Source organism: Ranitomeya imitator, chromosome 8 (assembly GCF_032444005.1).
Source record: "Ranitomeya imitator isolate aRanImi1 chromosome 8, aRanImi1.pri, whole genome shotgun sequence".
Taxonomy (NCBI): domain Eukaryota; kingdom Metazoa; phylum Chordata; class Amphibia; order Anura; family Dendrobatidae; genus Ranitomeya; species Ranitomeya imitator.
In genome coordinates this window covers 171,405,787-171,477,875 of record NC_091289.1, presented here as the reverse complement: position 1 = coordinate 171,477,875, position 72,089 = coordinate 171,405,787, and the positions used below count along the sequence as shown (strand labels likewise).

General features: G+C 46.8%; 1 protein-coding gene across 7 annotated transcripts; it reads left to right on the top strand.

Annotated features, from left to right (window-relative positions):
- Positions 1 to 14,608: 14,608 nt before the first annotated feature.
- SSBP3 (single stranded DNA binding protein 3) lies at positions 14,609 to 64,679 on the top strand. 7 transcript variants are annotated; one of them, XM_069737874.1, is made up of 18 exons: positions 14,609 to 14,969; positions 21,420 to 21,492; positions 22,664 to 22,725; positions 23,564 to 23,648; positions 48,349 to 48,438; positions 48,936 to 49,013; positions 49,719 to 49,778; positions 50,022 to 50,085; positions 50,168 to 50,244; positions 52,274 to 52,329; positions 52,410 to 52,458; positions 52,921 to 52,956; positions 53,102 to 53,156; positions 53,353 to 53,423; positions 60,790 to 60,868; positions 60,974 to 61,002; positions 61,840 to 61,941; positions 63,394 to 63,573. In XM_069737874.1, exons 1-18 carry the CDS (start codon positions 14,914 to 14,916, stop codon positions 63,421 to 63,423), a joined length of 1,152 nt encoding a protein of 383 aa, XP_069593975.1. In that variant the 5' UTR covers positions 14,609 to 14,913; the 3' UTR covers positions 63,424 to 63,573. The 7 variants fall into 7 exon arrangements, with proteins under 7 accessions (XP_069593975.1, XP_069593974.1, XP_069593973.1 ...); XM_069737873.1 differs by having other exon boundaries at positions 48,933 to 49,013; XM_069737872.1 differs by having other exon boundaries at positions 48,933 to 49,013; positions 52,918 to 52,956.
- The last annotated feature ends 7,410 nt before the right edge of the window (positions 64,680 to 72,089 follow it).

The following is a 72,089-nucleotide window of genomic DNA, read 5'->3' as shown; positions in this document are numbered from 1 at the left end:
AATTGCACCACGAGGAGCTTTCTAATATCTAGTCATTAAATGGATGGCATTATAGCCTATTGGTGAGAATTGTGATGCCTGACAGTAGCAACTATATGAAAAAATCACTTACTGCTCCTCGTTGTATTTAGCAACTGGAAATGAAAAAAATAAAATAAATACAATTTGTATTTTTATTGATGGAAACCACAGTGCCTGTCTGTGAAGCCAGTCTCACACGTCCAGATATTTCCGGTACCGGAAGAAACAGTCCCGAGCAATCCGTGTCCATGTGTGCACGTAGGCCATCCGTGTGTCCGTTTTTCTCGTCCATGTGCTGTCCGTGTGCTGTCCGTGTTTTGAAACATTTTTTTCCATTTTAACCCTATGAATTAAAAAACGCACACGGACGGCACACGGATGGCATCCGTGTGCCGTACGTGTTTACACGCATCCATTGACTTTAATGGGTCCATGTGATCCGTGCACTCCCACGAACACTGACATGTCTCTGTGTTTTGCACACGGACACACGGTCCGTGAAAACACACTGACATCTGCAGAGACACATTAATTTTAATGTGTCTACGTGTGTCAGTTTCTCCTGTACTTGAGGAAACTGTCACCAAACGTACCAGAGCCACTGACGTGTGAAACCGGCCTTAAAAATCCAGTTTGCCTATAATCATCCCGTCTATCCGTGACCCTGGCCTCCACCTGTGTTTGACCTTGCTTCAGCACTATCGATCCCTTGTGGCCATTCATACATCTGAGCCTCAACACCTGTTCTCTGATTTGTCTGGTGCGGAAAATCTGTCTTTACCTCTCTGTAGGTTCCAGATCAGATTATCAGGGTCCTCACGCTTTAATGTCTCACTTACAAGGGTGGTCCTGATGGGGGCCTCCTTTTTTGGGAATTTCCGTCACTCTACATCCACTGCCTTGTCATGGTTGCTTTGCTCAAACTGTATTGTATACTCACATGTTCAGATCTTGGTTCTGCAACAAATGTCATAAGACCTTTTAGACCTTTAGACCTTTTAGACCATGACAAAAATTGTCCTTTATTTCCCAGCATGATGGATCCGTTTTTTCCGTCTGTGTGTAATTTTTCACCATCCGCGCGTCATCTGTTTTTCTTAGTATGAAAACAAAAATGTAAAAACTTCTATCAACTAGTAAATGAAAAGCAAATAACATCTGAGCTCTATCTTTTCCCTCCGAAAACTTTTACTTGGATGTTCAACTTTGAACATCAGAATGGATCAAAAAAGGACATGCCCCCACCTTATTAATGGCGGACTGAGGATCTACCCAAAAAATTGCACGTGTGAACATTGCGCTGTATTAGGGCTCATTCACACATCCGATTTTTCCGCGTACGAACAAAAACGGACCGAGTATTCTGCTCTGAGTTTGGTCCAAGTGTCATCTGTTTTTCTCATAAGTGGAAAATTAAAAAAAGTTTCTCCATTCTAACAATCAGTGAAAATCACATCATTTTTGGATGCCATCCAGTACAACTTTTTCACAGAGCCAGCATACAATCCTAACCACTGAGCCAGCATACAATCCTAACCACTGAGCCACTTTGCAATTCTAACCACTGAGCCACTATCCAATACTAACCACTGAGCCACCATGCAATGCTAACCACTGAGACACTATACAGTGCTAACCACTGAGTCACTGTGCTGCCCATCTCATAACAGATCACTTCATTTAACCACTTTAATTGTCCGAACTAATTGTATAACGTAATATTTATTCCTTTCACACTGAAAGGAAAAATAGGAGCAGAGATGGCAGAATCATTGTTTTTGTAGTCACCTCTCCTCCCTCCCTTTCTAAGAAACTAATAAAAAGAGATCAGAAAGTCTTTTGGACTCCAAAAATGGTAATAAAATCTGACAATAATACCACACAAGAAAAAAAAAATTCCAAAAATCCCAAGCCCTGATACAACTATATTAAAAAAGTTCCATCTCTGTAGAAGGCGAGGAGGAAAACAGGAAAGCAAAGAGAGACCCACCGGGACCCACATACACCCTGAGCGGGCCCTGCAGCACCAGATGGGGGTCTTTGAATAAATACCAAAAATGTCAAATTCAAAAAAGTATTGCATTTTGTATAGAATTCAACTTTAGGGCTCACACTAATCAGAGAAAATAAAATCAGTCCGATATTGTTCCTGAAAAGTAGGACGAGTATAATGCGATTATTAGCAAGTATCATCCGTCTGACATCCGTTTGCAATGCGTTTTTAACATCAGCTTTTACATACAGTAATTCTATCATATCAAGCTCGTTTACTAGGTAATAAAACAATCTGATAGATAGATACAGTGGGGCAAAAAAGTATTTAGTCAGTCAGCAATAGTGCAAGTTCCACCACTTAAAAAGATGAGAGGCGTCTGTAATTTACATCATAGGTAGACCTCAACTATGGGAGACAAACTGAGAAAAAAAAATCCAGAAAATCACATTGTCTGTTTTTTTAACATTTTATTTGCATATTATGGTGGAAAATAAGTATTTGGTCAGAAACAAACAATCAAGATTTCTGGCTCTCACAGACCTGTAACTTCTTCTTTAAGAGTCTCCTCTTTCCTCCACTCGTTACCTGTAGTAATGGCACCTGTTTAAACTTGTTATCAGTATAAAAAGACACCTGTGCACACCCTCCAACAGTCTGACTCCAAACTCCACTACGGTGAAGACCAAAGAGCTGTCAAAGGACACCAGAAACAAAATTGTAGCCCTGCACCAGGCTGGGAAGACTGAATCTGCAATAGCCAACCAGCTTGGAGTGAAGAAATCAACAGTGGGAGCAATAATTAGAAAATGGAAGACATACAAGACCACTGATAATCTCCCTCGATCTGGGGCTCCATGCAAAATCCCACCCCGTGGGGTCAGAATGATCACAAGAACGGTGAGCAAAAATCCCAGAACCACGCGGGGGGACCTAGTGAATGAACTGCAGAGAGCTGGGACCAATGTAACAAGGCCTACCATAAGTAACACACTACGCCACCATGGACTCAGATCCTGCAGTGCCAGACGTATCCCACTGCTTAAGCCAGTACATGTCCGGGCCCATCTGAAGTTTGCTAGAGAGCATTTGGATGATCCAGAGGAGTTTTGGGAGAATGTCCTATGGTCTGATGAAACCAAACTGGAACTGTTTGGTAGAAACACAACTTGTCGTGTTTGGAGGAAAAAGAATACTGAGTTGCATCCATCAAACACCATACCTACTGTAAAGCATGGTGGTGGAAACATCATGCTTTGGGGCTGTTTCTCTGCAAAGGGGCCAGGACGACTGATCTGGGTACATGAAAGAATGAATGGTGCCATGTATCTTGAGATTTTGAGTGCAAACCTCCTTCCATCAGCAAGGGCATTGAAGATGAAACGTGGCTGGGTCTTTCAACATGACAATGATCCAAAGCACACCGCCAGGGCAACGAAGGAGTGGCTTCGTAAGAAGAATTTCAAGGTCCTGGAGTGGCCTAGCCAGTCTCCAGATCTCAACCCTATAGAAAACCTTTGGAGGGAGTTGAAAGTCCGTGTTGCCAAGCGAAAAGCCAAAAACATCACTGCTCTAGAGGAGATCTGCATGGAGGAATGGGCCAACATATCAACAACAGTGTGTGGCAACCTTGTGAAGACTTACAGAAAACGTTTGACCTCTGTCATTGCCAACAAAGGATATATTACAAAGTATTGAGATGAAATTTTGTTTCTGACCAAATACTTATTTTCCACCATAATATGCAAATAAAATGATAAAAAAACAGACAATGTGATTTTCTGGATTTTTTTTTCTCAGTTTGTCTCCCATAGTTGAGGTCTACCTATGATGTAAATTACAGACGCCTCTCATCTTTTTAAGTGGTGGAACTTGCAATATTGCTGACTGACTAAATACTTTTTTGCCCCACTGTAGATGATAGATAGATAGATAGATAGATAGATAGATAGATAGATAGATAGATAGATAGATAGATAGATAGGAGATAGATGATAGATAATAGATAGATATAATAGATAGATGATAGATAATAGATGATAGATGGACAGAGAGATAGATAGATATAATAGATATGAGATAGATAACAGATAGATAGATAGATAGATATAATATATAGATGATAGATAATAGATGGACAGAGAGATAGATAGATGATAGATAGATAATAGATAGATATACAGTAGATAGATATAATAGATAATAGATGATAGATGGACAGATAGATAGATAGATAGATAGATAGATAGATAGATAGATAGATAATAGATAGATGATAGATGGACAGAGGGATAGATAGATAGCGCTGCGGAATATGTTGGCGCTATATAAATAAAATTATCATTAAATTATTATTATTAGATAGATAGATAGATAGATAGATAGATATAATAGATAGATGATAGATAATAGATGATAGATGGCCAGAGAGACAGATAGATAATAGATAGATGATAGATGGACAGATAGATAGCTAGATATGAGATAGATAATAGATGATAGATAGATGGACAAGAGAGATAGATAGATAATAGATGATAGCTAATAGATTTTGTTGAGATATGTAATTTATGCAGGGTGTGTAGCTTACTGTACATGTATTTAGCTAATTAAATAAAAAAACAACAACTTGGGATCCTGATAATATAATATAATAATAATTTTTATTTATATAGCGCCAACATATTCTGCAGCGCTTTACAAATTATAGAGGGGACTTGTACAGACAATAGACATTACAGCATAACAGAAATACAGTTCAAAACAGATACCAGGAGGAGTGAGGGCCCTGCTGCTCGCAAGCTACAAACTATGGGGAAAAGGGGAGACACGAGAGGTGGATGGTAACAATTGCTTTAGTTATTCGGACCAGCTATAGTGTAAGGCTCAGGTGTTCATGTAAAGCTGAATAATAATAATTTATCATTAAAATTAAATCCTGATATTTTTCTTAACCAGCTGAGGGAAAGTCGGTAGCTGGACGCTGTTTACAGTCTGGGAAGGAGGTAACAAACATGGAGCTTCCCAGGCTTTTAATATCAGCTCACAGCTGTCTACTTAGCGTTTACTGGTTATTATCAAGGGGTGACCCCCCCCAAAAAAAAAAATTACAAGGACTTGTATTGATAGCCTTGGAAGGGGCTGTAAAAAATTCTCACGATGCGAGCGATGATGTCAGTAAGGTGACCGGGGTTCATTGGCTATGAGCGCCTGTGACCTTACCCATGTCAGCGCTACACACTGCAGGATGGCTGCCATGCTGCTGTCTCACGGTCACATCATGCCACCGCTCAACAAACTTAGCTTTCCTATGCTATTAATATCAGCCCGCAGCTGTCTGCCTAACCTTTGCCGGTTATTAATAATAACTTGGATGCCACATCATTTTTTTTTTTTTTGGGGGGGGGGGGGTCACCCCTTGTTAATAAACAGTAAAGGCTAAGTAGACAGCTGTGAGCTGATATTAATAACCTGGGAACCTCTATGGGTAATGCTCCCGTCTCAGACTATAAATATCAGCCCCAGCTTTCCCTCAGCTGGTTATGAAAAATATGGTGACCCCCTCCCCCACGCCATTTCTTTCTTTTATTCAATCATATATCTATTATATTCTGATAATTCGGGCTGTGAGTGTACTCGGCTGATGAAATGTCGGGTTTCCTATGGCATGCTCCAAGTACCGTGCAATTTTTTTTATCGCACCCATTGACAGGTCTCGTCCAATACACGTGCTGCAATTTTTTTTCTTGGTCTGATTCTAGCTCAGAAAAAAAAAAAATTACAGATGAGCACAGAGTTATTGACTATTGACTACCACTGGTCAAAGTCATAGCTGATTTTTTTTTTAGCGAATTGCAAGCGTCCATTTCAAAGGCAGATGAGTACTATGAACTCTTATTCTCATTAATTGTTTTATGTAACTTCCCTTTAATAAAAAAATAAAATATCTACTATATAATTGTCTAAGGGTCACTTCCGTCTGTCCTTCTTTCTGTCACTGTTATTCATTCGCTGATTGGTCTCGCCAGCTGCCTGTCATGGCTGCCGCGACCAATCAGCGACGGACACAATCTGTAAGAAAATTGCCGCTCCTTACTCCCCGCAGTCAGTGCCTGTCGCCCGCATACTCCCCTCCGGTCACCGCTAACACAGGGTTAATGCCGGTGGTAACAGACCGCGTTATGCCACGGGTAACGCACTCCGTTACCGCCGCTATTAACCCTGTGTGTCCCCAACTTTTTACTATTGACGCTGCCTACGCGGCATCAAGCATCAATAGTAAAAAATGTAATGTTAAAAATAATTAAAAAAAAACAAAAACCTGCTATACTCACCCTCCGTTGCAGCTCGCGACGGCTGCCATCTTCCGTTGCAGGTTCCGGTAGCAGAAGGACCTGCCATGACGTAACGGTCATGTGACCGCGACGTCATCACAGGTCCTGCGCTAATACAAACCTTGGGACCGGTACCTGCCGTGGACTACAAGAGCTCCCTCGGAAAGGTGAGTATATGTTTATTTTTTATTTTTTCACCTGTGACAAACCTGGCTGGGCAATATACTACGTGGTTCTGTGCTGTATACTACTTTGCTGTGCAATATACTACGTGACTGGGCAATATACTACGTCACTGGGCAATATACTACGTGGCTGGCCAATATACTACGTGGCTGCGCAATATACTACGTCACTGGGCAATATACTACGTCGCTGGGCAATATACTACGTCACTGGGCAATATACTACGTGGCTGGGCAATATACTAAATCATTGGGCAATATACTACGTGGCTGGGCAATATACTACGTCACTGGGCAATATACTACATGACTGGGCAATATACTACGTAACTGGGCAATATACTACGTAACTGGGCAATATACTACGTGACTGAGCAATATACTACGTAGCTGGCCAATATACTACGTGGCTGGGCAATATACTACGTGGCTGGGCAATATACTACGTGGCTGGGCAATATACTACGTGGCTGGGCAATATACTATGTGGCTGGGCAATATACTACGTGGCTGGGCAATATACTACGTAGCGGCCAATATACTACGTGGCTGGGCAATATACTACGTCGCTGGGCAATATACTACGTAGCTGGCCAATATACTACGTGACTGGGCAATATACTACGTAGCTGGCCAATATACACGTGACTGGGCAATATACTACGTGGCTGGGCAATATACTACGTGGCTGGGCAATATACTACGTAGCTGGCCAATATACGTTACTGGGCAATATACTACGTGGCTGGGCAATATACTACGTAGCTGGGCAATATACTACGTCACTGGGCAATATACTACGTGACTGGGCAATATACTACGTAGCTGGCCAATATACTACGTGACTGGGCAATATACTACGTGACTGGGCAATATACTACGTGGCTGGGCAATATACTACGTAGCTGGGCAATATACTACGTGACTGGGCAATATGCTACGTGACTGGGCAATATACTACATGACTGGGCAGTATACTAAGTGACTGGGCAATATACTACATGACTAGGCAATATACTACGTGACTGGGCAATATACTACGTGACTGGGCAATATACTACGTGACTGGGCAATATACTACGTAGCTGGCCAATATACTACGTTACTGGGCAATATACTACGTGGCTGGGCAATATACTACGTAGCTGGGCAATATACTACGTCACTGGGCAATATACTACGTGACTGGGCAATATACTACGTAGCTGGCCAATATACTACGTGACTGGGCAATATACTACGTGACTGGGCAATATACTACGTGGCTGGGCAATATACTACGTAGCTGGGCAATATACTACGTGACGGGGCAATATACTACATGACTGGGCAATATACTACGTAGCTGGGCAATATACTACGTCACTGGGCAATAAACTACGTAGCTGGGCAATATACTACGTAGCTGGCCAATATACTACGTGACTGGGCAATATACTACGTGGCTGGGCAATATACTACGTAGCTGGGCAATATACTACGTCACTGGGCAATATACTACGTGGCTGGGCAATATACTATGTGGCTGGGCAATATACTACGTGACTGGGCAATATGCTACGTGACTGGGCAATATACTACATGACTGGGCAGTATACTAAGTGACTGGGCAATATACTACATGACTAGGCAATATACTACGTGACTGGGCAATATACTACGTGACTGGGCAATATACTACGTGACTGGGCAATATACTACGTAGCTGGCCAATATACTACGTGGCTGGGCAATATACTACGTGGCTGGGGAATATACTACGTGGCTGGGCAATATACTACGTGGCTGGGCAATATACTATGTGACTGGGCAATATACTACGTGACTGGGCAATATACTACGTGGCTGGGCAATATACTACGTGGCTGGGCAATATACTACGTGGCTGGCCAATATACTACATGACTGGGCAATATACTACGTGGCTGGGCAATATACTACGTAGCTGGGCAATATACTACGTCACTGGGCAATATACTACGTAGCTGGGCAATATACTACGTCACTGGGCAATATACTACGTGGCTGGGCAATATACTACGTAGCTGGGCAATATACTACGTCACTGGGCAATATACTACGTGGCTGGGCAATATACTACGTGGCTGGGCAATATACTACGTGACTGGGCAATATGCTACGTGACTGGGCAATATACTACATGACTGGGCAGTATACTAAGTGACTGGGCAATATACTACATGACTAGGCAATATACTACGTGACTGGGCAATATACTACGTGACTGGGCAATATACTACGTAGCTGGCCAATATACTACGTGGCTGGGCAATATACTACGTGGCTGGGGAATATACTACGTGGCTGGGCAATATACTACGTGGCTGGCCAATATACTACGTGGCTGGCCAATATACTACGTGACTGGGCAATATACTACGTGACTGGGCAATATACTACGTGACTGGGCAATATACTACGTGGCTGGCCAATATACTACGTGGCTGGGCAATATACTACGTGACTGGGCAATATACTACGTGACTGGGCAATATACTTAGTGGCTGGGCAATATATTACGTGGCTGGGCAATATACTACGTGGCTGGGCAATATACTACGTGACTGGGCAATATACTACGTGACTGGGCAATATACTTCGTGGCTGGGCAATATACTACGTGGCTGGGCAATATACTACGTGACTGGGCAATATACTACGTGACTGGGCAATATACTTCGTGGCTGGCCAATATACTACGTGGCTGGGCAATATACTACGTGGCTGGGCAATATACTACGTGGCTGGGCAATATACTACATGGCTGGCCAATATACTACGTGGCTGGGCAATATACTATGTGACTGGGCAATATACTATGTGGCTGGGCAATATACTACGTGACTGGGCAATATACTACGTGGCTGGGCAATATACTATGTGACTGGGCAATATACTATGTGGCTGGGCAATATACTATGTGACTGGGCAATATACTACGTGACTGGGCAATATACTACGTGGCTGGGCAATATACTATGTGACTGGGCAATATACTATGTGGCTGGGCAATATACTATGTGACTGGGCAATATACTACGTGACTGGGCAATATACTACGTGGCTGGGCAATATACTACGTGGCTGGGCAATATACTACGTGACTGGGCAATATACTACGTGGCTGGGCAATATACTACGTGGCTGGGCAATATACTATGTGACTGGGCAATATACTATGTGGCTGGGCAATATACTATGTGACTGGGCAATATACTATGTGGCTGGGCAATATACTACGTGGCTGGCCAATATACTACGTGGCTGGGCAATATACTACGTGGCTGGGCAATATACTATGTGACTGGGCAATATACTACGTGGCTGGGCAATATACTATGTGACTGGGCAATATACTATGTGGCTGGGCAATATACTATGTGGACATGCATATTCTACAATACCCGATGCGTTAGAATCGGGCCACCATCTAGTATATATATATGGCATTCTGGGACCAGTAGTTCTACAGTGACATAGCCCAGTGCAGGTTCCTGAGCTGCAGTGTGTCTGGCTGTCAGGATGGTGATCTCCTTCTCCCTCCTTCTCTCCTTTCTCCCTCCCCCCCAGCTTTCCTTCCCTCCTCCCTGGACAGTTCTGTTGCATTGTGGGGGGTAGTGTCTCTTCTTGGAACAGCGGCTCTCATAATCGGGCCGGGAGAGCAGTTTCAAGTCTCCCCTTCGACAAAACAACCAATCAGAACATTCTGAACAGCAGACAATTTAAAGAGACAGGAAGCCCCCAACTCGCTTCGCTTAAAGGGACAGTAGCACCTACTAGGAGAGACGTGGGGGAAGGAGAGAAATGCAATACGATTAGGAATGGGGGGAGGAGGGAGCACAGAGGTCTTAGTAATAACCCCTAGAGGAAGATCTGCTCTATAGTCAATAATTAGGAACAAATAATATATGTGCTTCTGTGTGAATCCCAGATTAGAGGCTGAGTGATCTGTGTGCATGTACTGAGCTGCCAGACACAAGTCACCAGTCTAAGCAGGCATTTGCCAGAAGTGTCCTGAATTACTGGGTTAACCCTTTGTCAGCCAATGCAGTAGATAAGAGCAACATTCCCTTGAATATTCCTGCTCCTTATAATATTTGTTGCGAGGGATCTTTATGCAAATATATAATCCAAATCCTTCCAGATACATGGGATCAGCACCGAGCCGCTTGGCCACCCAGACATAATGCATCATCACTATATTATTAGTCTTTATGCCCAATGGTCAACATTTACCGACACGATCACACAGGATGGAGCAGATTGGTATATGGACCTGTGCGCACCCTATGGTGCCTATAGAAGAAACGCAACAGAAAATACATCATACCAGGGTCTATCTATAGGGGATGCAGTCGCACATAGTCCTGGAACCTGGGGGGGAGGTCATATTAGAAAACCAAAACTATTAAAGGGATTGTCCACTACCTGGACAACCCATTCTAAAATAAATGATAGTCCACTTCGTAAAATATAAATTTCAGTTAGCCACCTTGTTATGTTATGCCACGCAAGCACTGCAGCCAATCAGCGGCTGCTGCAATCCTACATCCCTACGATGGATGACAGACAAGCGGAAGAAGAGAGAGCGTGCAGCAGCCCGAGCGCAGACACTGATTGGCTGCAGCACTAGTGGTTACAGAGAAAACGGCCCTTGTGAAAGAACACTATATGGGCCCTTTGCAGTTCAATAGCTCATCATAATGGACAATTCCACCTGCTTTGGTTGTAGAAATGGGCCCTCTTACCTCTTGGGCCCCAGGTTGAGCCAATGCAAATGTCATCCCCTGGGCTGCAGGGCTCACATATCATAGCAATACCACGAGAACCCTTATAGAAAATGGAATGATGTGTGTTTGTACCCAAAGCTCTGTGTATACAACACAGGAAAGGGCCCCTGTGCACTATATGGGCCCTTTGCAGTCCAATGGTTCCGTCTATGAGAGAAGCTGCTTAGAAGGTGGTCGTGGCCCCCGTTACTTCTTGAGCCCCTGTGCGGCTACAGCAATGACATGTCCGCCCATGGATGCAGTGTATACAATATGTATACCAACTAGCGTACACACCAAAAGTGGGGCAGCTGCCCATTTTAGGCACTCACATCTGAGGCCCGTGCTCCGTGGCGTAGTCTGTGAGTCAGACGTGTGGACAGTGTACGCGTTCTGTGTTTTTCATGGATAGAGCATGTACCCATTACAGTCCTTGAGGCTGTTCATATGTCTGTCCGTGTTTTTTTTTTTTTTTTTTTGGGGGGGGGGGGAGTGAGATAGTGCAGCTTGCAAAAAAATTGCAGAATTATGTCCATTTTTAATCCAAGATTAAAATTACCCATAGACGTCTATGAAACTCACGGCCAGCACATGGATGACGTCCGTGCGCAATCCGTGTTCTGTCCCTGATTAATATTACAATGGATGGAAACTTTGCAGTTGATTTTTTTTTCATCAATGAAATATGGTAAAAGTTCACACTGACCAAATACTGCTGAAAATCTGATCCAAAACACTGATGAACAGCGATTTGTGTTTTTACAGACCATAAAAATCCCAGACATGTGAATGAAGCCTTAGGCTGGGACTAAACAGCGACACAAAGATCACTGCTACAAAGTACCGCAACAAGAAAGTCACAAAGAAATCCAATTGCTTCTGATTGTTTTTGCGACTTTGCTTGTTGCGGTACCTTGCGGGTCGTAATGCAGCCCCATTCACCTGCATTGTTGTGAGACGTAGCAGCGGCATACAAGAGCCGCGTAACGGCCAAAGTCGCCTTGTCGCCCCAGCCTTAGGCTAAATGCACACAGTGCGTATTTGCCCCAGATTTGCAATGTTTTTTTCGCATGAAAAAAAAAAAAACGCTGTGTAACAAAGCTCCGATATAAACCTTCCTTGGAAAATGCGTTTTTTTATTTTCCATGGGTTGTGTGTGGTACTGCAGCTCACCCACATTCACTTCAATGGAGCAGGTGTGGGAAAGAGAACATCGCTGAAATCTTCAACGTTCCCATTTACTTTTGGTGGAGATTAACTTTATATTGCTGGATGGAATGGAAAAAAATAAGCTTCTTCCTCGATGTTGTGTGATGATATAAAGTCAAAAACAGGCAGAGATGCTTACCTGTCTAAAAGGGCCTCAATACAATTGCACTACCGGGGTGCAGCGGACCCAAGTAAAATGGCAACTGCACAGGTGCAAATGAAACAGCCAGCCTTCAGTCAGGGATTGGCCGTGTGGTACACCAATGCAAAAAAAATATACTCTGTATGTGGCAATTCAATTTTGCTCTCAATTCAGTGGGGGACGACGAAGCCCGAGAAGCTTTTTTGTTGCCAAGGGGTGAGGTTAGTGTAATAATCTTTATAATAATCTTTATTTTTATATAGCGCTAACATATTCCGCAGCGCTTTTACAGTTTGCGCACATTATCATCACTGTCCCCGTTGGGGATCACAATCTAAATTCCCTATCAGCATGTCTTTGGAATGTGGGAGGAAACCGGAGTGCCCGGAGGAAACCCACGCAAACACGGAGAGAACATACAAACTCTTTGCAGATGTTGTCCTTGGTGGGGTTTGAACCCAGGACCCCAGCGCTGTAAGGCTGCAGTGCTATTAACTAGTGTAATAAAATAGTTACATAAACAGTGTAAACAATGTATTGTAACATTGTATAACTTTTCTTATGTTACAGTTAAACAAAAAGCAAAGAATAAAGAAACCTCTTCCAGGGCAAAGTATATTTAAAGGAAACCTGTCACCCCCAAAATGGAAGGTGAGCTAAGCCCACCGGCATTCCAGAATGCTGTAGATAAGCCCCTGATGCCGGTGATCTTAGCTCACCTTCGATATTGGGGGCGACAGGTTCCCTTCAAAGGGTTCGTCCAAGCTTAGGGCTCAAGTCTGCAGGCATTCTATGTGACTGCAGACTTGTGAATCCTCACAGAGCAAACATTGCTCACTGTCAGGATTCCCTGGTGTCGGAAGCAGGCGGTCATATGAACACAAGTATATGATATGCATACTTCCGGCCACTTTCCGACTAGACTTGTATTCAGAGAGGACGTGCACGTCTAGTTGGCATGTGACCGCACATATGCAAAACACGTCCATGTGGTCACATGACCGTCGCCGGAGAATTCTGACAACGCACAATGTCAGAGCGACTGCAGACTTGAGCATCCCCTTTAAATCAGTAGTCCCTTAACAAAAATATGTGTGCTTGGGGGATAAAGGGTTCAATACTAGACCGGTGGAAGGGACTCGGGGAGTCAGTCCAGGCCGTACCCTGGGTGTTGGCAACAAAAGCCAAAGTTTTTTTGGTCCGGTCCCTGAATGTAGATTTAGGGCACAAGAAGAGTTGGATTAATACCCCCCCATTATTATAGCCCCCCCAGAATGAAGTTAGAGAAGAGTTACATATGTGTAAGTAGTGTAGCCCCCCATAGGCTCATAAATACAGCGCGAGACTGCGCCTGGGATGGATCCGTGTCACAGGCGGACTGTGACTAGCCCCCCACTCACATCATATTAGGAGCTGAGAAACAAGGACCCCAATCTCCAACTATTATGGGTCTTTTATTATTATTATAGAACCTTTCAGGCCCCCATGGACAAATACTATCGCTATGGGTCTGCATGAGACCCCTCACCTCATACTTGTCCCTTTCCCAGCACACTATTAGTGGAGGGGCCACACATCGTAGATACCGGAGAGCAGAACCGGACGATTTTGGTAAATGACCATTTATTTGGATTGGACATGTTGGCTTTCAGCATGTCCCATCCCTTTATTTCCAGGGGCCCCCATTGGGAACACTTCACGGTGTGGACCCCCAGGGATCAGGCTGTACCGTGCCCACTCTGCATTATGGCATGCCCCACTGGTGACTGTCTGAGCCCCCGGCCATGCTGGGCACATGCCCGGGCACACAGGAGGCCGCTGGGCTGATGGTGGCACACAAAGCCTGGCACACACAATGGGGGCTGCACGCACCGAGCACTCAGGGGACGGCGCCCCCTCCCATTGGCCGGCCGGGTGGGTGAGGGGCAGCGGAAGGTCCGGGCTCCGCCTCCTGCAGGACACGTTCTCATCACATACACACCGTGCATGCAGCAGACGGGGAGACCTGGGCCGGGCCCGGGACACACTGAGCGCAGGCAGCAGGCGAGCGGTGGCGGCCGGCGGGACATGGGGCGAGGCGTCAGCACAGCCCGGGACTGAGCCGCGCACCTTCCCCGCCGCCTGCTCCTACTGCTCGGACACTCGGTGCAGCACCGGCCGCAGCCGCACGGAACCGCGCTCCTCCCCGGACCGGGAGTCGTCACCGGGGGTCGCTAGGCCGCCCCGCCGCTCGCTCGCCATGTTCGCCAAGGGGAAAGGCTCCGCGGTGCCGTCAGACGGGCAGGCCCGGGAAAAGTAAGTGTGGCCTGGGCTGGGGACGGGGAGAAGCTCGTGCGGAGCCTTTGTGCTGCCCCTCACCCATTATGTGCCCTGTGCCCCCCGAGCAGCGGCTGCCCCCTGTGGTCTGCGGACTCCTGACCTCTATGTGTGCCCCCAACTGGTGTCCTGTGTACAGCACTGCCTTGAAAGCTTGGACCCCCACACATTGGTGCCCCCCAAAGTGCAGTCTTTGCGTGTTGGCTTCCCCCTTACAAGCGCAGCATTGCTGGTTGGTGTCTCCCCCCCCCCCCCCCCCCAAGCGTGGGCCTTGCTCATCGGCACCCCCCCCTCCCCCAAGTGCTGGCCTTGCCCGTTGGCGCCCCCCCCCCCCAGAAAGCGCAGGCCTTGCTTGTTGTCGTCCCCCCCCCCCCAGAAAGCGCAGGTGTTGCTTGTTGGTGTGTCCCCCCTCCCCCCCAACAAAGCGCGGGCCTTGCTTGTTGGCGTCCCCCCCCCCCAGAAAGTGCAGGTGTTGCTTGCTGGCGTCCCCCCCCACAAAGCGCGGGCCTTGCTTGTTGGTGCTCCCCCCCCCCCCCCCTACAAAGCGCGGGCCTTGGTCGTTGGCGTCCCCCCCCCCCCTACAAAGCGCGGGCCTTGGTCGTTGGCGTCCCCCCCCCCCCCACAAAGCGTGGGCCTTGGTCGTTGGCGTCCCCCCCCCCCACAAAGCGCGGGCCTTGCTCGTTGGCGTCCCCCCACAAAGCGCGGGCCTTGCTCGTTGGCGTCCCCCCACAAAGCGCGGGCCTTGCTCGTTGGCGCCCCCCCCCACAAAGCGCGGGCCTTGCTCGTTGGCGCCCCCCCCCCCACAAAGAGCGGGCCTTGCTCGTTGGCGCCCCCCCCCACAAAGCGCGGGCCTTGCTCGTTGGCGCCCTTCCCCACAAAGCGCGGGCCTTGCTCGTTGGCGCCCTTCCCCACAAAGCGCGGGCCTTGCTCGTTGGCGCCCTTCCCCACAAAGCGCGGGCCTTGCTCGTTGGCGCCCTTCCCCACAAAGCGCGGGCCTTGCTCGTTGGCGCCCTTCCCCACAAAGCGCGGGCCTTGCTCGTTGGCGCCCTTCCCCACAAAGCGCGGGCCTTGCTCGTTGGCGCCCTTCCCCACAAAGCGCGGGCCTTGCTCGTTGGCGCCCTTCCCCACAAAGCGCGGGCCTTGCTCGTTGGCGCCCTTCCCCACAAAGCGCGGGCCTTGCTCGTTGGCGCCCTTCCCCACAAAGCGCGGGCCTTGCTCGTTGGCGCCCTTCCCCACAAAGCGCGGGCCTTGCTCGTTGGCGCCCTTCCCCACAAAGCGCGGGCCTTGCTCGTTGGCGCCCTTCCCCACAAAGCGCGGGCCTTGCTCGTTGGCGCCCTTCCCCACAAAGCGCGGGCCTTGCTCGTTGGCGCCCTTCCCCACAAAGCGCGGGCCTTGCTCGTTGGCGCCCTTCCCCACAAAGCGCGGGCCTTGCTCGTTGGCGCCCTTCCCCACAAAGCGCGGGCCTTGCTCGTTGGCGCCCTTCCCCACAAAGCGCGGGCCTTGCTCGTTGGCGCCCTTCCCCACAAAGCGCGGGCCTTGCTCGTTGGCGCCCTTCCCCACAAAGCGCGGGCCTTGCTCGTTGGCGCCCTTCCCCACAAAGCGCGGGCCTTGCTCGTTGGCGCCCTTCCCCACAAAGCGCGGGCCTTGCTCGTTGGCGCCCTTCCCCACAAAGCGCGGGCCTTGCTCGTTGGCGCCCTTCCCCACAAAGCGCGGGCCTTGCTCGTTGGCGCCCTTCCCCACAAAGCGCGGGCCTTGCTCGTTGGCGCCCTTCCCCACAAAGCGCGGGCCTTGCTCGTTGGCGCCCTTCCCCACAAAGCGCGGGCCTTGCTCGTTGGCGCCCTTCCCCACAAAGCGCGGGCCTTGCTCGTTGGCGCCCTTCCCCACAAAGCGCGGGCCTTGCTCGTTGGCGCCCCCCCCCCCCCCACAAAGCGCGGGCCTTGCTCGTTGGCGCCCCCCCCCCCCCCCACAAAGCGCGGGCCTTGCTCGTTGGCGCCCCCCCCCCCCCCCCCACAAAGCGCGGGCCTTGCTCGTTGGCGCCCCCCCCCCCCCCCACAAAGCGCGGGCCTTGCTCGTTGGCGCCCCCCCCCCCCCACAAAGCGCGGGCCTTGCTCGTTGGCGCCCCCCCCCCCCACAAAGCGCGGGCCTTGCTCGTTGGCGTCCCCCCTCCTCACAAAGCGCGAACGTTGCTCGTTGGCGTCTCCAGCAGAAAGCGCGGGCGTTGCTCGTTGGCGTCTCCAGCAGAAAGCGCGGGCCATGCTCGTTGGCTCCCCACAAATTGTGGGCCTTGCACGTTGGCGTCTCCTCGCCCCCCCTCCCCCCCCCCAAAAGCACGGGCCTTGCACGTTGGTGTCCCTCCCTTCTCCCCCCTACAATGTATGCGCCTTGCGCGCTGGCCCCTTCAGAGCGCAGCCAATGTGTACGCATCTCTCAATCTATATGTAGTGTGCAAGAACATGCCCCCTGTAGTCTCTGGACCCCTAATCTTTATGCACCCCATTATGTACCTTCTGATGGTTGCACCATGAAATTTGTGCCCTCTTTGGTTTGCGGACCCCTGAGCTTTATATGTACAGTATTTGTGTATTTTCCCTTATGTACCCCATCCCATGTGTAATTCACCCACTGCGCCCTAATCTATAGGAACGCCATGAATAATTCCTGTGCCCCCAACCCATATATACCCCTGAATGTTTTCACCCACAAACATGTTCCCCACAATGTTATCTGCTGCCCCAACATTATTATTATTATTTATATAGCACCATTGATTCCATGGTGCTGTACATGAGAAGGGGTTACATCAAAATACAAATATCACTTACAGTAAACAAAACTAACAATGACAGACTGGTACAGAGGGGCGAGGACCCTGCCCTTGCCGGCTTACATTCTACAGGATGGTGGGGATGGAGATGGTAGGTCGGGGGTTGCAGGAGCTCCAATGGTGTTGAGGTGGTCGTGTGGTCAGTACAGGCTGTAGGCTTTCCTGAAGAGGTGGGTTTTCAGGTTTCTTTTGAAGTATCCAAATGTGGTTGATAGCTGGATGTGTTGGGGCACAGAATTCCAGAGGATGGAGGATATTTGGGAGAAGTCTTGGAGGCGATTGGGTGAGGAGCGAATAAGCGTGGAGGAAAGGAGGAGGTCTTGGGAGGACCGGAGATTATGTGAGGGAAGATACTGATAGATTAGTTCAGAAATATACAGAGGAGAAAGGTTATGGATGGCTTTGTAGGTCAGTGTTAGTAGTTTAAACTGGATACACTGGGAAATTGGGAGCCAGTGAAGGGCTTTGCAAAGAGGGGAAGTAGGAGTGTAGCGAGGAGAGAGTTTAATTAGTTGGGCAGCAGAATTAAGGGCGGACTGAAGAGGTGCGAGGGTGCTAGAAGGTAGGCCACAGAGGAGGATGTTGCAGTAGTCAAGGCGGGAGATGATTAGGGCGTTCACAAGCATTTTGGTAGAGTGGGGGTTGAGGAAAGGACGGATTCTGGAAATATTTTTGAGCTGGAGGCGACAGGAGGTGGCGAGAGCTTGGATGTGCGGTTTGAAGGACAGGGCAGAGTCAACGGTTACTCCGAGGCAGCGGATTTTGGGGACAGGGGAAAGTGTGATTTCATTTATTGTGATAGATCAGGTAGGGAAGATATGTAACCCCTTTTCACATGTACAGCACCATGGAATTAATGGTGCTATATAAATTAATAATAATAAAAAAAGATAATGAGTTCAGATTTGTCCACATTGAGCTTGAGGAAGCGAGAGGAGAAGGAGGATATGGCTGATAGACATTCCGGGATTCTGGAGAGCAGAGAGGTAGATCTGCGTGTCATCAGTATATATATGTATACTTCCATTATGTACCCCAACTTATAGGACCCCCATTTTTTCTGCTGCCCCTAATCTAGATATTCTCCTGAATGTGTGCACCCTAAATGTATATTTCCACCATGATGTTGAATGTCCCGCTCATTATCCCCTGAATGTTTGCCGGTCTGTATCTGATGCACCCTTCTGTACTGTACCCCATGAATGTCTGCACCCTTCCATTTGGCAGATTACGTACCCCCATTTGTTCTGCTGCGGCCCTGGTAATGTACTCTCATATTAATGACTGTGCTCTATAGTGGTGGCTACTTACTCACTTGTCATTGGATGATACCAAAATTATTGGTGCCCCTTAATTAATTTGTGCCCCCCCAACAGGATGGTTGCTGGCTTAGTAACCCCTCTAGTTTTGTGCATCAATATAGCCCTAGTGCCCCATAGTGCTGGCATTCTCTTCCAAAGCTTCTATATCCCAGCGGCGATGGCCCGTAAAACATCCCTTTAAATAGTTGTGATGCCACCTGTGTATGATCACAGCGTCTGTGCCCAGCGGGCATCTGTTTTCTTTGGGTGTTTGCGATATTTACCTCTCATCATCCTGGTACTGTATATTGATTCATTATCCTGGGGTCCATATTTTAGAGAAATTCAATCAATCCTGTTTTAACCATGCAGCAATTTTAAAGTGAAAACTTGTGATGTCATAATTTTAAAGGGACTTTTTAAAACATGGCTGGTTCCTCTTCATACATTAGCAGGCGCGACCATAGTATCGTATACAACCTATCTTTTGGCCTCATTGACTTGGAGCAGAGTGGACAGGTGTGGCGCCGTTTCTGGAAGAAAGTGGTAATGTTTCCAAATTTTGGATTACCCTTTTAAATGTATTCATATACCAAATCTCCCTTGAAAAGGGATCTGGCTTTCTTCTCTAACCACACCACTTATCGTTCGATTGACAGCTGCCCCCAAATTCCTCAACTTTGAGATAACAATCTAACAAAAAGCTCAGGCTAAAAGAATAAAGAAATACATAAAAAAAAAAAAAAAAAAAGTTAGTCTTGCCGCTTTCTCATCCCCTGGTTTGTGCACTTACCGCTGCAGTGATGAACAGACATGTGACCGCTGCAGCCAATCACTGGTCCCAGTGGTCACATGTCCCTTTGCAGATAAAAATCAAACATTGAATGGGAGTGACTGGTTTCTTAAACTTTTTGGTTCTTTTTTTCCCCCCCTCATTTTCTCCCTTTAGGGGCAATTACATAGAACTCCTTTCCTTCCTGTCCTTCCAAAAAACAAAACAGTCTGCTGACATGTCCATTGATTCGCTGCAGAAATAAACAGCAGCCTGTATTCTGATAATGCATATGTAATGCAGTTTTGGGGTTTTTGACTTTTTTTTTTTTTTTTTGTTGCAGACCCATATATGAATATTTTTGCATATTAGGAATCTATTTCTGTGGAATATTGCTGCAGACTTCAGTCTTTTCCACTTTTTCCTTCTGCTGTCCACGACCAGCTCCATCTTGGTGACGTTTCCCCTCTTATGTTCATGTCCTGTCTTCTTTGGTTCAGGTTTCTTCTTTTCCTGTTTCCCTGGTATTTCGTGTTTTTCGGACCCCCTCCCCCATTTTTTCCTTTGTACACTCTCTCCAGCATTGATTGTGGTCACTTGTCCACTGTCTGATCTTCTGTGACCCGTGTTACACGTAAGCCTGAACCCGCAGCACTACATATGATAATGCACTTGAGAAGTTCAGCAATCTTGTGCGCCCGTTGCATTATTTTATCTGCAGTGACCTGGATTTAAAGCGGGGAATTCACATGTGGCTAAAATTCACGCTACTGTCCCATTTATCTGAATGGGCCTTGCAGAAATCCATGCACTGTTGTGTACTGGCAAACCAGACGATACCCCTTTTATCAATGGATACCAAAAACGTGCACAATGGTGGCGATCTTGTGATTTACCTACATGGCCAGCGCCATCGTGAATACACTCGTTGCTCAGACTGGAGAATGGCGCCTACATCTGTGGATGACTTGTGTTATGCGCATTCCGGAGACGGTGCAGCCATGATTTCCGCACGCTACCCTGAGTTATAGATAAAGATAGTTGGTGCAAATTGATTCGCAGAACCCTGTCTTATCGGCCACGTTGGTAAAGTGTGACAGCTAGACGGGAGCCCCGAGAATCGCCTCTTGCGTGACTGCCAGCCTGGTGGAACCTAACATGTGCGCTACATCTATTCCCTGCATGCAAACCTGGAGCCAGCAATGAATTCTGGGAGATTACAGCTCTGAAGTTTACAGAATTGTGAATGCAGCTCTGAACAAGCTGTACTGTAGCTACCGAAACTCCAATTTTTCTCGTCCTTTAAAAAAAAAAAAAAATTGCTAAAGGTGTAGGTCTGGAATGTTTGCACTCTGATTTGGCACATTGAGCTGCCTTGTGTCCCCTACAGACTAATTATGGGGGATCTCGGTGTCTTGTTACCGTTGTCCTTGTAGCTCAGGTGTTTTGCCTCGTCCTCCTTCTCTGTATGTGTCTGGCATCTTCCTAGGTGTGTAAGATCCATGCTTATAGTTTTCCCCTTTGTCTTGCAGACTTGCTCTTTATGTATATGAATATCTACTTCATGTGGGTGCCCAGAAATCTGCGCAGACGTTCCTGTCAGAGGTGAGGACTGAATGGCTTCATTGACATAGATATATTATGCCGTCTTTTTCAGACTATAAGACGCACCTGACAGTAAGACGCACCCCAAATTTTTAGAAGCAAAATGGGGGAAAAAAAATTAATGCGTCAAACGGGGGTCCATCTTACGGTCCTGAATTCAGCTTACCCGGAGGGGGGCGGAGGATGGGTGGAGGAGAGTCACGGGGTGTTTGGTGGTCTGGCGATGATATGACCCAGACTGGTGCACACGTTGGGTGGTGTGCGGGGCTACGGCAACATTTTGTGTAAGCCCCCCACACTTCTATTCCCTCGATGCTGTGGCCTTCGGAAGAATGGCCGCATGCGCAGATTGAGATCTCGGCAACGAGATCAGAGAGCTGAGATCTCAATCTGCGCATGCGTAGCCTCTGGCGGCCATTTTCCCGGAGGCCAGATTGATTCTCCAGGCGCATGAAATGGCGCATGTTCCTACTGATTTTTGTAGGGTAGTACTGTCGACTATAAGGTCCGGGTCCTGGCCACATTATCATAACCGGCTGAGAGTCTTCTAACCTGAACTTGGCAGTCTCATATAGACTTCAGGCTCGAGTTCTGGGTCAGGAGATTTTGGACATTGTGGTCCATCCTCGGTCGGCAAAAGTAAAACTGACTCTCAGAGTGATCCACTACCGGAATTGTGACCGCACTTTCTCAGAATTTTATTATGGGTGATCCATTTCAGGCAAAAGCAATGCATAATCGTAAAGTCGGGCCATCCATAGAGTATAGTAATTATTTCTGTAGGCTCTACTTCATTTATTGCTCCCAAATGTAAGTGGAAAAGGAACTTTATAGGTTGGAGCTTATTATCCAAGGCACAAGCGAGTCTGTAGATGAACCGGACAAAGGGATTCTCCGTCGCCTCTGGCATCCTGCGCACTTGGGTCAACTAGTGCCTGTCAAATATCGTGCACGTGCCCTATTCCTTAGAATGAGGTGTATGCATAATATCTGCCTTGCATAGCAGTCACCTACCGACCCAATGTCTTCCGGATTGATGAATTTGACGGTGCTGGAGACGCCCTCTTAAAGTTTGGAGGGTTATGGCCTTTACTATTGCTGCAAGAAACCCCTGTCTACTTGTTTTACTCGTCTGTGCAGTGTTCACATCCTTCATTCCTTGTTCTTACAGATAAGGTGGGAGAAGAACATCACATTAGGGGAACCTCCAGGATTCTTACATTCGTGGTGGTGGTGAGTGAAGCATTGTGCAAATTTGTTCCTTCCAGCTTTTTAACCACATGTGTAACTTATAGGTGTTTTTCCGTATTGTTTTCAACAGAATTTCCTATCACTGTTTTAGTAAAATAAATAACCAAAATAAATGAGGTTTTTTTTTTTCTTTTGAGAGCTGCACTATGATCTTGCCCCCAAAATATAAAGGTTGCCCTGTTCGTCAGTAATAAAAGGTCTATTTATATTGTAAGTAGTGGTGAGCGACTGTGCTCGGATAAGGTGTTATCTGAGCATGCTTGGGTGCTAACAGAGTGTCTTCAGCGTGCTCGAAAAATATGTTCCGAGTCCCCACGACTGCATGTCTCGCGGCTTTTCGACAGCTGCAACATATGCAGAGATTACCTGTTAGGCAATCCCTGCGAGACATGCAGCCGCAGGGATTTGGAACATATTTTTTGGGCACCCGAGCATGCTCAGATAACACCTCATCCGAAAACGATCACTCATCACTAATTGTAAGACTATCATAAACACTCGGGATAACTTTGCAGTGTAAACAGGATACCAATCACCCAAAGAATGACCAAAACTCTTGTTTGTCAGGTGAAACTTTCTTTTTCTGTAGCTTCTAGATACACATAATTATTATATTTTTATGCATTGACATAAAATGGTTGTAAAAGTAATCATGTCCTCTCTTGCTGGAATTGGTGTAGATAGTAGGTTCTCCAGGTTCCAAGACCTTCATTGAACTTTTTATTATAAGATGTTTTTTTCATGGGCGTCTTCCATTTATACTTTGTGGAAAGGTTTTTGTGTGTTCATACACTGACTTGTTACCTTTCTTTGCACTCAGTGTATTTTGGGACCTCTACTGTGCTGCGCCGGAGCGCAGAGACACCTGTGAACATTCAAGTGAAGCGAAGGCTTTCCATGACTATGTAAGTAGCTGGGCTTTTCTGCCAGTATTCCCCTTCCATAAAGAATCATTGATGTTGTGCTTGTTTGGTGGTTAATGCTACAATTTACAGGGGTCTAAAGTTGCAGCGGTGCGGTAGCAGAACTTAGTAGGCAGACATTGTCGCATGGTGGGGATGAGTTACTGAAAATTGTTCAGTGGTCCGAGACCATCGTCAAATGATTGTGCAGAACCAGGAGGGGTTTGTGTAACCGTTGATAAATTAAATAAATCCATTAGTTGGCGTTCTCCGTTCCACAAATTAACGCCAAATTGTCATTCAGTATTGGCACATGGTTTCTAAATTTTAGCCACACTCGTTAACTGGCTCTTTCTGCTAAACCATGCCCCTTCTCGAGTGTAATAAGTGTCTAAAACGCATAATAAAGGTGATGTAAGGCATGCAGGACAGATTTATTTATTTATTTATTTTTTTGGTGTAAATTGAGGCGCATGTAGCTTGTGAAATCTCCCTTAGTGGGTCTGGTTGATCCATCGGACGGAGAGCTTTATAGGCAGATTGTTTTTCCCCTGGTGCGGACAGGTTGTTGTTGATAATAATATTATTATTATTATTTATATAGCACCATTAATTCCATGGTGCTGTACATGAGATGGGGTTACATCAAAATACAAATATCACTTACAGTAAACAAAACTAACAATGACAGACTGGTACAGAGGGAAGAGGACCCTGCCCTTGCCGGCTTACATTCTACAGGATTATGGGGAAGGAGACAATAGGTCGGGGGTTGCAGTAGCTCCGATGGTGTTGAGGTGGCCGTGTGGTCATTACAGGCTGTAGGCTTTCCTGAAGAGATGGGTTTTCAGGTTTCTTTTGAAGGATCCAAATGTGGTGGATAACCGAACGTGTTGGGGCACAGAATTCCAGAGGATGTGGGATATTCGGGAGAAGTCTTGAAGGCGATTGGGTGAGGAGAGAATAAGCGTGGAGGAGAGGAGGAGGTCTTGGGAGGAGCGGAGATTATGTGAGGGAAGATATTGAGAGATTAGTGTGGAAATATACGGAGGAGAAAGGTTATGGATGGCTTTGTAGGTCAGTGTTAGTAGTTTAAACTGGATACGCTGGGAAATTGGGAGCCAGTGAAGGGATTTGCAAAGAAGGGAAGCAGGAGTGTAGCGAGGAGAGAGGTTAGTCGGGCAGCAGAGTTAAGGACGGACTGAAGAGGTGCGAGGGCGTTAGAAGGTAGGCCACAGAGGAGGATGTTGCAGTAGTCGAGGCGGGAGATGATTAGGGAATGCACAAGCATTTTGGTAGAGTGGGGGTTGAGGAAAGGACGGATTCTGGAAATATTTTTGAGCTGGAGGCGACAGGAGGTGGCGAGAGCTTGGATGTGCGGTTTGAAGGACAGGGCAGAGTCGCGGGTTACTTCGAGGCAGTGGATTTTGGGGACAGGGGAAAGTGTGTTTTCATTTATTTTGATAGATAGATCAGGTAAGGAAGATATGCGTGATGGAGGAAAGATAATGAGTTTTGATGCCCACATTATGGGCAGCACGGTGGCGCAGTGGTTAGCACAGCAGCCTTGCAGCGCTGGAGTCCTGGGTTCTAATCCCACCCAGGACAACATCTGCAAAGAGTTTGTATGTTCTCTCCGTGTTTGCGTGGGTTTCCTCCGGGCACTCCGGTTTCCTCCCACATTTCCAAAGACATACTGATAGGAAATTTAGATTGTGAGCCCCATCAGGGACAGCGATGATAATGTGTGTGCAAACTGTAAAGCGCTGCGGAATATGTTAGCGCTATATAAAAATAAAGATTATTATTATTATTATATTGAGCTTGAGGAAGGGAGAGGAGAAGGAGGAGGATATGGCTGATAGACACTCTGGGATTCTGGAGAGCAGAGCGGTGACGTCTGGGCCATGGAGGTAGATCTGAGTGTCATCAGCATATAGATGGTACTGGAAGCCATAGGACCTTATTGTCCCAGGCCGAGTGTACAGATTGAGAAGAGTAAGGGTGCTAGGACAGAGCCTTGGGGGACTCCAACAGAGAGGGAGCGAGATGAAGAGGTAGTATGGGAGTAGGAAACGCTAACGGTATGTGCCCATGTATTCTGGAGGACTGCGGAAAAATTTGGATTTGGAAAAACCGCAGTGCAAAACCGCTGCGTTTTTTCCTGCGGATTTATCACGGTTTCTACTGCGGATTCCGCTGCAGCTTTACACCTGCAGTTTTCTATTGGAGCAGGTGTAAAACTGCAGCAGAATCTGCACAAAGAATTGACATGCTGCGGAATGTAAAACGCTGCGTTTCCGCGCGTTTTTTCCCGCAGCATGTGCATTGCGGATTTCGTTTCCCATAGGTTAAGATGGTACTGTAAACTCATGGGAAACCGCTGCGGATCCGCAGCAAAATCCTCAGCGTTTGCACATACCCTTAATGTGCGGTTGGTGAGGTATGAGGAGATCCAGGATAGGGCGAGGTCTTTGACCCCAAAGGAAGAGAGGATCTGTAGTAGGAGGCATTGGACAACTGTGTCGAAGGCGGAGGACAGGTCTAGAAGGAGGAGTATAGAGAATTGTCTGTTAAGGTACCTTCACACATAATGATATTGTTAACGATATCGTTGCATTTTGTGACGTAGCAACGATATCGTTAATGAAATCGTTATGTGTGACAGCGACCAACGATCAGGCCCCTGCTGGGAGATCGTTGGTCTCTGAAGAAAGTCCAGAACTGTATTTCGTCGCTGGATCTCCCGCGGACATCGCTGGATCGGCGTGTGTGACACCGATCCAGCGATGTCTTCACTGGTAACCAGGGTAAACATTGGGTAACTAAGCGCAGGGCCGCGCTTAGTAACCCGATGTTTACCCTGGTTACCATCCTAAAAGTAAAAAAAAACAAACAGTACATACTTACCTACCGCTGTCTGTCCTCCAGCGCTGTGCTCTGCTCTCCTCCTGTACTGGCTGTGAGCGTCGGTCAGCCGGAAAGCAGAGCGGTGACGTCACCGCTCTGCTTTCCGGCCGCTGTGCTCACAGACAGTACAGGAGGAGAGCAGAGCACAGCGCTGGAGGAGAGACAGCGGAAGGTAAGTATGTACTGTTTGTTTTTTTACTTTTATGATGGTAACCAGGGCAAACATCGGGTTACTAAGCGCGGCCCTGCGCTTAGTTACCCGATGTTTACCCTGGTTACCGGCATCGTTGGTCGCTGGAGAGCGGTCTGTGTGACAGCTCTCCAGCGACCAAACAGCGACGCTGCAGCGATCCGGATCGTTGTCGGTATAGCTGCAGCGTCGCTTAATGTGAAGGGGCCTTTAGCTTTGGCTGTAAGTAACTTGTTAGTAATTTTGGTCAGGGCAGTCTCCGTGGAATGGTGGGGACGGAAGCCAGATTGTAGGTTGTCGAAGAGAGAGTTAGATGCAAAGTGAGAGGAAAGTTCAGCATGGACGTGCTGCTCAAGGAGTTTGGAGGCAAATGGGGGCAAAGATATGGGGCGATAGCTGGACATAGCACTCGGGTCAAGGGATGGCTTTTTGAGGATAGGTGTGATTGTGGCATGTTTGAAGGCAGATGGGAAGGTACCAGAAGTTAGTGATAGGTTGAAGAAATGGCTTGGGGATGGGATTAGTGTGGGGGTGGGATGCGTTATTAGTAGATCGTCATGTTACTTGTCATTGTACTGTATAGGTGATGATTGTGATCTCTTGGTGAGATCTGGCAAGCTTTCTATGCAAGTAGCAGATCTAATATTGTTAACCCTTGTTGTATATGGCAGCATTATACATGTTCTGTAAACCATGAAGGCGGCCATTTCTCACGCGCAGTGCAGTCTGTAGCTTTCTGAATATTTCGGGCTATGGTTAGAATTGTGGAATAATCATCGTAAGGTCTGTGTTAAATGATTTCTGTTGGTTTTTCTGTCAACTCCCCTCGATGAGAGAAGGATTGGGCATGTTTGATTTCAGCATGACTGGTCATCTGGCAGCCACTGGAAACAAAAGGATTGGTCGGTGAAATTCCCCCTTCACAATCCTTCTCTCCCCTAACATCATCAAGGGATTGTGACTCTCCCCGGTACCAGCTCTGAGTCTCCGTCGCTCCTCCCATTTATTTATTTATTTTTTGGCTGCAGCGCTGACACAACGTCAACATCGCTGCAGACAATCATGGAGCTCAGTGCCTTTGACTGTTGGATTCTATCTACATGGGTAAAGCTTTTTGCAATTGAAGGAATAGCCCCGGCTTGCAGAAGTGTATATAACCTCTCAGCAATTACTGTCCTAATTCACTAATGAGAATAAATGATTATTGTTAGTGGCCAGCAGAGTGTAGAGACCCTGATACAAATGACATCACATTCCACGATGGGGTCAGAATCCGTGTTTTCCAGGAGCGCATGGTCTTATGACCACTTATAGGCTTCAGTGGAGCCAGAAGTGATCCTGTGCCTGACCTAAGGGGTCATGTGTCAGGCTACTACCGCCCTCCATGGCCCCATAGCCGGCCTTGTGGGTGGCCAAGCCAAATTAATTTTTTTGTTTATCCACTCTGATTTGCAGCCTTACAACTTATGTCTATGTGAAAACTGAACTGCATGTTCACCTGTAATATATTGCTCACATGTATTTGTGCACCGTTTATTTTATTTATTTTTTTTAGCTGTAGTAATGGTGTGGTTCGTACCTTAGGATCCATAGTGGCAGTATTAAAAAGAGAGAGGAAAAATTTGCACCTCAACAAAATTAAAAAATATTGCAGTACCCAAAATGTGAAAACTTTTGAAGTTGGACTCACACAAGGTTGTTTGAGCCCCGACGTCCCATAAACATATATTGGTGCTACCATGGGGGAAATAATGTAGCAGGGGCTTAGTCGATATCAGACACATGTACCCGGCATTATCTGGGCAGTGATGCATGTCCTATACATTCATGCTGTTTCCACCTTACATTTTCTACCCTTTTTTTTTTTTTTTTCCTTTGGTTTTTATATGTTGAGGCATTGAATGATGACTCTTCTGGAGGGTGAATTGACATTTTGGGTGATGAGTCAATGCTGAGTCATCATCAGTGAACCAAAAATCCCAATTAATTCTTATCGTGATGAACGCTGTGTACGTCGCTGCCAGTTTAATGGAACATTGTACTTCTCTTCAAGACGGGAGATGTGACGTCGTCGATCACAGAGGCCCTGGGCTGCAATCGGATCTAAATTTCATATAATCAAATTCTTCCCTGTACGAAACTAATTCCAAGCTGGGGTGTAATCATAATGGATTCGCAGGTCTCTGCTCCAGCACCCAGGTCACCCCTAATTCCCGTGTGTGTTCCCATCGGGTAGGAGGGGGATCTCAGGGCTCTGCATAGTGTTGTCTTGTACATTTGGTGTTTTTTGGGGTGTTTGTTTATGCAGCAAAAAAACCATCTGATCTGCCCTATCTGACCTTATTCGTCATTTGATTGCCACCATGTTTACGCAGCCCAGTGATCTGGAAGAGCCGTGTTTGGCCGATTGGTCGGCCTAAATGGACTTTAATTTGTTTTATTGTTGAGATTTTGCGTAAAAAAAAAAAAAAATTGTGTTCACAGCTTTTACGCATCTACACGGTAAGAGACTGCGACCAAAACCCTATTTAATCTGGTCCTGCAGTTTTATTTTGTTCATCCCACCATGAGAAATTTATCTGATTGGAAAGTAGAGGATTTATTTAAAGCCTAACAGTCTTAATTGTTGTTTAATGAATGAATTGTACATGTGAAAATGAGATATATTACAAAGTTGCTAATCTGGGAAATGTGCTGCTTTCTTTTGGATTTTTCTTTCACTCTCAATTTACAGGTAAAACCTGTGTTTAGTAAATACAGGATTTTCCCATTACTGAAATGGGAGTAGATAGTTGGTCCTCATAAAGTTTTATGGAGAATTTGCGGTCTTTAAGGAGAACTTGCAGCAGAATGTCTGTGTGCCTCTAGCTCCTCCCTCCATAGAATGTGTCTGCCTCTAGCTCCTCCCTCCATAGAATGTGTCTGCCTCTAGCTCCTCCCTCCATAGAATGTTGGGCACACCAATTGATGCCATCTAACATTCTATGGAGGGAGGAGCTTGAAGCAGTTAGACCTTCTGCTGCAAGTTCTGCATAGTACTTTATGAGCACCAGCTGTCATCTCCTATCTCCATAATGGGATAATTACTTTTGCAAAACTGCATTTGAGAATGAAGGCTTTAATCCAAAATGAGAACCCAAAGTGATTTCTCTCGGACATATTCCAAAGCTTCTTATTCTAATGTGAATGATTTGTCATAAAATCTGTTTAAAGTTTTAAATTCTTATTATTGGATTATCAGACTATGCTGGCTTTGTTTGTAGTCTGTTACCGTGGAGACACACAGAAGCTTTAGGTATAAACCAGCGATCCTCTCTGATCATTAGTATTTTGCTACACAGAAAAAAAGTGTGTATATATATATATATGTATATGTGATGGGTATGAAGGCCCACAACGATGTTGGGGGTGGGGGGTTAAAGGTGCAGGATCAGTCGTGTTGAGTTTCAGAACCAAATCCTTTGGCTTTCAGGGACGCTGGTGAAAACATGCACATATGCATATGTATGGGGGAGCCGGAAGGAATCACTATCAATCGGACGAGTATGTGACAGTTGTGTGGCCAGCCTTGGGGTGTACCCACACATGCCAGTAGTGGGCAGAAATTGCATGCAATGCAAATTTTGATGGGCCAAAATCACTGTGAGTGTCTTATGGGTGTCGTATGTTGCTCTTTTTAATTTCTCCTCTTGGATATCATGTCTCCAGTGACCAAAGGTTGCAGATCTCCACCAGAGAGGGGCTGCTGTTGCCCCCTGACTCATAAACCTCACTTATCTGCTTTTATTGTTCTTGGTCAAGGAAACAAAAAAGACACACAGCCATTCACATCTGATATTCAGTGCTAAGAACAAAAAGCCTCTCTTACATTGGGAGGTAAAGGACAGCCATAAATCAGGGAACCAGACTGGAACACCTCTGCCCCAGCCTCATGCTCCTTTTCACAGGGGCTAATTACCAGCTTTGTGTAGTGGCTTCTGACAATGTGACGCAAACCCCCATCCCACCCCTGGTTTCTGACGAAAACTCTGATATCGAGGCATGGATGTGGCTGATCGTATTCTAACGTGATGCGAAACGTTAAACCCATCCCCCTCCCCGGTGAGAGCCGCGGTCTCCATCCTACAGAATGTTTTGCAGCGTGAGGATTAGCTGGACTCCGTGCACAGGTGTCCTGGGGAGCAGATGTGGATTAATCTGCTGCCTTCTGTGCAGCGCTGCTCACATCCCTGACCAAAGTGTTTACTTTTATGCCTGATTTTCATACTTTCTTAGGAGACATTACAACTTTACAACGACTCTGACCGTTTAAATCACTTTGATTTTAGTTGTTGCAACATTCCTGGCAAAAAAAAAAAAAAAAAAAATTCTGTATGGCAGTCCACCCTCAATATAGATAATAATCTTTATTTTTATATAGCGCTAACATATTCCGCAGCGCTTTACAGTTTGCACTTATTATTATTATTATTATTATTATTATTATTATTATTATTATTATTTCGATCTACCCTCATCCATCCGCTAGAGTCAGCTTCTCACTTGTGGTTCTTGGGCCACATATGAAGTCCAAACCAGGAGTGTACAACCTTTCCAGCGCCTCATTGCAAAGTATACCGCTACCTATAATAATAATAATATTATTATTATTATTATTATTATTATTATTATTATTATTATTATTATTATTTTTATTATTATTATATTTATTATTATTATTTATTATTATTATTAATAATCTTTATTTTTATATAGCGCTAACATATTCCGCAGCGATTTACATTTTGCACACATTATCATCACTGTCCCCGATGGGGCTCACAATCTAAATTCCCTATCAGAATGTCTTTGGAATGTGGGAGGAAACTGGAGTGCCCGGAGGAAACCCACGCAAACACGGAGAGAACATACAAACTCTATAAAACTTCCCATGGAATAGGATATGCCTTAAGGTACCTTCACACTAAGCGACGCTGCAGCGATACCGACAACGATGTCGATCGCTGCAGCGTCGCTGTTTGGTCGCTGGAGAGCTGTCACACAGACAGCTCTCCAGCGACCAACGATGCCGGTAACCAGGGTAAGCATCGGGTTACTAAGCGCAGGGCCGCGCTTAGTAACCCGATGTTTACCATGGTTACCATCGTAAAAGTAAAAAAAACAGTCCCCTGCTGTTTTGGCTTACCAGAATAACAGGCCAAGGTGACCATTGAACCCATTCTGACTCTCAGCAGATCGCCGTATTTCACTTTTGCCTTCCGGGGGTCTCCTGTCCCGATCTAAGAGCCTGTTTCTATGATGATGCGGTAAGTTCAGGACCGGAGACCCACGGTCACGTCAGATATTGCAGCATTATTAAACTACAATGGGAGAGAGCCTCGTTCTTGTGCAACCATTTTTAGTAAGGAGTCCCAAATATAGGGGTACCCCAGATGTCCTTGTTATCCCTGCCGCAAAAACGAATGTATATTATTCAGTGCTACAGTGCAACCAGAGTGGATAAAAATCAATGTTTTTTTTTTTAAAAAATCGGATTTTTTTGCTTTAAATCGGATTTTTTTTATTTAAATCGGATTTTTTTCAATAAACTGCTTTTTGAGGAAAATATTTTACCATCCAAAGGTTCTTCCATCATGAGATAAAGCTGAGTTGTTTAACTCAGTAGAATAAAGGCTGTATATGTGTAACATTCACAATGCCATGCTCTTCCAGAAGTTTCTGTAGTATTAGTGGGCAGTTTCTCTCCTATATTATCACAGACGCTCGCTTTACTTACGCAGTTCTCAAAACTGAATTTGACTCCGCAGAGGTCCCAGCCTCTTCTTCACGGCAAAAATGTTACAACATGAACAGAGTTGAGAAAAAGACCTTAATCCTATTGTTCTACAAACCTATGAATACAGAATCAACCCCTTCAGTGCCAAGTCCAAGAAGTTAGACAATATGTTTCTGATTGTTTGGAGTGGAATAGATCTGCACAACACAAGAAGAATGTGAATCTAAGTGTGAGGAGGAGGAAGGGCAAGCAGACAAGAAAATGGAAGTGAAACTTTGAGCACAATACTGCAGCATAGCCACAGACAGACAAGTCTGGATCTGTTTGTGTGTACGATCTGAGGTTTATTACATTCTTTCCTTATAATGGCTTCTCATGATGTTGCCTCATTCGCGCCACCAGGCCTTGCATCTCTTTGTTGCATCGTTTGCATTTTGCACACATGCCTGCCTTACCGATAGGCGAAGGAGCTTCATTAAAATATTTCCAAACTGGGTCTCTTTTACGGCCTGCTGCCATTATAAGGAAAGAATGTAATAAACCTCAATCGTACACACAAACAGATCCAGACTTGTCTGTCTATGGCTATGCTGCAGTATTGTGCTCAAAGTTTCACTTTCATTTTCTTGTCTGCTTACCCTTCCTCCTCCTCACACTTAGATTCACATTCTTCTTGTGTTGTGCAGATCTATTCCACTCCAAACAATCAGAAACATATTGTCTAACTTCTTGGACTTGGCACTGAAGGGGTTGATTCTGTATTCATAGGTTTGTAGAACAATAGGATTAAGGTCTTTTTCTCAACTCTGTTCATGTTGTAACATTTTTGCCATGAAGAAGAGTCTGGGACCTCTGCGGAGTCAAATTCAGTTAGGTAGAAACTTTGATTTAAATCACTGATTTAAATCAAGCCTTACTGACTAGTGATTTAAATCGTGATTTAAATCAGTTAGATTTAAATCAAATCAGTTAGATTTAAATCAAATCCACCCTGAGTGCAACTAATGATTTATCCCATTCTGCATCATGCAAAATGTTCAGAACTACCAGTTGGGTATTTGTTCGTGGGTGAGAATGTCATTTATGTCTGTTATTAACACGGGATGATTTCTGCCTATAAATAAGCAGTGATCGACTATATACAAGTCATTGATTGCCTGTTTAATTGTCCCTTTGCACAGGCTGGTCATGCAATCGTTCTCCGTGCAGCATACAATATTAATGGCACCCATAAACTATCCGGTTGGCCTACAAGCTAATGTTTTGCTAGTTCGCCGGCTGATCTGTGCCATGTCTATATGGCCCGGTGAGCCTTTATACTTCAGTTGTGCGTGCATTAAAAAATGTGTTCATCGGAGTTGCACCATACGGTGTCCCGTCAGTGTCCTACAAAAAAAAATAGGGTTTGTGCAATGATTCAAGTTACCAATGATCCTTGGTGTTTTATCTGCAGAGGAAATAATCCAGTAAAATAGAAGCCATTGTACAGTGACAATAAGGGGCAATTAGACATATTTATGGTTTAAGTAGCCCGGGCAGGAAATTGTACAGGGGTGCCTTTGGCGGAGGAGACCCTCGTCCTTTGATTCCCCCAGGACCTGGGCTGGGTGCCTGCCCTAATCCTGCCTCTACCAATATCTGCCGACGGAGGAAATGTTACTTGCAGTCTCCGTGGAGGCGCAGGATTCACTTGTCACTCCTTCAGTTGAGATAAATACGCGGTTTCGCTGCTGTGTACATAACCGGGTAACATAACCCATCTCTAGCGTCCATGACGGTGCCAGGGTGAGGGAAAACAATGATAATTGGGCAACTGAATAGACGTCTCCATGATTGCTGATGTAAACGGTCCTGGCAATGTTTCTTCTCGTTCAGTTACAGGTTACATTTGTTTTTTTTGTTGTTTTTTGAGCAAATACTGTTCAGTTTCTGCATCTCTGATGGTGAGGAGGTCGGATCTCCTCGAGGTGACAACACACTTTAAGGCGCTCTCGGACAACTTGACACCTGCAAACGCTTTTTTCCCGATTATCTACAGGTGTAAACGCAGACGAACAAGCAAAATGCTCCTTTGTAAGATGGCTGAATGATTTATGCAATCAGTATCGACAGCACATCGCTCCTTGTAGACAATGTTGTATGGGGACAGAGTAGTCGTATTAGCGATGGTTGTGCTCATCAGTCTCTCTAAACAATTCCCTGAAGAAGCACCAATTGACTAGTCTACTTGGCGCTTCTTAAATCTAAAATCTAAATACCCCATTACATAAAGGTCAGCCAAATACTTTCCAATGACACCTATTTCTGCTATTTCACTGTATGCATGCACTAGTTTACTGAGCGTGCATGTGTTGTGAATTCTAGCTACTCCCGTAGCTTCTTATGGAGCCTGAACACAAAAGATTGAGCATGTTAAAAGTTCATGGTGGATTTTAGATGGCAAATTTCTGCAGGTTACTAGTGACCATGGATTAAGGCTACTTTCACACTTGCGTCGGTATGGGGCTGTCGCCATGCGTTGGCCCGACGTACCAACGCAAGCTGCGAAAAATATGAACGGGGGCAGCAGATGCAGTTTTTCAACGCATCTGCTGCCCCATTGTAATGTCCAGGGAGGAGGGGGCGGAGTTCCGGCTGCGCATGCGCGGTTTGAAATGGCGAACTCGACGCACAAAAAGAAGTTACATGTAACGTTTCTTTGTGCCGACGGTGCGCCAAAATACGACGCATCCGTCGCACGACAGATGCGACGTGTGGGCATACGTCGCAATGCATCGGCTAATGCAAGTCTATGGAGAAAAAACGCATCCTGCGGGCACATTTGCAGGATGCGTTTTCTCCAAAATGGCGCAATGCGACGTACGCTTAACAATGCAAGTGTGAAAGTAGCCTAAGCGAGTATATATGCCCGGGTGCGCAGTTAAGGTACCGTCACATTAAGCGACGCTGCAGCGATATAGACAACGATGCCGATCGCTGCAGCGTCGCTGTTTAGTTGTTGTGTGGTCGCTGGAGAGCTGTCACACAGACACCTCTCCAGCAACCAACGATGCCGAAGTCCCCGGGTAACCAGGGTAAACATCGGGTTACTAAGCGCAGGGCCACGCTTAGTAACCCGATGTTTACCCTGGTTACCATTGTAAATGTAAAAAAACCAAACACTACATACTTACATTGCGGTGTCTGTCGCGTCCCCCGGCGTCAGCTTCCCTGCACTGTCAGCGCCGGCCGGCCGTAAAGCAGAGCGGTGACGTCACCGCTCTGCTTTCCGGCTGACCGGCGCTGACAGTGCAGAGGAAAGCACAGCGCCGGAGGACAGACAGCTGAAGGTAAGTATGTAGTGTTTGTTTTTTTAACGTTTATGCTGGTAACCTGCGCTTAGTAACCCGATGTTTACCCTTGTTACCTGGGACCTCGGGATCGTTGGTCGCTGGAGAGCTGTCTGTGTGACATCTCTCCAGCGACCAAACAGCGACGCTGCATCGATCGACATCATTGTCGGTATCGCTGCAGCGTCGCTTAGTGTGACGGTACCTTTAGGGTACCGTCACACAGTGGCATTTTGATCGCTACGGCGGCACGATTCGTGACGTTCGAGCGATATATCCGTGACGTTCCAGCGATCTCGCTGTGTCTGACACGCTCCTGCGATCAGGGACCCCGCTGAGAATTGTACGTCGTAGCAGATCGTTTGAAACTTTCTTTCATCGTCTAGTGTCCCACTGTGGCGGCATGATCGCATGGTGTAACAAAGGTGTGCACGATATTGTATACGATGTGCGCATAGTAACCAACGGCTTCTACATCGCACATACGTCATGAAGTTATCGCTCCAGCGTCATATATTGCAAAGTGTGACAGCAGTCTACAACACTGGAGCGATATTGTTACGATGCTGGAGCGTCACGGATCGTACCGTCGTAGCGATCAAAATGCCACTGTGTGACGGTACCCTAAAGGTACCGTCACAGTAGACGATATCGCTAGCCATCCGTGACGTTGCAGCGTCCTGGCTAGCGATATCGTCCAGTGTGACACGCAGCAGCGATCAGGCCCCTGCTGTGATATCGCTGGTCGGGGAAGAAAGTCCAGAACTTTATTTCGTCGCTGGCTCTCCCGCTGAAATCGCTGAATCGGCGTGTGTGACGCCGATTCAGAGATGTCTTCGCTGGTAACCAGGGTAAACATCGGGTTACTAAGCGCAGGGCCGCGCTTAGTAACCCGATGTTTACCCTGGTTGCCATCATTAAAGTAAAAAAAACAACCACTACATACTTACCTACCGCTGTCTGTCCCCGGCGCTGTGCTTCTCTGCTCTGGCTGTGAGCGCCGGGCAGCCGGAAAGCAGAGCGGTGACGTCATCGCTCTGCTTTCTGGCTGCTGTGCTCACAGCCAGAGCAGAGAAGCACAGCGCCGGGGACAGACAGCGGTAGGCAAGTATGTAGCGGTTGTTTTTTTAACTTTAACGATGGTAACCAGGGTAAACATCGGGTTACTAAGCGCGGCCCTGCGACCTCGGGATCGTTGGTCGCTGGAGAGCTGTCTGTGTGACAGCTCTCCAGCGACCAAACAGCGACGCTGCAGCGATCCGGATCGTTGTCGGTATCGCTGCAGCGTCGCTTAGTGTGACGGTACCTTTAGTCACAATGGATTAATGATCTGTGCATTTAAAGTAGCTCAAGTGCTGCTATGGTGGTCTATATGTGTGAGGTAGGTCAACACAAAGGTGGGAATGACATTCTTTTGTGCTGAGGAGATAAAAACTGAATGCTTCCCCTCCCCCAACATGCATCAGGAGTGAGAGAACAATCCAGGAGATTAGGAGAAGAGACTTCCAAACTTCATCCCTGTCCAACTACTGGGAAGACGGCACACAAGACTGTAGTTCTGTGTTCCTTTGGCGCCCTGCGTGTAGCCCTGCTCCCTGCGTAGTCCTGCTCCCTGCGTAGTTCTGTGTCCCTCTGGCTCCCTGCGTGTAGCTCTGCTCCCTGCGTAGTTCTGTGTCCCCCTGGCTCTCTGCGTAGTCCTGTGTCCCCCTGGCTGCCTGTATGTAGCCCTGCGTAGTCTTGTCTCCCTGGTGCCCTGCGTGTAGCCCTGCTCCCTGTGTAGTCCTGTGTCCCCCTGGCTCCCTGCGTGTAGCCCTGCGTAGTCTTGTCTCCCTGGTGCCCTGCGTGTAGCCCTGCTCCCTGTGTAGTCCTGTGTCCCCCTGGCTCCCTGCGTGTAGCCCTGCGTAGTCTTGTCTCCCTGGTGCCCTGCGTGTAGCCCTGCTCCCTGTGTAGTCCTGTGTCCCCCTGGCTCCCTGCGTGTAGCCCTGCGTAGTCTTGTCTCCCTGGTGCCCTGCGTGTAGCTCTGCTCCCTGCGTAGTTCTGTGTCCCCCTGGCTCTCTGCGTAGTCCTGTGTCCCCCTGGCTCCCTGCGTGTAGCCCTGCGTAGCCTTGTCTCCCTGGTGCCCTGCGTGTAGCCCTGCTCCCTGTGTAGTCCTGTGTCCCCCTGGCTCCCTGCGTGTAGCCCTGCGTAGTCTTGTCTCCCTGGTGCCCTGCGTGTAGCTCTGCTCCCTGCGTAGTTCTGTGTCCCCCTGGCTCTCTGCGTAGTCCTGTGTCCCCCTGGCTCCCTGCGTGTAGCCCTGCGTAGCCTTGTCTCCCTGGTGCCCTGCGTGTAGCCCTGCTCCCTGTGTAGTCCTGTGTCCCCCTGGCTCCCTGCGTGTAGCCCTGCGTAGCCTTGTCTCCCTGGTGCCCTGCGTGTAGCTCTGCTCCCTGCGTAGTTCTGTGTCCCCCTGGCTCTCTGCGTGTAGCCCTGCGTAGCCTTGTCTCCCTGGTGCCCTGCGTGTAGCCCTGCTCCCTGTGTAGTCCTGTGTCCCCCTGGCTCTCTGCGTGTAGCCCTGCGTAGTCTTGTCTCCCTGGTGCCCTGCGCGTAGCCCTGCTCCCTGTGTAGTCCTGTGTTCCCCCTGGCTCCCTGCGTGTAGCTCTGCTCCCTGCGTAGTTCTGTGTTCCCCCTGGCTCCCTGCGTGTAGCTCTGCTCCCTGCGTAGTTCTGTGTCCCCCTGGCTCTCTGCGTAGTCCTGTGTCCCCCTGGCTCCCTGCGTGTAGCCCTGCGTAGTCTTGTCTCCCTGGTGCCCTGCGCGTAGCCCTGCTCCCTGTGTAGTCCTGTGTCCCCCTGGCTGCCTGTATGTAGCAGTGTTCCCCCTGGCTCCCTGCGTGTAGCTCTGCTCCCTGCGTAGTGCTGCCCTCGGATCCTCCATTAGATTGCCTCAAGTGTCATTTATCTCATATGACTGGGAAAATCTATCATCCTTCTTCATTTTACTGGTCTGCCTTTGCCCGCACATATTAGTTTTCTTGCAAAAAGGCAACAATGAGTTTGCCAATGTTAATTTGTGCTTTCTAGGATTAGAAAGTACTACTCAAACAAGACCCCAATTAGTCTCTGCAGGCTCAAAATAATGAAACTACACCTTGCCTCCGCCATATTAAGAGCTTGTTGATGCTTTCATCGCTTATTGAGGATTTTGTTGTGAACTCTGCCCTGAAATCCACAAAAATTAGCTAACAATCTGCACACATTGCATGGGCATAGTGTTTTCAGGGAACATCAATTTCTTGCAACTGCAGAAGAAAATCAAATCTGCTCCTTTTCAAAATAACACATGGAAATAACGGGCAAACAAATTAGCGCCGCTCCTAGCGCGGATACATTCTGCATCAAACTGCACAGCCCAGAAATCTTGTGAGCCTCGGATTTCTGCTGTTGAAACTGTAGTAAATGTCAGGTTTGTCATGGGCCAATCCAACATGTGATGAAAGTTACTAAACTTTGTAATCTAAGGCTGGGGTCACACTGCGTTATGGCAGTCCGTTAACGCTGCCATTAACCCCTGTTATCAGGTGCATCGCCAACGCATGCCATAATCAGCATGTGCTAGCGATGTGCCGTCATTCTGTGACGGACTCTCACACGGTCTGCAGCGTTTCGGGGTCCGCTAGCGCAGATAGAGCATCTGCGCGATCGCATAACTTGATCTTTTTCGGCACTTGCGTTAACGCAGTCCGTTTTAACGCATGCGTTGAACGGACTGCACTAACGCAATGTGAACCTAGCCCAATACCTTATTTTGCATCCTTCTTTCGCAAACCCCAAGCTGAAAGTTCTGTTCGAACTGCCTATTTTATGCTCTTTTAGGAGCTGCTTTGAACTGCTGCTATAACAAGAATCAAATGCTACTTACAAAACACTGTCACGGTCTGAGCATGGGGAGGTGAGCAGAAGCGCATGTAGGAAAGAGCTTTTTGTGCATAGCGTTGGAGTACAGATTCTCATTAGAGCTGCAATTCAAAGCAGCTACTAAAAGAACTTGAACTAGGCAGTTTTGGCATGGTGTTTGGGATGGAAGCAAAGTTTCTTTACTGTACAATGTCTGGAGAATAATTAAAAACAAAGTAGTTCTGCTTTTTAATCTAAAATATACATTTAAGGAAAAAATTGATTTGATGAGTTGTGGATGTTACTTTTGTGCAAAGGTGTCTTGTGATCAAATTTGGATATTAGAGGATTTTGTTTTTGGGATAATGCTTCGATTTAGAAAGTCCATAGTTTCCAGGATCCATTGCGGTTCTTTTGTGCAATATCTGAAATGTTTCTTGTTTTGTGGTCTATCTTGCGGACGCTCTGTCACCGGAGGATTTTTTGTGAACTTTGTTTCCCGTTTCACCTGGTGCATACATAAGATTTGGTACAATCTCCGGCACTTAAACTGTGCACACAACCTGAAATATAAGGTGATGGTCCCATGTATGAGTCAGTGGTCTATGGACTCGTCCCTGGATGTCCGCCTGACTTCCATCCTGCCTCTGGAAGGGACAACCATGCCTCCAGACCATCTGCTCCTGGTAATCTGAAGACTTGTCCTCCTGCGAATAAGACAATGGAGCGGGTGCTACACTTCATGAGCGCCTGACAAAGCCTTTCTTTCCAACTGACGAAAATATGGCACTTTGCTCAGAAATGTTACGGATTATTGGGACTTTAATCTATTGGGGGTGACGGTTGGAGTTGGCCTTTTACGGTAACGTTGATGCCGATCATTGCTTTCCAAAGGGTAAGAATTCACGGCGTGCTGCCGATGTGAGAATGCACAGGATGTCCTGAATGTGCCGTAGAGTCGGCCATCGCTTGTGCACTGAGACGTTGCGGCAGATTTGCAGTGCCATGGGGAATGTCCCAGTTTGCACCCCTAGGGCTTCAGGCCCTCTGTATGGTCACGCCATATGGTAGAGGGGCTCTTATGATGTCCTCTCACAATCGATGGCTGTCTGGGAATCCGTCTTGGCCGTGGCATGTGCTGTGCATTGTACTATGATCTCTGTAGGGCAGAGTTACATTTCTGAGGCTACTTTGTTTTGGCCGACTTGTGGGGTGACCTTCTTGGCCGACGTCGTGATGGTTCTCCTTTTGCACACAATGGTTAATCCAGCAAACTGGACGCCATCCAGTCCGCTGGCTCTATAATGGTTAGCTCCGTTTCATTGCAATGTTTGACTACCCCCCCCATCATGCCACACAATCAATTATTTTCTCTTTTTGATGGGGTGTTTTAAATGGTCAGTAGGAGGTTCTCTAATCTAGGGGGACATCAGCCTGTGGCCCACCAGCTATGGAGAAACTACAGCTCCCAGCATGCTGAAGTTGTGGATTCCTACTTAGATAAATCCGATAAATGCTTAATCGTTTATATTGGATCATATTGTTCACTTTATGGGCATAGGTAGTAAAAGGGAAGTGAGTGGCCCCTGACAAGCCATCAACAGCACACCTGACAGTTTTAGGGTGACCAGGTTCACAATGTAACGTGTATGGGGCCTCGAGACACTCCGAACAGCAGGCGGATGACCAAGGATCAGGCATATTGATTTTCAACATGCCCTATACCTTTGTTCCCAAGTAAGATAAGCGGCCCCCAGAGGGGTTTAACAGTTGCATACTCTCCTCTCTCCATTAAAAACATATGCATACTCCGCCAAACTGAGCGTGAATGTGTATGGCGGGGTCGGGAGGAATAGCGGATGGTTATTAAAGGTGTCTGGACAATGAGATGGATGGGATGGCAAAGACTCTGACCGTATAAACTTCCTTACTTGTGATTTAAAATATGGTTTACATTCTTTGCTCTTTAATACCGGGCAGTGATCTTTCCTAATGCTCCCTTTTGGATCTTTTGTATAAATCTGCTTTTTGCTCTGTGCCAATTTTTTTTTTTTTCTTTTCTTCTGCTTCTTGTGTTAGTGCAAGATTAAAGTCCTATAAAAAGTCCAGTGGTAGAGTATAGGATGTCATGCGTAGGGGCAAAATTATTATTGTTGTTCAAATTCTGCAGGTGATAAACATGCTATTTCTATCTTTCATTGCTGGTCCATTGGTGTACATAAATGCTGGGATTCTGCAACTTTTTTTTTTTTTTACACATGCATTCTTTTTCAGGCTCCTGTAATATATGAAATGTTATATTTATTATAATTTTATTATTATTTGTTTAAATTATATATAAATGGCTACGGTACTTTATGACCCCCCCCAGTATTACTTGTCCCAGTGCAGAAGTCTTGGGGGCGACTTCTTCCTGATCAGAAACAGGTCATGTGTGTTTTCTTTAGGTTGTAGATCAGGCCTCGGCTTTGTTTCTTGTCATCTCTGCCCCTTTAAGATTTGTCAGTGCAGCAGTTCAGGGGTTAACGCCCTGTGGTTCAGAATAGGGCAAGCAGCAGTGTGGAGGACCCTGAGCAGATGCATGGGGAGGGGGTGGGGAAGGGCAGTATTTGCATAACTGATTAAGGCCTTCAGGGGGATTACTGGCAAAAAAAAAAAGGGGGGGAAGGGTTTTGGTGATGATGACACAATGGATGCTACAAAGGATGGGAGATACTCTGCATTCCCCTATAATGCCCCTTATTGTCAGGAATTTCTTCCAGGACTGATCCTATGGGCAGGGTAAATCTGTGCCTTGCAGATAAGTATGTATGTATATATGTGTAATATAGTTATATTTTGTGTGTATGTATGTGTATATATATATATATATATTATATATTTTAAATCTCTAATAAAAAATAGATCCCCCCCCCCCCAATTCACACATCCCGTTATGTTGGCAGTGACGAGGTTAACGGCGGCGTGCTCGTTGCTGTTTCCTTGGCTACGACTGTAATGTGCAGGTGACCCACTGGTCGCAGAAGTCTCCTGACTTTTTGACGTCCTTTTGCTGATGCTTTATCCTACAGAATTTCTGGCATCTTAAGTATTTGTATTGCTGTGAATGGCACCTCTCAATCCCCCCTTCCCTAACTTGTCTTCGCGCCCCCCCCCCCCCCCCCCATTTTTTTTCTTAACCCTCCCCAAACCTAAATTCCTTACCTTTTTAATACTCTGTACACTGTATCTTATGAAATCGATAGTTTTAGCAAAATACGGTCTATACAATACATATATTGTATCCAGACGTTGTTTAAAAAAAAAAAGATAATAAAACTGCCTGCAGTGTAAAGCATGGTGGACAGAGTAGCGGCCTGAGAGAGGGGTGCAGATTTCTCGCTGGTGGTTGGTGTTTGTACTCGGTTCTTGGTAGCTTTTGGGGAGGGGGGCACATAATGACGAAGGTAGAGAAGTTTGCTGACGCGTTTCACATGGTCGTTTGCGCTGCAGCCCCAGCCAGCCAGCCTTGTATATTTTGCTCCTGTAGTATGAGTGCGAGCTCTGCTGTCCGGTAAGAGCGGCGGCCCTGCTTAGCATATTGTGCCTGATTGATGGTTGGAACAGATGCCCCCGCGCCCCCCTGACGCGCCCCAGGACACCCTGTAGTCCATAATAATAGGAGACATGGGAACAAAGAGCGGCCGGTCTGCCAGTCTGATGCCTGTTCTCTTCACACCTGCCTTGTTTACTTGTACCCACCACCAGGCACAGATCTGCAGACACCATTTTTTTTCTTGAATTTTTCAGCACAAAAAAAAAGTCCAACTTGGTTAACGAGAAGAAAAAAGCGTTTATTTATTTTTGAGGGTTAAGGCCATGTTCACACAATGCGTTTTTTACTGCGGAACCGCCGCGATTTTGCCGCTGCGGGTCCGCAGCTGTTTTCCATGCAGGGTACAGTACAATGTACCCTATGGAAAACAGGAACCGCTGTGCCCACATTGCGGAAATTCACTAAAAAAGCCGCGCTGAATAGCTGCGGTAAAAAAGAAGTACCATGTCACTTCTTTGTGCGGAACTGCAGCGGTTCTGCACCCATTGACCTCCATTGTGAGGTCAAACCCGCAGTAAAACCCGCAGACGAAAAAAATATCTGCGGGTTTTCTGCGGTTTGTGGTGCAGAACCGCTGCAGCAGGAAGTGCGTGGGCAGAGTGTGGCTGTCCTCCCGTGCCCCAATCCCACCCCCCCATGCTCCGATGCCACCCCCCCCCGTGCTGACGCCCCCCCCCCCCCTGTGCCCTCATCTCCCTCCCCCCTTATACTCACCAGGCCTCCCGGTGTCCGTCCGTCCATCTTCTCCCTGGGCGCCGCCATCTTCCAAAATGGCGGGCGCATGCGCAGTGCGCCCGCCGAATCTGCCGGCCGGCAGATTCGTTCCAGGCACATTTTGATCACTGTGATAACCTCACAGTGATCAAAATAATAAAAAAAAAGTAAATGACCCCCCGCCTTTATCACCCCCATAGGTAGTAACAATAATAAAATAAAGAATTTTTTTTTTTTCCCCCACTACAGTTAGAACTAGGGGTAGGGGTAGGGTTAGGGTATTTTCAGCCATTTTAACCCTAAAAAAACTTCCTAGAAAACACAGACTCTGCAGAGAAAACTGCATAAAAAAACCGCATCAAAAAACGCACCAAAAAACGCACCTGCGTTTTCTGCCAAGAGCTGCGGTTTTTAGTGCAGAAAAAACAGCAGGGAAATCAGGAACGTGTGAACATGGCCTTACCCTCTTTTTTTTTTTGCCTGATGGTTACACGGCTGCCAATGTTGAACCCACTGTTTAATGTGGTCGAACTTAAATTAGATAAAGTTCTTGATAACTTGGAACAATAGTGTGTTAGAGGCATTGAGCTCTTTTGGGTGTCCATGCTTAGTTGACGCTTGTCTTCAAAGAAAGAAAAAATGATCTTCCCACCATCCCCAACCCATCGGACCTGTTTTATCTCCTGAGGTGTGGTCCATGGCGAAACTTCAAAACTGGCCATTCAACTTTGTATGTGGTCTTGGATAATAAATCAACTGAGAAGAAAAGAAAGCTAAGTTACAAACTCTTATCATAGTGGGCTCACTGACTGGTCCTCAGTTAACTCGTTCTGCAGCCTGAAAGAAGCAGATCTCTCCCCCATACACAAGGCTATGTGCACACGTCAGGATTTTCTGGCAGAAATTTCCTGACAAAATCAGGACATTTCTGCCAGAAATCCGCATGCGTTTTTTGCGTGGATTTTACGCGTTTTTTGTGCGGATTTTTTGTTTTTTTTTCCGGACACTCCAATTTAATGGAAAATCCGCAAAAATAATGAACATGCTTTTTTTTGCGGAAACAAAAACGCAAACATGTGCACAAAACATGCAGAATGCACTCTAAATGATAGGATGCATATTGTTTGCGTTTTTTTTTTTTTTTTTTAGCAATTTTATAGTTTTTATCGGGAAAATCCGCAAAAAAAAAAAAAAAAAAAACGCAAAAAATCCTGACGTGTGCACATAGCCTCACGTTCGGTTTGCCTGTGACTTGATGGCGGCTTACCGCACAGCCAAATAGTTGCCGTAAAAATTCAGCAGACTGGAAATATTTCTCTATCCTGACCTCATGTTTCAGGGGAAGAGTCAGGAGACCTCCACGCACATTAACTTGGCATATGGAGGGGTCTTTACACAGTTTGTCCTCAGTCAGTTCAAATACTCCCCGCGGCCCACACCCCAGATGAATCTCTGGAGAAATAGCTGTGGAGCCAAACTAGCATTCTGCTGACAGCTATTGAGTGTATGGCCGCCTTAAAGGGGATCTTCATGACTCGGCTTATCAGATACTTAAGGCCTACTGTTGTTCTGTCTGCCTTAACAATCAATAAAAGTTTACAAAGATGATGATTCAATAAACCAATATGGCTGCACTTCCTGTTGTTACTCTGATAAACAAAAATGGCCGCTCCAACTGAATAGAAAAACACCCAAATCTCTGAAAGTAAAAGTAACCTAGTGACAAAACTTTGCCCTTTCCTCTTCCTTAGGGTGTACTAATAAATGGCCATTTTTATGGTTTGTGTGGAAATCCACTTTAAACGCCCCATAGTAGATATTGGGGAGGGTGTCTGACTGTTTGGCCTGATATCAGGTGACTTTCTAGTGGCCGCCTTCTGCTCTGAGAACAGCAGGTGTGACAGTTCTCGCCCACTGAAGATGATGTGATTACTTTAATTAGATAAGAGACTTAGCGGGATTCCAATTAAACCTACCTGACTGCACCACCAGCTAAACCTGTCAGCTGCCATTAGGTCATCGGAGGCAGCAGGCAGTGCCTGCTCGGAGAGTCATGCCCATCTTGGAGCCAGGTGCAGCTTATTACAGCGCCCCCATGTGTGCTCCACAGAGGAGGCACCACACTGTATACCAATATTGATCAGTACCAGTGCAGGAATCCCTGTAATGTAAGGCAGGATGTAACAAGAGGCTAATGGGCTCTTCAGCATGGAGGGTACTTGACAAATGCACGTTATTTTCCATGATAAATCAGGGTGTTGTAATGCAAAATTGAGTGGGCCGGGCGGCATGTATATAGCATTATTGCCCCCAGTGTTATTCTGATTGCTGCTCTTTCATGGCATTGTGACACTGGGGCTGATCTCATGCTGTGCCTGACCCCGAGGTCTGGTACAACAGTGCCCTCTGCTGGCAGAAGGATGGAATCACTGTTTGTTTTCTGCCTTCTGCAGTTTATAACTTCATTCTGGACAGCTGCTCCCATAGTCTCCGCCTGTACCAAAAGTGAAAGGCGTCTTGTATGCCGGGAACCAAACCGCTGCAGCCAGTCATAATTGGCTGTGGTTGGGTGACATTCATATAGATCATCAATTCCAGTGACTGAGTGGTCAAGGAGTCAGCAATGTTTTTTTTTTGTCTTGCTTTTTTGATCAAACAAAATGATGAAAAAGAAAAAAAAAAGAAAAAAATTATATATATATATATATATATATATATATATATATATATATATATATATATATATATATATATATATATATATATATATATATATATATATATTCCTGCTTTCCAATCTAGGATGTACAGGTACTTCCTATATTAGCGGTGGGTTTATGGAGCGAGTACTGATCGCTTAACCATGTAATATCTGGCAGTGGCACATAAATGGTTCCAATATGCATGTGCCAATGTTTGGGTGCCCATTGTCTGCTGAAGTTTTTTGTTTGTTGTTTTTTTTTTTAATAATTTACAGTGCAATACTGAGGCATTTCGGTGTGTATTTATATAGTATAAGGGATCAGATGGTTGCAGGTTCAAGTTATCCAAGAGGACCCCATCAAATAAGTGAAAGTGAATAATAAAAATGTAAAAAAAAATAATAGTTTTAATTTGTCCCTTTTTCGCAGTAAAAAACAATACAAAACAAAAATGTGTATGTATGTTGGTATTGCCACATCCGTAAAAGTCTGTTGTATAGAAATTAAAAAAGAATTAAACCATACAGTAAATGCTGTAATGGGGGGGAGAAAAAAAAAAGCCTTGGATTTTTTAGTAATTTCTTTCACCTCCCAAAAAATAGGCAATCAAAACATCAACTGTAACCTAAAAAAGTTACTAATTAAATAAATAAAAAAAATGGTTGCGGGTCTCAAAAAGTGGCAACACAAAGCAAGCTTTTTTTTTTTTTTAAGCTAAAGTAAAATATCCGTTTCATATCGCCGCAGTCTTATTGCCTTTGAGAATTATGTTGCCTTTTTTTTATTTTTTTTTATTGAAAGCTGAAACCAATTTTGAAATTAATAATAAAAAATACCGGTAATAATAATAATTTAATATAAAAAAAAATCATTAAATATAACATATATAACAATATTTTTTATTTTTCTATAAATGGGTAAGCAAAGCGTACATGAGTTCAGTCAAGGCAGGAACTTATTGTCATGGGAAATCATGGCCATCATATAAGTGGTGTATGAGACGATGAAAAGTATTGCTGGCTGGGACACTGGGATACAGGCCGTCTGTAAGCCGGGGACTCGCAGGTTCCTGGTTGCATGGATAACCCATAAATGACAGCTGCGGTCCCCGGAGGACAGAGGACGTTGTGTCTGCAGTCCGGAAAAGCAGATTTATTTAGAGGGATGTTTCATATCAACCTAAAAAAAGAAAATGTTTTGGAGGAACTGTTGTAAAAATTTTTTATTTTTTTTTCATTTTGTATGGTCCTAAAGTCAGAAAATGAACTTTGCAGTGTAATAACTTGTGGCCGCACTACAGATGCTGAGACGTGTGGTTGTTACGGCCGTCTGACTATACAGGGGCATTGGTTGATGGTCCGTTATGCCGCACGTTTTTTGTCTCTTTATTTTGGGGTAACTTATAGTCTTATCTTTTTTTAGGTTAGTGTAATCTGTTATCAGCCATTTGGCAGATGAGGGTCTGACTGTAGAACCTTTAGTAACACTGACTTGTATAGTTAGTGGTCCAAGCACACACCAGGGTACAGTATTAAGTTGAGATCCATGCTGGACCTTGTAGTTCCCCCAGTAGCTGTATAACCACGTGTTGCTTACCTCTGTTTTTTCCTCTCTTCCGCAGAGCGCGGCAGCCGCCCCGAGCCCAGTGCTTGGTAACATTCCTCCAAACGATGGCATGCCGGGAGGGCCGATTCCCCCTGGATTCTTCCAGGTACGCTCCTTTTTATGGTTTTCCGTTCGCAGCAGCTTCATCCTTTCCAGCAGGAACACCATCTTATGTAGCAGCCAGATCTCCGATTAGTGGGCGTACAGGTGCCGAGGCGTCCTTCCTCTGCTAATTACGGGACCCGCTAATCAGCAGGAATTATCAGTGGCATTAATGTTTAGCAAAGCTGTTAAACAAATGCTTGCAAAACGGCTAATTAATTTCTCTTAATTAAGGCAACTGCTGGTGGTAACTAGCCGTGCCGTCTCTGGCAGAGGGTTCACGGGACGAGCTTCTGCTCACGGAGCATCACAGCTGCGGAGTCTGCTCCACAGAGAGCGGAGGGATGTGTCGCCGCTATGATACGGCGCACGCTCTGCTCCATCTGCACACACCAAGCCGATAAATATCAAAGCCTGAGAAAATGCGCCAAGAGCTTTTATCAACGATTAGCTATAGGCGCTGCAGTGCCGGGCATTAAGACGCTGTTTTGTCTTCAGCAGGGGCCACCTGGGTCACAGCCATCGCCCCATGCACAGCCACCTCCTCACAACCCGAACATGATGGGTCCTCACAGTCAGGTAAGTCATTCATGCCACGGCTCATGAACAACAGCGCCACCAGTATGCATAGTCTGCGGCAGGTATTACAGCTCAAATCGCCCACTAAGCTGCAAACTTAACATGGCTGCTTTCGTTCAGAAATGGTGCAACCTCTGACCATGGGTTGTCTGGAATTGCATTCATTTAAATGGAGCTAATCTGTAATAACTTTCACAACCCAGGATTAGGGTGTGTGTGTGATATATATATATATATATATATATATATATATATATATATATATATATATATATATATATATATATATATACACACACACACACACACACACACACACACACACACACACACACACACACACACACACACACACACACACACACACACACACACACACACACACACACACACACACACTATTAGATGGTGGTGGTATAGCCATAGGAGGTGCAAAGGTAGCCTTGGACCTGAGGGGGCGCACAGCTTACACTGTGACGTGAATCCCTATTTTATAATGGTCCTGGGTAGATGGATGCTCTGTTATAGACCTTTCACGAGGGCCCAAATGTTGAGATACATTTTTAATGAACACTTTTGCATTTGTGCATTGATATCTTAAGATACCACAATATATATTTCCCTCCACAAACACCAGCTGAGCTCTGCCAGATCTCCATTTACTTTGCACATAACTTTATTTTTCCCCAATACTTCCTTTTCCAGCCTTTTATGTCTCCTCGATATGGTGGCGGACCCAGGCCTCATATAAGAATGGGAAGTCAGGTGAGAAGAATAAACTGTCGTCATTGGCAGCATTTACTGACCCTTTTTACTAAATCACAATCTCGCTTGTAAACTATCATAAGAAAAATTCCCCACTATCATAAGTCCGGACAATTTTTGTAATAATATTGGCAGTGGTTAATGCCACTACTGGTGTCGCTGTGGAGCCTACGCCACCGGAAGTCGGTGGGACTGCAGCCTTGTTTTTTGCACTACTGTGGATCTAATAATCCCCTCTTACAGCCTCCAGGGGGCGTCCCAGGATCACAGCCTTTGTTGCCAAACTCCATGGATCCAACCCGACAAGGTAACCCTCTGATGAAGCTGAACGCGCCCCTTTCACAAATCACGTGGAGCAGCATAATAATTTGTTTTTTTTAATCTTTAAGGACACCCTGGTATGGGAGGACCCATGCAACGGATGAATCCCCCTAGACCAATGGGCCCCATGGGTCCGGGACCTCAGGTGAGCAACTCTGTAAGGCTATGTTCACACGTTCCTGATTTCCCTCCTTTTTTTTTCAGGACTAAAAACCGCAGCTCTTGGCAGAAAACGCAGGTCCTTTTTTTGGTGCGTTTTTTTGATTTTTTTTTTTATGCGGTTTTTTTTTTATGCGTTTTTTTGATGCGTTTTTTGATGCAGTTTTCTATGCAGAGTGTGTGTTTTCTAGGAAGTTTTTTAGGGTTAAAATGGCTGAAAATACCCTACCCCTAACCCTACCCCTAACCCTACCCCTAACCCTACCCCTACCCCTAACCCTAGTGGAAAAAGTGGGGGTCATTTACTATTTTTTTTATTTTGATCACGGAGATAGGTTATATCTCAGTGATCAAAATGCACTTTGGAACGAATCTGCCGGCCGGCAGATATGGTGGGCGCACTGCGTATGCGCCCGCCATTTTGCAAGATGGCGGCGCCCAGGGAGAAGCCGGCCGGACCGACATCGGGAGGCCGGGTAAGTATAAGGGGGGGAGATGAGGGCACGGGGGGGGATTTTGGTTGCGTCGGAGCACGGGGGGGGGGGGGGGGGGGGTGTCATCGGAGCATGGGGGGGTGGCATCGGGGCACGGGGGGAGCAGCCACACTGCAGCGGTTCTGCACCACAAACCGCAGAAAACCTGCAGATATTTTTTTCATCTGCGGGTTTTACTGCGGGTTTGACCTCACAATGGAGGTCTATGGGTGCAGAACCGCTGCAGTTCCGCAAAAAGAAGTGACATGGTGGTACTTTTTTACCGCGGCTATTCAGCGCGGCTTTTTTCGCGATTTTACGCAATGTGGGCACAGCAGTTCCTGTTTTCCATAGGGTACATTGTAATGTACCCTGCATGGAAAACAGCTGCGGACCCGCAGCAGGAAAATCGCGGCGATTCCGCATGAAAAAAAGGATGGTGTGAACAGGGCCTTACTTTAGCCACTGATTCTTCTGCGTCCATACTTTTTTCACCTCCTTTTCAGTTAACAATCGTACCGCATTCTTCTATACCGGTATATCTGTCATTATCACTGGCATTCCTAACGTGCGGCTTGTGTGCATCATAAAATAAAGATTCGATCGATACTTGTATGTATTTTTGCAGACAGAGTAGTCTGTACAAAATCAGACTTGTCCAATCTTGATTTTGATTCTCTGATCATAATTACCAATGCAAGTCTATGGGTCAGTGAAAAAAATCGGATGGCGTCCATATTCTGCACGTTTTTCATCCTTTTGGATATGAGAAAGTTTAGAAACCTCCATTTATTCCCCTCCCCCATACAAGAAAAAATGATACTTAAAAAAACAAACAAAAAACAAAACACTGGTATGAGAAAAAATCACTGGTGTCTGAATGAGCCCTTATACTTTAGTGCAGGGGTCCCCAACTCCAGTCCTCAAGGCCCACCAACAGGTCATGTTTTCAGGATTTCCTTTGCATTGCACAGGTGATGCAATTATTACCTGGGCAAGACTAAGGAAATCCTGAAAACATGACCTGTTGGTGGGCCTTGAGGACCGGAGTTGGGGACCCCTGCTTTAGTGGATTGGTCTTGAATAATTCAGAAATGTCCTTAGGTGCTATACTGAACCGATGTGTCACTACACCCAATCCAGTTATTAGAAAGCTTACCCTACAAAACACATGGCTAGGTCATAACCTTCAGACCTTTGCTGGCCCCACTGATCTGCCCCATTATTTAAGCGATTGGCTGGGGATCTCAGGATGTTTATTTGCACCCATTAAAGTTTTTCATATGATGCCTGTAGTCGTTAGTTCCTCTGGTATTGCAGCGCTTATGGCACGGATCAATGGAAGCATTAATCATGTCCTGTGTCGGCTAATTATGATAATGATCAGGCTGCTGTTTGCTTCATCCGCAGCAGAATTTGGTAGATGTGCGATTACTGGATGGCATGTTATTCTGTGTTACTAACCCTCTCGTTTTTCTTCTCTTCCATTTCTTTCCGGATGATTCCCCCGTTACGTAGTCTGATCCTTGGTTATCATTGCAGAATTATGGAAGCGGGATGAGGCCACCACCCAATTCATTAGGTCCTGGCATGAGCATGTAAGGAGGGCATTTCACGGGAGCGGTAAAGGCTGATGCATAGTTTCTGTTAAAAAAAATAATGTATTGATTTATTTTAGGGGCCCCGGTGCGGGGAGGCCGTGGCCAAATCCAAACAGTGCAAATTCGGTAAGTCTAGCTTACTGGAGCAGAGGTGTGTGTGTGTGTGTGTGTGTGTGTGTATGTGTGTGTGTATATATAATATATAATATATATATATATATATATATATATATATATATTATATTATATTATATTATATTATATTATATTATATTATATTATATTATATATATATATATTATAGTATGTGTGTATATATATATATGTATGTGTGTATATGTATATTTTTTTTATAGTGTGATATATTTCATTTTTTTTTTTTTAAACTTAATTCTTTTTTTTTTTTCTTTTTTTTTTAAATTCTACTTTTAATTTTTAGACTTGAGGTGCATTCACACTCCCCATTTTTGCAGTCCTTGTTCCCGGCCCCGACCGTGGATCCTATTAAACATTTATTGTGTAAACCTACCACATAGGGCAACCCTTATTACCCGCAATGATTTCTATATCATTTTTATTTCCTAGCAGATTCCCTATTCGTCGTCATCGCCTGGCACATATGTGGTAAGTACTAGAAACTCTTGACTTATGAAATTTAGGTTGTGGCACATTTACTATAGCGGTAAAAAAAATTCCTATCAAAAATGTAATGCAATTGTTTAGAAAATTCATTTTACAAATATTGATTGGATGGCTTGTATCTTCACAGGGCCCACCTGGTGGCGGAGGACCCCCCGGAACGCCCATCATGCCAAGTCCTGCAGGTATGTATGATGCTTGTGATATACGGTTATTTATTATAATAAATATTTATATAGAATACATCAAAAACATTTTTTAAATTTTATCGTATTATATATTTTATAGTTGTTTTTTTTTTTTAATGAATTTAGCAATAATCTCGGTATTAAAGGAATGGATTCAAATAAAATATTTTCATGTTTAATCTTTGTTTTATAGAATCCACAAACTCAAGTGACAATATATACACAATGATAAATACTGGTCCGCCGACAGGGAACCGCTCAAATGTAAGTGAATCGGACTGTCATAATAGTGGTCATCACCCTGTGGCTGTCCAAATGCTGCGAAACTACAACTCCCAGCATGCTTTGGCAGCCCCAGGGCTCTTCAGATGCTGCAAAACTACAACTCACAGCATGCTCTGGCAGCTCCAGGCTGAGAGATCCTTTTGCAATAGCTGACAAAGGTTGTAAACTACTTCCATTATAACCTATTTTTCATTACATCTTATTCACATTAAATTCTTAATTTACACATCGTTATGGGGATTAGGGAAGGGAAGAGGATAGGGGAAATGGTGACATTACAATAACTATCCAATCACATTCTCTATATGCGATTCTGCAAAGTTATTTCTTTATCGCCTCTCATTGGGGGACACAGGAACCATGGGTGTATGCTGCTGCCACTAGGAGGCTGACACTATGCAAATAAAAAAGTTATCTCCTCCTCTGCAGTGTACACCCCACCGACTGGCATTATACTCTTCAGTTTAGCTTAGTGTCAGTAGGAGGTGGACACGGGTCTTTCATTAGACCCTTATCTACCTCAATGTGCGTCGTTTCTTTTCAGGTTTTTTTCCGGATGGGATACAGGGTGAACAGTCACACCTGTAGTCCCACAAGCGGACTATGAGTACGGCGTGTACTGCCACCCCGTATCCTCATAGATCCCTCAGCAGGACCAAGAGCCTGACACACAAGCGTGCTCAGAAGTCCGGTCCTGGCCCGTCCCCCACCCACTCGCCCACCAGAGCCTGTCGGTCGGAGGAGACGAGGACGTCCATCAGCAGCTCCTATGGACGTCTGATACCTTCTCAAGGTTAGTAGCAGACGACGTGGGATTTTACTAAGTGAGTATTTCTAAAGGGGTTCCCAGGACTCAGCGCGGGGTCATCGCTGCATTTGCAGCACTTTCCTCGTTCCCTGCGCGGTGGCTCTTTCTGACGTGGCGTTTTTTTTTTTTTTTCTGTCAGCCGCGCTACCTTTCCATGCCCCACCGCGTTCCTCCAGCGGTCGCCGTTCTTCCTTCAGGCCCCGGCCTCCCAGGGCCTGCTTGCGGCACACTCCTGCCTGCAGCTTTTCCCTCAGCGGTCGCTGGCTCCTAATTTAGGCCCCGGCCTTTCCCAGGGCCTACTTGCGGCGTACCAGCTGCCCTCAGCGTTCCCCCCTCAGCGTTCTATGCGGCGGCTCCTCGGGCGTCGCTCACCTCCACAGCCAGCTGGGGCCTACTCCGGCGACTCTTCTCCGGCGGCAGCGCTCCCTCTCTTAAATGCGGCGGCTGCCGCGCCGCTCTGCAGGGCAGCGGCTGCGCCGCGGGGATCTTGTCACCGGCTCCTAATTTAGGCCCCGGTTTTTCCGGGGCCTACTCCGGCGACTCTTATCCGGCGGCAGCGCTCTCTCTTTCATGCGGCGGCTTCAGCGCCGCTGTGCCGGGCAGTGTCTGCGCCGCGGGGGTTCTTCTCAGCGGGCATCGGCTTCTAATATAGGCCCGGGGCCTACTTCCGGTGCCGCGCTCCGCCCACTTCCTTCTTCATCGGGCGGGCTTTTCTCCCGCCCGACATACTGTGCCTGCTCATCGGCGCCCCCCTGTCTGGCTCCGCCCCCTTCCTCCAGGGACAGCGTCTGTGTGTGCTCACCGCTTCTTAGCTGCAGGAGCTCACGCAGCGCGCCCCACACCTTCGCCACTGCATCCACCGTGGGCACAGAATCCAGCACCTCAGGGCAGGAGTTCTCCACCGGCAAGTGGGACAGCTTCCAGGACGGGTCCGTGAGTAGCTGCACTGCAGACTGACACCCCCCTCTGCCCCACTGTCCCCTAACCCACTGGCATATTCAGGGACCTCTCAAAATGTCTACCTCTAAAGGGGGCCGCCATCGCCCCCCTACTTCTTCTTCTGCCTTAGTCACGTACTTTGCTTGTTCGTCCTGTAACAGCAAACTTCCCTCAGGTCAGTCCTCCCCGCTGTGTCAGTCCTGCAGCAACCCGATTGTTCCCACTGCCCAGGATCCCCCGGCTGTTCCGCCCGAGAGTGATCCCCCCATCCCAGGCTGGGCCGCCTCTCTGTCACAATCTGTGGCCGATTTAACACGGGTATCTCAAACCCTGGTGTCCGCGCTTGATCGGTTACCCCTGCAGACCCCGGCCATAGCCAGCGGGTCACAGGAACCGCCGCCAGAGCTCTCCTTGATAAGCCACAAAAGGTCCAGACAGGAACGTCGGGCTGAGTCCTCTTCGCGCTCCATCTCGCCGCTCGGCCCTCCCCCGCGGTTGGTGTCCCACCGATCCTCCTCCCCTGAGTCAGGCGAGGCATTATCTGATGCGCCTTCGGAGGATACTTCGGAGCTGGATCCTAACCAAATCGCCACCATGAGTGAGACAGTCCAGAACCTCATAGGGGCAATAAACCAAACATGTGGCATCAAGGATCCCTCTACGGAACCCGCAGATCAGGCGGTTTCGTTTAGACGGGCCAAACCACCTTCAAAATTTTTCGCTCCTCATCCTGAATTCGAGGAAATCTTGTCCAGAGAGAGAGAGAGCCCCACTAGGCGTTTTCAGAGGGGAAAACGCCTGGGTGTGCTATATCCTTTTTCTCCAGAACTTAACGCCAATTGGACGGCCTCTCCCTCGGTGGATCCCCCTGTTTCCAGGCTGTCCACCAACACGGTGCTTCCTCTGTCCGGCGGAGCATCTCTGAAGGATTCTAACGATAGAGTTATAGAATCCTTCGCGAAATCTGCTTTTGAAGCGGCTTCAGCGGCTCTATGTCCAGCTTTTGCGTCCACTTGGGCTTCAAAATCCATCTCAAAATGGGCCAAGGATCTTCGGCGAGGTATCCTAGATGGGGCGCCTCCCGCGCAATTAGCGGAACTTGCCAACCAGATTTCCCACGCTGGTGAATACCTGGTTTCCGCCTCCCTGGATGTCGCGTCTTGCGCGGCTCAAGCTTCCAGCAATGCCGTTGCCATCCGCCGGACCGTTTGGCTCAAGGCCTGGCAGGCGGACTTGTCCTCCAAAAAGTCCCTCACTAGTCTGCCCTTCCAGGGCTCTCGTCTCTTTGGTTCCCAGCTGGACCAAATAATTAAGGACGCCACCGGGGGTACAAGCTCTCTTCTCCCCCAGGCTAAGCCTCGTCGCCCTCCTCCTAGACGACAGTTTCGTCGCTTTGCTGCGTCAAACTCCTTTTCCCAGCAGCAACAGAGGCCACAGGCACGTCAAGAGAAGAAGGCGGTGTCCTTTAGGCCCACTCCGTCCTGGCGTCCTCGCTTCTCCCAGGGTAGATCCTCCAGGCCCAGGACTGGAAGATCCACCTCGGCATGACTCTCAGCAAGACTCCAGCCCGACTCCCAGATTGGGCGGCCGTCTTCTCCTTTTCAGGGACGTCTGGATTTCCGCAGTAGAGGATGCATGGGTCAGGGAAGTTGTATCCTCGGGATACAAGATAGAGTTCGCTTCCCGACCTCGGGATCGTTTCTTCCAATCCCGTCCTCCAAGAGATCCCGCTCTAGTTCCGGGCTTCTTCTCAGCCATCGCTTCTCTGCTCAAATCCGGGGTAATCGTTCCCGTCCCAGAAAAAGAACGCTTCACGGGTTTCTACTTGAATCTTTTTGTGGTACCGAAAAAAGACGGCAAGGTTCGTCCCTTTCTGGACCTCAAATTGCTGAACAGGAGAGTTCGCCTGAGACACTTCAGGATGGAATCCCTTCGTTCAGTAATTGCTTCCATGGAGGCTCAGGAGTTTCTATGCTCAATAGATATCCAGGACGCCTACCTCCATGTCCCGATATTTCCCGGACATCACCGTTTCCTGCGCTTCGCAGTGCAACGAGATCATTTTCAGTTCGTCGCCCTGCCGTTCGGTCTCGCAACCGCGCCAAGGGTGTTCACGAAGATCATGGCGGCGCTGATGGCCATCTTGAGAGTCAGAGGCTTGGTCCTATTTCCATATCTCGACGGCATCCTCATCAAGGCTCCGTCCTTTGCTCAGGCCCACGAAAGCCTGTCCATTGTTCTCGACACCTTAGCCCGTTTCGGGTGGCTGGTCAACCGGAAGAAGTCCTGCCTTATTCCTTCTCAGCGCATCATCTTTCTGGGCATGCTTTTCGACACTCGTCAGAGCAGAGTCTTCCTTCCCAAAGACAAGAGATCCATTCTTTGTCGGGACATACGCTCGCTCCAGGGTCCTCGGCCTCCCTCCCTCCGTTCGGCCATGAAGGTTCTGGGGAGGATGGTAGCTACATTGGAAGCGATTCCCTTCGCCCAATTCCATTCGCGCCCCCTTCAGCAAGCCATTCTGTCCCAGTGGGACAGGTCGGTCTTCTCCCTGGATCGGCCGATCAGACTCTCCTTTCGGGTCAAGCGGTCTCTCTTCTGGTGGCTGACGTCACCTCTCATCTCCCAGGGCAGGTCCTTCCTTCCGGTTCACTGGCAGGTGGTGACAACGGACGCCAGCCTGATCGGCTGGGGTGCGGTATTTTGCCACCTGACGGTTCAGGGCCGTTGGTCGCCGCAGGAGTCATCTCTGCCAATCAACGTCCTCGAAATTCGGGCCATTTTTCTGTCCCTCCGCCACTGGGAAAGGACCCTCAGGGGCCTTTCAGTCCGGATCCAGACGGACAACGCCACGGCTGTGGCATATGTCAACCATCAGGGGGGGACTCGGAGCTCCTTGGCCCTTGCCGAGGTATCCAAGATCCTCCTTTGGGCAGAGGCAACGGTTCCGGTGATATCCGCGGTGCATATCCCCGGCGTGGGCCGCCGACTTCCTCAGCCGCGAGGGCCTCGCGGCAGGGGAATGGTCCTTGCATCCGGAGGTCTTCCATCAGATTTGTCTTCGATGGGGAACTCCGGATGTGGATCTCACGGCGTCTCGAGTCAACAGGAAGGTTCCGCAGTTCGTCTCCAGGTCCCGCGATCCTCTCGCAGTGGGCGTCGATGCTCTGGCCATTCCTTGGTCACAGTTCGAGCTGCCCTACCTGTTCCCACCCCTTCCATTACTTCCCAAACTGTTGAAGAAGATCAAAGCGGAAGGGGTGCCGGTCATCCTGATCGCCCCGGATTGGCCCAGGAGAGCTTGGTTCGCGGAGCTCGTCAACCTTCTCGCGGACGCTCCCTGGCGCCTTCCAGACAGGCCCGATCTGCTGTCCCAGGTTCCGATCTGCCACCCGAATTCTCGGTCGCTCAGTTTAACGGCGTGGCTGTTGAGACCGCGGTTCTAAGAGCGTCCGGCCTTTCGGACCGGGTGATTCACACCATGATTCAGGCTCGGAAGCCTTCGTCTTCCAGGATCTACTACCGCACCTGGAAGGCCTACTTCCGTTGGTGCGAGTCCAGCCGCGTTCCGCCTATGGTTTTTTCCCTGCCTTCTCTTTTGGCCTTCCTTCAGGCAGGACTGGATTCGGGCCTGGCTCTTAGTTCCCTGAAGGGTCAGGTCTCTGCGCTTTCCATCCTCTTTTCAGAAGACCTTGGCCTCTCGGCCACAGGTTAAGACCTTCTTTCAGGGGGTAGCCCATGCCGTCCCGCCATACAGGGCCCCAGTGGAGGCATGGGACCTAAACCTGGTACTGGACGTTCTGAAGGTTTCTCCCTTTGAACCTCTTAGGGAGATTCCTCTATCAGTTTTATCATGGAAGGTGGCCTTTCTTGTGGCCATCACGTCCTTTTGGCCGCGTTTCCGAGCTGGCGGCCCTGTCTTACAGTCCTCCGTTTTTGGTCATTCACCAGAACAAGGTGGTCTTCCGGCCTCCACCTTCTTTTCTTCCTAAGGTGGTTTCCACCTTCCACCTCAACGAGGACATCGTTCTACCTTCCTTTTGTCCAGCTCCGACTCATCCTCTGGAGCGATCGTTGAACAAGCTGGACCTTGTCAGGGCTGTGATGATCTATCTGGACAGAACGTCCACTTTCCGGAAGACGGATTCCTTTTTCGTCATTCCTGATGGCACGCGCAGAGGCCAGCCGGCTTCTAAAGCGACTATTGCTCGCTGGATCAGAATGGCAATTTTGGAGGCTTACCGGGTCAAGAACAGAGTGCCCCCTCCTGGGATTAAGGCTCACTCTACCCGGGCAGTCGGCGCCTCCTGAGCGGTGCACCACAGGGCTTCCGCCCTACAGCTTTGCAAAGCGGCAACTTGGTCTTCCATCCACACGTTCGCCAAATTTTACAAGGTCCATACCTACGCATCGGCGGACGCCAGCCTAGGCAGAAGGATCCTGCAGGCGGCAGTGGTGAGTCCTCTGACCTGATGGAAGTCTGTTTTCCCGCCCTAGGGACTGCTTTGGGACGTCCCATGGTTCCTGTGTCCCCCAATGAGAGGCGATAAAGAAAACAGGATTTTTGGTTGCTTACCGTAAAATCTGTTTCTTGAAGCCTCCATTGGGGGACACAGCTCCCTCCCAATGTTTTTGTTATATGTTCTCTGACTGTTCTCACGTTTACAGTTCTCAAGTTTGTGGTTATGGTTTTTCAACCTTGTTCTTTCTCCTACTGCTTTCTCACTAACTGAAGAGTTTAATGCCAGTCGGTGGGGTGTACACTGCAGAGGAGGAGCTAATTTTTTTATTTGCATAGTGTCAGCCTCCTAGTGGCAGCAGCATACACCCATGGTTCCTGTGTCCCCCAATGGAGGCTTCAAGAAACAGATTTTACGGTAAGCAACCAAAAATCCTGTTTTAAGAACAGTATTAAAACGGAAGTGTTACGGTCTATTTCAAGCTGTGAGATTTCATTGAACCAATTCAGTCCCTGCAATCTTACTGCATACTTTGACCAGTATCAATTGTGAAACATACTTGTGTATCCAGAAGTACTAAAACTCCCCGCCTAAATTCTCATGCAACACATGATGCTCGATTTCTCCTTCAGTTGCAGGCAGGTGGGGAGGCTGCCTGCATTTTATAAAAGGGTCTTTATTCTCATGAGAAGTCGCCTTTATATAAGGCTAGGTTCACATTGCGTTATGTGAACCCGTTAAACGGACTACGTTACACCGCAGCATAACGCGGTGTAACGTAGTCCGTTAACGCAACATTGGGCGTGTGCTAGCGATGTGGCATCATTTGAGTGACGGACCTCGAACGCTGCTTGCAGCGTTCGCGGTCCGTTCCTCGCTGGCGCAGATTGGGCATCTGCGCTAGCGGGATCGGCAAACGCGATCCCTTTTGGGACATTGCGTTAGCGCAGTCCGTAGCGCTATGCGCTAAATGGACTGCCCTAACGCAATGTGAACCTAGCCCAAGTCAGGAAGATCTTTAAAAAACAAAAACAAACTCGATACCAGGATAAAAAGACAGAAATTAAATTGGTCGACTCTCTGAAAGCGGAGAAACTAAAGGTTTCATAAATGCATTTTGTTTGTTTTTTTTGCTCAGTTCCCAATGGGACCAGGCTCAGATGGACCTATGGGAGGAATGGGTGGTATGGAGCCTCATCATATGAACGGGTCATTAGGTAAGTGATCTGAGAGTGTATATGAAATATTGGCCGTTGGTTATTAAAATTGATTTATACTCCATTCATACCCTAATATAATATAATTTTCTGGTTTTTTGTTAGGATCTGGAGATATGGACGGACTCCCTAAGGTGAGGCATCACACATAAGAGTTATATCCTAACCGGGGAAATCAGTGACTGCGGTGCAGAGTAAAAATAAAATCTGATTGCCCTCCTGCCAAAGTTTCCTGGTCCCCTCAGTCCTACGGAGGAGCTCTGATAATATCACTGGAGAGTTCTTCTTCTCTGCCTGACTCCCTTGGTCTCAATTTAGGGATTCTCCTGACCTTATGTGGCGATCTCCTGGGTTTTCTCCAGGTTACTCATCTTTTTATGTTTTTATTTTGTTTTTCTTCAACGTTTGCACACGGAGTAGTGGATGATTAGCGCCGGTCCTGGCTTTTACTTAAAGGGTAATAAAGCACACTGTATTGGTTTCCTGGCCAACTTTTTAATAAGTAAATTGCAAAATTTAAAGTTTGCAATATTACCAATGTAACAAGTTGAGGTTTATCCCTCAAGTTTTCTTAAGCAAATAACGATTATTTGGTCTAATCAAAGGAGGCACAAGTATAAACCGCTGTGCGGACGTATCAAACCTTCGCTACATACAGCCAGAGGAAAGCCCTCTATGGGCCTGTACATCTTATCGAGGTTACTAAACATGTTAATTGAACCCCCGCAAAATAAATAAGCCACAGGCATATTATTTAGCAGAAAAAAGTACATTCCATGTAGTAGTTTATATAAAACGAATGCAAAAAAAAGTTGGGGGGGGAACAAACGTAAAAGCTTATTTAGTTACGTGCATTATTTAACATGGAGGTAATATTTGGACCAGTGTATATTGTCTTGTGTAAATAGTTGTAATAGTTGTCACCCTATGAAATACAGCGATAGATTCGGATTATGTTCTTTGTCTTCCAGAATTCCCCAAATAACATAAGTGGCATTAGTAACCCTCCTGGGACACCGAGAGATGACGGAGAGTTAGGAGGAAACTTTCTTCATTCCTTCCAAAATGATAATGTGAGTCGTTTTACTTTATTCTCGTCCCCGTATTTTTTTTTTTTTTTTTTTTCTTTCTTTCGACGTGGTTGATGGTTGTAAAATGTTCAGGTTCATTTATATGAACTGACTGGCGGCACTGAACGACCGCCGATCTGCAGCTTGTTTATCCCGTTTACACAGGCAGACTGCCCAATCTGTCATTTTTCTTGGCAGCAGAGGACAATGAGCTGCCGAGAACGATTCTTTTGTGCAGCACAAAAGATAATTTCACTCTACGAACGAGTGTTTTGCTCATACATCGGCAGCCTGTATTATACTGCAGGGTTAAAGTAATGAACTCCACTTGTCTAAATCGGGACTCGCCAGAGATCATTTGACCGCCCGTGGTGATTGCTGAAGAAAGAAATGTTGCCGATTGAAATTAATATAAAATACATGGTCCTGCCTACCAAAATTACTGTATGCATCCATGTGCCCTAGAAAGGTATATGGATGAGACGGCACCTTTTAGATTTGTGGTGTCAGACCTGTGTGCTCTCCTTTACACAACACCCCACTGTGCAGGAAACTGCAGCTGGCTCTGACTACTCGAAACCAGTGGTGTGCCCCCTTCATCTTCCAGGTTGGGACAAATCCGAGAGGTTAAAGGAGTTGTCCAGGTTCGGTTCAAGACTAGTGAATCCTCCCAGTACGATTTGTCAGGATTTTCTGATGCCAGGAGCAGGCAGGCGTGTGACCACAAGTATGCAACTTCCATACATATGGTCACATGCCAACTAGACATGCGCTGCAAGTGTATTGAGCGGGGATGGACACGTCTAGTCAGAATGTGGCCGGAAGTATGTAACTTGACATGATCGCCAGTTCCCTGCGTCAAGAGCATCCTGACCGTGTGCACATAAAGTGACTGCAGAACAGAATTGAGCCCCAAGCTTGGACAACTCTATAGACATTACCTAAATGATGGCCAAACCGCTGGGACTGGATGGCCATCCAATGTGGAGGGGGGGCTCTGGACAGATCATGACAGGGGTAGAGAAGGATTGGGCAGGTGGAAATGGAAATTCCATGCCTGATCCTTTATCTTTCAGGGAAAATAAGTTGCAGTGGTTTTTTTTTTCCTCTCTCCCCATTGAAAACCTAAGCGCTGTGTTGGGGAAGATGGAAGCTCCCAGTTATAGGTTCTGCCGTCCGTTCTCATTTGTGTGGTCCGCTATAGCAGGGGTGTCAAACTGCATTCCTCGAGGGCTGCAAACAGGTCATGTTTTCAGGATTTCCTTGTACTGCACAGGTGATAATTTAATCACAAATAATGAGTTGGTGATTAAATTATCACCTGTGCAGTACAAGGAAATCCTGAAAACATGACCTGTTTGCAGCCCTCGAGGAATGCAGTTTGACACCCCTGCGCTATAGTCCCACGTTCGTGGTGATTATCGCATGTGTAACCCCCGTGTTTCATTCTTTCAGTACTCTCCCAGCATGACTATGAGTGTGTGACGACGGGGACAATACTCAACTCAGCTGCTGCTCGGAAGGATCCCGGCGATTGGAGAAGAGAATTGTCTGTCTGGAGTTGCGGAAATGACAAGAACGGCTCCTTCAGTTTGGTTTCATGTAATAAAAAGCCAAAACTTCTTATTCCATCAAACACCGTACAAAAAACTGTCACGATGAGAAAATCCTGCTCAGAGGATGTATATCTGTACAGAAAACTTTGTTTTTTTAATTTTTTTTTCCAAGAGGAGACTTTGCGTTATAAACCTGATTGCTGTGTCCCCCCCCCCGAATGTTCTATGTCTGTGACGTGATATCCAGGAGAATAGCTGAAATAGGAAACTTCATGTCTTTTTAGTTTTTAGCTTTTTATTTTATTTTTTTTAACGAACTGAGAATCTCAGATGCCCACTTCCCTCCAAAGAGTTTTTTTTCTGTCTCATGCACCTCCCAGGAAAAAAAAAAAAAAGTTCTCCACTGTGCAGAAATTCTGCTCGGACCTGCACCCTTCTTTACCTCATACAATACAACACTTGATATTTGTTCTTAAACACCTAAGACTCTTTATTTTTATTTTTTAAGTCTACAAGAGCGATAATTAACTAGAAACTTCTAGAATCCAGAGGAAGAACTGGGAAAAGGATGTTTTTATAGGATTGCAAAGCCTGCAACGTACAGGTTTGTGGCACTGGTCTTCAACGAGGTGGCACTGGTGGAGGAGGTGGGCAGCAAAGACATCCCTGCCAGGCTGCCATCTGCATAACCACTGCCTGGTCTGGCTTTCATCATCATCGTCGCCCTAGAACATGCTCCCCTGATATACAACACTGTATTTTATTTTATTTTTTTTATATATATATTTTATTTTCAGACTGAAAGGAGAAACTTTTTTTTTTTTTTTTTTAAATAAAATGGCTACACTCTGGTTTTGCTTGTTTGCGTATTAAAAGGGACAGTCTGTGTAAGCTGTTTGGTTCAGTTTCTGATCAAATTATCATGTGTTCCAGGGTTTTTTTTATAAATCTTTTTTTTTTTTTTTTTTTTCTTCCCCCCTCATTTTATTTGCCAGGAGTAACCGACGGAGGGAACACTAGCAGCTCCTCTCAGGACATTGTTACAAAAAAAATTCCTTGTGTATTCAAAAATAAAAAAGGGATAGTTAAATTATTGTCTCTTGATATGGGACAGCTTGGAATGATATGGTTAATTTTTCCGCCTCCATGCTGTAATAAATTTAATAAATTGAAACAAATGTCTAATGGTTTATTGAAATTTTTATTTTTCTCCTTCGCCTCATTGGGGGACACAGACCGTGGGTGTATGCTGCAGTATACGCCCTCCTGCTGGGTCCCAGAGAACCAGTTCTTGCTTAGTGTCTGTAGGAGGCACACAGACGGGTCTGCTATTCAGACCCAAAACTCATTTTATTTTACATTTTTTATTTTATTTTTTACAATGGGTGATGGATCCTTTCAAGGCTCTGATCTCCCCGAACCATCAACTGGTGAGCACGGGAGTGTCGCCTCTCCGTATCCTCTCCTGCGATGTGGGAAGCCCCGCCTGCGCTGATTCTTAGGGGCGACAGGTCCCTTAAAGGGCACCGATCTCCCCACACTTTCAACAGATGAGCACATGGACTGTCACCTCCACGTATCCTTTTCCGCAGCCAGGCCTATTGCCGGACATTCAGCCCTCCCCCATCCTAGGGGATTAACCTCTTGGATGTACAGAGGCCCACCTTGTGGCGTCCGAGCAGCCCCCACTGCACCACCACCACTGTCAAAACGGATGGTACAAGGAGGCAGACGGTCCCTCTCCACCTCCCTCCTAAAAGGATGGTGGATTGAGTGTTTTACCCCTTATCCCTGCACCATCCAAACCAGCAGCAGCACAGGAGGACCTGCAGCAAACTGCCTTACCTGCCACCCGGCAGCTTCTCCGGGAAAGTGCTGGGGCTGGAGGGCTCCTTTCAGGCGCCGCAAATTTAGACCCCGGCTTTGGCCCTGTTGTAGGCCGCAACCACAACTCCGCCCATGCTATGATGCGAAGCAGAGGCTCTGCTCACCGGTCCTGACGCTTCTCGCACAGCACAAGAAGCACCTCTCAAATCTTGGCCATCTTTCTCCCCCCTGCAAACCGTCTCAGCACTATCTGCCATCAGGACGGAGGTAGCAGGTGTCGTGCAGGGTCCACACAGTTGGAGTAACGCAGGAGGAGCGGGGACACAGACCTGGGTAAGGGAGCGCTGCATTTTACAGATTGAATCCCTCCATGATCCTCCTCCCTGCTGTAAACCCTTCTTATCTCGGCAGGACCTCTTCTCAGCAGCCCTTAGTATTGTAGGGCCACATAGAAGGGTACATCATGTCCCAGCCTAAGGGTACCGTCACACAGTGCAATTTTCATCGCTACGACGGTACGATCCGTGACGCTCCAGCGTCGTAGACTGCTGTCACACTTGGCAATCTACGACGCTGGAGCGATAATTTCATGACGTATGTGCGATGTAGAAGCCGTTGGTTACTATGCGCACATCGTATACAATATATGTTACACCATGCGATCATGCCGCCACAGCGGGACACTAGACGACGAAAGAAAGTTTCAAACGATCTGCTACGACGTACGATTCTCAGCGGGGTCCCTGATCGCAGGAGCGTGTCAGACACTGCGATCTCGTAACTATATCGCTCGAACGTCACGAATCGTGCCATCGTAGCGATCAAAATTGCACTGTGTGACGGTACCCTAAGGCATCCAAAAAGTCTAACAAGACTATGGCTATATTCTTTACTTCATACTCCTCCTGCCAATCTGTGTTTTCTAAGGCTCAGAGTTCCCCGCTCTGCAGTGCTTGTGACCCCAACTGTGCTCAGGAGCCCGCCGCCACCGAGCCCAGTGTACCTAATCCCCGAGTGGGCTTCGTCACTGTCTCAATCCATGGCTTTGCTGGCCAAAGGGATTGAATCCCTCCGTGATCCTTCGGTGGACCGCATCATTTGCAGGATTGATGTAGACTGCCCCTACCCAAGCCAGGAGCGGTCGGTTAGCAGGGGCCGAAAGCAATCTAGAAGCCGTCGGGCACCTAGAAAAACGGATCCGTCTCCTGAGCAGACCCGTGCCTTGTCACCTCACCGCTCCGTTTTTCGCTCTCTGCAGAGATCAGTAGCGAACGCGAATCTGATGGCTTAGATCCGGATTAGCCAAACTTTCAGAAGACGGTGGATTCGCTTATTGAGGCTGTCAACCAGGCTTTAAATGGTTGAAGAAGATTCCGAATCAGACTTTGTCCTTTAAGAGAACTAAAAGCTCTCATAAGGCATTTGCTATTCACCCTGAATTTAGAGCCATCTACTATATAATTGTCTAAGGGTCACTTCCGTCTTTCCTTTCTGTCACAGATATTCATTGGTCGCGGCCTCTGTCTGTCATGGAGATCCAAGTCGCTGATTGGTCGTGGCTGTTCTGCCACGACCAATCAGCGATGGGCACAGTCCGGAAGAAAATGGCTGCTCCTTACTCCCCGCAGTCAGTGGCCGGCGCCCGCATACTCCCCTCCAGTCACTGCTCACACAGGGTTAATGCCGGCGGTAACGGACCGCGTTATGCCACGGGTAACGCACTCCGTAACGGCTGCTATTAACACTGTGTGACCAACTTTTTTACTGTTGATGCTGCCTATGCGGCATCAATAGTAAAAAAAATGTAATGTTAAAAAAACAAAAAACCTGCTATTCTCACCCTCCATAGTCTGCCGAGCCGCACACGCCTACCGCTATCTTCCGTTCCCGGCGATGCATTGCGAAATTACCCAAAAGACTTAGCGGTCTCGCGACCGCCAAGTCATCTGGGTAATTTCGCAATGCATCCTGGGAATGGAAGATGGCGACAGCCGCGCGTATATCGCTGGAGCTTCGCTGGATCCCAGGGGTGAGTATATAACTATTTTTTTATTTTAATCATTTTTTTTTAACAGGGATATGGTGCCCACACTGCTGTATACTACGTGGGCTGTTAGCTACCGCGTGGCTGCTATATACTACATAGTGTTATATACTCCGTGGGCTGTGCTATATATTACGTGGCCACTGTTATATACTGCGTAGGCAGTGTTATATACTACGTGGCTGCTATATACTGCGTGGGCTGTCCTATATATTATGTGGCCTGTGTTATATACTACGTCGCCTGTTATATACGGCGTGGCTGCTATATACTGCGTGGGCTGTGTTATATACTGCGTGGCCACTGTTATATATTGCGTGGCCTGTATTAACGCATCGGGTATTCTACAATATGTATATCTATAGCAGCCACATAGTATATAGCACAGGCCACGTAGTATTTGTCTGCTATATACTACATGGCTTCTATATACTACGTGGCCTGTGCTATATACTATGTGGCTGCTATATACATAAATACATATTCTAGAATACGTATTGCGTTAGAATCGGGCAACCATCTAGTAGTTAATAGGCACAGAGAGCGCCCGAATAAACGCTTCACAGTACAAAGGCCTCCTGAAGCAAAGTATCCTTTTTCAGCTGATCTGAAAAAGGATTGGGTGGAATCTCGGGTGGTAGATCTCCCAGCATCGCGCATAGCATCCAAAACTCTCCTGTCCGTGCGTGATGGCTCATCCATCAAAAATCACACGGACCGTCAGAAGGCTTGGCCCACTCTGTTTTTGAGGCCTCAGGTTCGGCTCTCTATCCATCCTTTGCCGCAGCATGAGTAGCTAAGGCTATGGTTTTCTGGTCAGAGACCTTAGCTAATTCACTTCGGAACAGTAACCTTCCTCCAGAGGCGGCGCACCTTGCCAACCAAATTTCCTGGGCAGGCGATTACCTGGTATATGCATGGATGCGGCTGGGTGTGCTGCTCAGTCAGCAGCCAATGCCATCTCTATCAGAAGGTGATTATGGCTCAGAGTAGAAGGTGGACTCTGCATCAAAAAAGTCTCTCACCTCCCTTCCTTATCAAAGCAGCCGCTTATTTGGAGAAAAGCTGGATCAGATCATTTCCGATACTACGGGAGGAAAGAGTAAATTCCTTCCCCAACAGAGACTTAGGCATCCCTTTCGGAGACAGTAACAAATCCGTTTCCGTTCCTTTCGCTCCACTCCAAGCTGGGGCCACTACCACTACTTCGTCCGGTTCAGGACATTCTCCACGAAGAGATGGAGGAACTCAGGTCTCGTACAGACCTAACCGGCATTGGGAGTCCAGACCCAAACAGTCGAGGCCTAAAGGACTTGGGTCCTAGAGATTTTACTCACGCTGACTATCAGCGCTATCTGGTCGACATCGGCCACCTACTTCTTTCGTCAGGTCTGGCTTTTCGTCATCTCCGACTAGTGGGTCAGAGATCTGGTGTCGTCCTGATACAAAATCGACTTTGCTACGTGCCCCACTTCACGTTTCTTTCCCTCCCGTCCTCCCTCTTCAGAGGCAAGGTTCTCCCGGGCCATAGACGCATTGCGTCATGATGGTGTCATTGTCCCCATCCCAGAAAGCGAAAGGTTTCATGGTTTCTATTCAAACCTTTTTGTCGTCCCAAAGAAGGACAGAAAGGTGAGACCCATACTAGACCTCAAACTTCTAAACAAGTTTGTCAAGGTCCGTCATTTCTGCATGAATCTCTGCGTTCAGTTATCACTTCCCTGGAAGAAGGGGAATTTTTGGCCTCAATCGACATCAGAGACACTTACTTGCACATTCCAATTTTTTCCCCCTAACCAGAGATTCCTGCGCTTTGCCATTAGCGACCAGCATTTCCAATTCACGGCTCTGTCCTTCAGCCTTGCTACTGCCCCCAGTGTGTTCACAAAGGTTATGGGGGCTGCAAAGTTCATCCTGCACTCTCGGGGCATGATAGTTCTGCCCTATCTGGATGACCTGTTGATCAAAGGTCCGTCTTTCCACGACTGCGTGGAGTCTGTTCACATTACTTGCGATACCCTTTCTTGCCTGGGTTGGCTGATAAACTTAAGCAAATCCTCCCCGGTCCCAGCCCAGCAGATTTCCTTTCTAGGAATGTCTCTGGACTTGTCTTGGGGGGTTGGTAATTCTCCCTCCAAAGTCTTAGCTTTTCAACAAGGAGCCGGAGCGCTTCTTCAGTCTTACCCTCACTAAATCCGGTTTGCAATGAGGGTACTAGAAAAGATGGTGGCCGCAATGGAAGCGGTCCCCTTTGTGCAACTGCACCTTCGTCCCCTACAAAATGCCCTTCTGGCAGCACGGGACAGAAACCCTTTCTTCCTCGACCGAAGGCATCACTTGTCCCTGCAGGCAGGGCCAGACTGGGACTGAAATTCAGCCCTGGCATTTGAAGGTACACAGGCCCACTTGTCACATGGTAACTGTATAATATCTTTGTACACTTGTAGGTTACAAGAAGTGAGGGGAGTGTAACACGACTATATAACATATAATCACAGCTGTATCCAGCATTACAGCTCAGTCCTATTTATTACTTTTAGTTGCAGTACCAAGAAAAGCCGCTGCTTTACCTACATAACTGGATCTCCTAGATAATGAAGGGATTGAGACGACCAAAGGCTATGAACTGTTCTACCCTCACCTAATGTATCCTCACCCATCCCTTGTAGATTGTGACCTTCGCGGGCAGGATCCTCTCTCCTCCTGTACCAGTTGTGACTTGTATTGTTCAAGATTATTGTACTTGTTTTATTATGTATACTCCTCCTCACATGTAAAGCGCCATGGAATAAATGGCGCTATAATAATAAATAATAATAAAACCTCATTCTGATGCTCCATAAACTTTGCCTACAGCCACTTTTGGTTCCTCTGCACAGCACGAGACCCGGTGACTCTGAAAAGAGGTAACATCAGTAACGTCACCGCTCTTCAGATATTCCGGGTCTTGCGCTGAGCTCGGCGACTGTGAAGAGCGGTATTGTTACTACCGTCACCGCTCTTCAGAATCGCTGGGTCTCGCCAGGTCTGGGCTAGTAGTGGGGGTGTCTGATAGACACCTCTCCATTATTTACACCAGGGATTGATAGCAGCTGACATTACGCAGCTGACATCAACTCTAAAAATCATTACATATACCAGAATTAACCCCTTTCTGCCATTAGACGTACTATTCCGTCCATGTGGGGTGGGCTTTACTTCCCACGGACGGAATAGTACGTCATAGGCGATCGGCCGCGCTCACGGGGGGAGCGCGGCCGATCGCAGCCGGGTGTCAGCTGCTTATTGCAGCTGACATCCGGCACTATGTGCCAGGAGTGGTCACGGACCGCCCCCGGCACATTAACCCCCGGCACACCGCGATCAAACATGATCGCGATGTGCCGGCGGTGCAGGGAAGCATCGCGCAGGGAGGGGGCTCCCTGCGGGCTTCCCTGAGACCCCCGCAGCAACGCGATGTGATCGCGTTGCTCCGGGGGTCTCCTACCTCCCTCCCTGCAGAAAGTCCCGGATCCAAGATGGCCGCGGATCCGGGTCCTGCAGGGAGGGAGGTGGCTTACCAAGTGCCTGCTCAGAGCAGGCACTTGGTAACGCTGCACTGCTCTCAGACAGATCAGTGATCTGTCAGAGTGCTGTGCAAAATGGCAGATCACCGATCTGTATTGTCCCCCCCTGGGACAAAGTAAAAAAGTTAAAAAAAATTTTTACAAGTGTGTAAAAAAAAAAAAAAAAAAAAAACCTAAATAATGAAAAAAAATAAATAAATATTATTCCCATAAATACATTTCTTTATCTAAATAAAAAAACAAACAAACAATGAAAGTACACATATTTAGTATCGCCGCGTCCGTAACGACCCGACCTATAAAACTGTCCCACTAGTTAACCCCTTCAGTAAACACCGTAAGGAAAAAAAAAAAAAAACGAGACAAAAAACAATGCTTTATTATCATACCGCCGAACAAAAAGTGGAATAACACGCGATCAAAAAGACAGATATAAATAACCATGGTACCGCTGAAAGCGTCATCTTGTCCCGCAAAAAACGAGCTGCCACACAGCAACATCAGCAAAAAAATAAAAAAGTTATAGTCCTCAGAATAAGGCGATGCAAAAATAATTATTTTTTTCTATAAAATAGTTTTTATCGTATAAAAGCGCCAAAACATTAAAAAAATGATATAAATGAGGTGTCGCTGTAATCGTACTGACCCGTAGAATAAAACTGCTTTATCAATTTTACCAAACGCGGAACGGTATAAACGCCTCCCCCAAAAGAAATTCATGAATAGCTGGTTTTTGGTAATTCTGCCTCACAAAAAGCGGAATAAAAAGCGATCAAAAAATGTCACATGCCCGAAAATGTTACCAATAAAAACGTCAACTCGTCCCGCAAAAAACAAGACCTCACATGACTCTGTGGACTCAAATATGGAAAAATTATAGCTCTCAAAATGTGGTAACGCAAAAAATATTTTTTGCAATAAAAAGCGTCTTTCAGTGTGTGACGGCTGCCAATCATAAAAATCTGCTAAAAAACCCGCTATAAAAGTAAATCAAACCCCCCTTCATCACCCCCTTAGTTAGGGAAAATTAAAAAAATGTATTTATTTCCATTTTCCCATTAGGGTTAGGGCTAGGGTTAGGGCTAGGGTTAATGCTAGGGTTAGGGTTAGGGCTAGGGTTAGGGCTAGGGTTAGGGCTAGAGTTATGGTTAGGGTTAG

Coding starts and splice junctions, on each gene's coding strand:
- SSBP3 (XM_069737868.1), top strand. CDS start 14,914: ATGTTCGCCAAGGGGAAAGGCTCCGCGGTGCCGTCAGACGGGCAGGCC. Junction 21,493..22,663: donor CGCAGACGTTCCTGTCAGAG/GTGAGGACTGAA, acceptor TTGTTCTTACAG/ATAAGGTGGGAGAAGAACAT. Junction 61,942..63,393: donor ATTCCTTCCAAAATGATAAT/GTGAGTCGTTTT, acceptor TCATTCTTTCAG/TACTCTCCCAGCATGACTAT.